Below are 71,666 nucleotides of genomic sequence, written 5' to 3'. Positions count from 1 at the left end.
CGGCTGCACAAGCAGCTGGAGGGACCCGAGCACAGCTAGGCTGACACTGCGCAGCACAGACGTCCCAGGCGGGGATAAGCGTCACTGCAGACAGAGATTCTAACGAGGTTAGCCTGTGAGGAACAACTTTATAGCCATGAGGTTTGCCAGATACAGCAAATAAACATACAGGACACGCAGTGAAATTTGAATTTCTGATAAACTTGTAATTATTTAGCTTGTGCATGCTCCAAGCAATATCTGGTATACAGAATTTTTCTAAAATTATTCATCGGCTATCAGCTTTAACTGAGTCCTGGATTTTATCCAGACAACCTCGATAGTAACAGTGAGTTCTATTTCTTTCTCTGATGACTCTCAGCTTTGGCTGCTCATTAGTAGCATCTAAAGAAATTTGAAAAAAATCTTGATGCCAACCCAGTGAAACAAAATCCTTACAGGTGGGGTCCAGGAGGCTTCCGTGTTTTTAAAACTCCTTTGGAATCACAAACCTTGGCCAAAGTTACTACCACTGTCAGACTTTTATTTTTTAACTAAAGAAGGATAGACCATCACTGCTAATAGTTGTTTCTTTTGTGCTTTCTAGAATTGGGATAAAGTTTGAGCACCTCATCAAAGTCCTTATTACCACGAAGCTATGAGCTCTGAGCTCTTCAATAAGCAAGCACTAATTGAGCGCCATGAACAGGACTAGAGAAGCAGAAATAGGTAAGACACAGCTCCTGCCATCCTGTACTAGACTTTTACCAGAAACCTGCCCAGAAAAAAGCTCTTTCTTTTCAAGGAAGAACTGAGTAAAGGAGTTCAGAGTGGAATCTGAGGCATGGCAGAATGATGTCCCCAAGTATTTGTGGACACGTTTCATCAGAAGCAGGAGGACTTAGTTGCTCGGCATGTGTGATCGTAGGTCCCCAACCAGGGACCAAACCTGCGTCTCCCATATTTCAAGGCAGATTCTTAACCACTGGACCACCCGGGAAGTCCTGTTCTATTCATGTTTCAATGCCACATTCACCAGTAACTTTTTTTGCCTAACACTTTAGCCTAAAATTAGCCTGTCTATTTCACCAAGAATCATGAAAATGAAAGTGTTCCTAGAAATTACACATCCTAGTTCAACCCGTTTATTGTATTAAGGAGGATGTTGGAGCCCAAAGAGGTGACAGGGTTCCCCTGACACCTACCAAAGAATAATCTGGTAACCAAGCCAGCACCAAGCCCATGGTTCCTGATTCCCTCCCAAATGAACGTTTCGGCTTCAGTGTAAATACGTTGAATGAGGTATTTCCTAAGAGCGGAGTGAGAGAGATGGCAAGAAGGTATTGGATTCCTGAAATAGGCAGAGAGTCACAGAGAGAAAATGAGTAGACCCAATTCACAAATTCTGCCTCGGGCTAGACCTTTATACATTTAATATATGATCATAATAATAATAGATCTGCTCAGTCGTTCTTTTCTTCCAAGGGACTGAATTCGCCAGTTCTTTCCGATGGTCAGATAGGAATGACATTTGGGGGCAATGACATTCTATATACATCCTGCCCTTGACGTCCCAGGGTGCATCTTCCTTGAGGGTTATAATTCTTTAGCTGACTTCTAGTCTACTCCTGGTTCTCACACCAATGACTTACACCCAAGAGTGTATATCTATTATAATTGCTACCTAAAGAGAATAAGAATTACAGATAAGTAATTTTCTTTTTCTAATCTAACCCCCTGGAGGCATTTTAGCAGCTAATACGGGTGATGACAGACATTTCTGCTATAATTTATACAATTTCATTTTTCTTAATCATGGGTTTTAGTTCTCTTACGTCACTCGCTTGAAATGGAAGCCAAATTTTTTTTGTCACTGCTTCTACACTTGTGGTCTCTTTAGCAAAGTGCTTAAAATGTCCACACAATTATGAGAAATTTAGATTAGCATCATCTCAAAAACAGCTTCCCTCTAATTACTTGGAAATCCCCTGAAAACAATTTATAAGGCATGAATTTAGGTGCTTCCATGGGACATCATATTTTCAATACTTAAGAGTACATGAGAAAAGTAAATAAGTGGGCCTAAAGGTCCACTTATAAACAGCTATTTGCCTTGGCAAAGAAATTGGTGATTAAGAACGTATATTTAATACAATTTGTATGGTGCAACATAGAAGAAAATTTAGGAAATGCCTGGTGTGGGCTTGAGTAATTCATTTTTGTGGTCCTCATATCTGACACAATGCTAGGTGCATGAAAAGATGTCAGTAAATATTGATAACTTGCATTTAATACAGTTCAGTGTCATCAAGTAAAGTAGTATTCTGATCACACCCTTAACTTCCCCATTCATTCCTTCAAAGCCAATTCATTTCAGCCAGCCTGACAAATCCAAGACAAGCTAGTGATCACCATTCAAGTCTAGACCATGATCATCTGAGATCTAGAATTGTGGGCGGCACCACCATTAATGGGTCATGAGATCAATTTAGTAGCTCACCAAACAGGATTTTGTTGGAGTGGAATGCGATGTTATAGAACAGAATGGAACAGATTGCATCTCACTCTGGGAAGAGAAAGCACTGTTTTGTACAATTCTGTTTCCCTGGATACATGGGAGCCAGCTTGTGTTGTAACAGTATTTCTTCTTGTAGTTCAAAACAAGTTTGAGGGAATCTTCTCGAACCAGAGGTCAAACCTGTGTCCTCTGCACTGGCAGGAGGATTCTTATCCACTGCCCCACCAGGGAAGTCCTAAAACCATGGCCTTCAAGGGAAACATAAAAATTCAAGGCCCCACAAACCGACATAGCCCTAGGATGGGAAAAAGAACCGTATACCAGCTCCAGTCACCAAAGCCAAATAAAGACAACCCTCAGTCCGTTCCTTTCAGATGAGGAAATTTCATTAAGCTTAATTTTCTGTACAGTAAGTATTTTAATTTTCCTAATATAAATTTATAATAATAGTTATGCTCTTTCAACCCTAAAGAATAGATTAGAAAATCACTGTTTTCAACTTCTCCCTAATCACTAGAGCCAGCCAAAAATGGAACTTGGCAAGAGTAAGGAAAGATGGCTCCTTTAACAATGATAATTCTTCTCCCCATACTCTTTCCAAGATAGGCCAAAAGAAGGGTTATTTCTAGAAACGTCTGAATATCAGTCACCATAAGGCATGCTATCCAGTGCTGGCCCATCCATGGGTCCTTAACAACTGTCTAATATCCAAGCTCTATGGCATATACACTTTAATTGGACCATAATAAAACGGAGTTCTAGGTGTTTATGATGAACCCACTGCACCGTTAGTATCAGCAGTAAGCAGTGCCATGAACTGCCAAGGACCCACCATAGTTGTGGGCTTCCCTGGTAGCTCAGATGGTAAAGAATCTGCCTGCCAATGCAGGTGATGCGGGTTCGATCCCTGGGTCGGGAAGATCCCCCGGAGAAGGGAATGGCAACCCACTCCAGTATTCTTGCCTGGAGAATTCCATGGACAGAAGAACCTGAAGGGCTATAGTCCATGGGGTCCCAAACAGTTGGACACGACTAACACTTTCACTTTCACTTTTCTTTACCATTTGGCTCTTCTCCAGTTTAACATGAGGACTGCAGTGCATGTCATTTCAAGGAGCCAGCACCTATGTGAAAAACACAGGAGACGGGACTTCCTGGTGGTTCAGGGGCTAAGACTGTGTACTCCCAATGCCAGGGACCTGGGTTTGATCCCTGGTCAGGAAATTAGATCCTACATGCCACAACTAAGACCCAGTGCAGCCAAATAAATACTAAAAAAAAAAACAAAAACAAAAAACAGGAAGCAAGATAATCCAAATCTCATTCACTCACGTAGTCATCAGTCTTTAAATCTTCATGATAATGACTCTTTGCACTAGTTAGGACACCTAGACAACACTTCATACATAGTAATCACTCTGTACAAGCATCAAACCTGACTATACATTTTGAGATGGTAGTACAAACCGGATATTAGAATAATTATCAAGGAGTAAAAAACAGAAGGAGATGTAAGAGTAACTATGACAAAGACATCAAACCATTTATTGTATTGCTGACCAGCATGCTCTTTATCCCTTCTATCTCAAAAACGTTGAGATAAATAAGATTTTCAAATTGGCAGCCCCCCCCCAATAATATGTTGGTTAAGCTTGAAAGCCTCTCACCAACCATAATCCCTCCCTCCCCTCTCAGGCCCCAGAGAGACAAACCACGCTTCATCAAGGAAATGTCACCACTGATGGATTGCTCTCTTCATCCTTGTGACACTGTCTGTAAAAGTCATTTGTGTGCATTAGGATGACTGTAAAGATGACACGAGAAACACTTAGGATTGAACTAAGACAAAGAGGAGGAGGGAGGCCTGGTTACAGGCAAGGATTAGTAGGAGCAAGGGACCACCACTGTGATCCAGGAGGAAGCCACCTTTTCAGGTGGCAGATAGGAAGGGAGCTATTTCTTAAATGGCTTCCCAGGTGTCTCAGTTTTAAAGAATTCGCCTGCCAATGCAGGAGATGCCGGAGACCAGGGTTCAATCCCTAGGTTGGGCAGATCCCCTACCCAGAAGGGAGGAAATGGCAACCCACTCCAGTATTCTTGCCTGGAAAATTCCTTGGACAGAGGAGACTGGTGGTCTATAGTCCATGGGGTCGCAAAGAGTCGGACACGACTGAGCACACACACATTTTTTAAATTAAAACTCCTTGACTTTTTAGGCAAGGAGAAGAAGAGACAACAGTGCAAACTAACGGGAACAGATAATCCTAAATTTGAAGGCTGTACCCTGGATTAAAGAGGGCTTCCCAGGTGGCACAGTGGTAAAGAATCTGCCTGAAAGTGCAGGAGACACAAGAGCCGTGGGTTCAGTCCCTGGGTTGGGAAGATCCCCTGAAGGAGGAAATGACAACCCACTCCAGTATTCTTGCTGGAGAAGAAGCCTTGAGGGCTATAGTCCATGGGGTCCCCAAGGGTCAGACACTGACCTAGAAACTGATCTAGACACAGATCTAGAAACTGAATATGCACGCACCCTGCATTTGAAGATTGAAAATGAACTCTGAACTTGAACAGGTGAATGCATTTCTCTAATGCTTAGTTTTCCTTTCTGAGATCGAAGTCAACCAAGCTTCAGGTTGTTATGATTATTCATTGAGCTAATGTCTGTAATATGCTCAGCACAGTCACGTGATAGAGCATTCTGTAAATGCAACCCTGTTCTCAGCTGCCCTGGGCTCACTCTCCTATAGACATCTAAAAAAAGTCATATCACAAAGTTGTGTTTAGACACAAATTAGCACATTTCTTCAGCAAGGACAAAATGGCTTCAGTCCATTTCAGTCAGTGAGTGAGTCCTGTCTGACTCTTTGTGACCCCATGGACTGCAGCACGCCAGGCCTTCCTGTCCATCACCAACTCCTGGAGTCCACCCAAACCCATGTCCATTGTGTCAGTGATGCCATCCAACCATCTCATCCTCTGTCGGACCCTTCTCCTCCCACCTACAATCTTTCCCATCATCAGGGTCTTTTCCAATGAGTCAGTTCTTCCCATCAGGTGGCCAAAGTATTGGAGTTTCAACTTCAGCATCAGTCCTTCCAATGAATATTCATGACTGATTTCCTTTAGGATGGACTGGTTGGATCTCCTTGCTGTCCAACAGACTCTCAAGAGCCTCCTCCAACACCACACTTCAAAAGCATCAATTCCTCGGTGCTCAGCTTTCTTTATAGTCCAGCTCTCACATCCATACATGACCACTGGAAAAACCACAGTTTTGACTAGACAAACCTTTGTTGGCAAAGTAATGTCTCTGTTTTTTAATATGACGTCTAGTTTGGTCATAACTTTTCTTCCAAGGAGCAAGAGTCTTAATTTCATGGCTGCAATCACCATCTGCAGTGATTTTGGAGCCCCAAAAAATTAAGTCTGACACTGTTTCCACTGTTTCCCCATCTATTTCCCATGAAGTGATGGGACCAGATGCCATGATCTTAGTTTTCTGAATGTTGAGTTTTAAGCCAACTTTTTAACTCTTCTCTTTCACTTTGATCAAGAGGCTCTTTAGTTCTTTATTTTCTGCCATAAGTGTAGTGCCATCTGCATATCTGAGGTTATTGATATTTCTCCTGGCAATCTTGATTCAAGCTTGTGCTTTATCCAGACCAGCATTTCTCATGATGTACTCTGTACGTAAGTTAAATAAGCAGGGTGACAGTGTACAGCCTTGACGTACTCCTTTCCCTATTTGGAGCCAATCTGTTGTTCCATGTTCAGTTCTAACTGTTGCTTCTTGACCAGCATACAGATTTCTCAGGAGGCAGGTCAGGTGGTCTGGTATTCCCATCTCTTGAAGAATATTCCACAGTTTGTTGTGATCTACATAGTCAGAAGGCTTTGGCATAGTCAATAAAGTGGAAATAGATGTTTTTCTGGAACTCTTGCTTTTTTGATGATCCAACAGATTTTGGCAGTTTGATATTTGGTTCCTCTGCCTTTTCTAAATCCAGCTTAAACATCTGGAAGTTCACAGTTCATGTACTGTTGAAGCCTGGCTTGGAGAATTTTGAGCATTACTTTACTAGCGTGTGAGATGAGTGCAATTGTGCAGTAGTTTGAACATTCTTTGGTATTGCCTTTCTTTGGGATTGGAACGAAAATTGACCTTTTCCAGTCCTGTGGCCACTGCTGAGTTTTCCAAATTTCCTGGCATATTGAGTGCAGCACTTTCACAACATCATCTTTTAGGATTTTAAACAGCTCAGCTGGAATTCCATTACCTCCACTAACTTTGTTCGTAGTGATGCTTCCTAAAGCCCACTTGACTTCACATTCCAGGATGTCTGGCTCTAGGTGAGTGATCACACCATCGTAGTTATTTGGGTCACAAAGATCTTTTTTGTATAATTCTTCTGTGTATTCTTGCCACCTCTTCTTAATATCTTCTGCTTCTATTAGGTCCATACCATTTCTGTCCTTTATTGTGCCCATCTTTGCATGAAATGTTCCCGTGGTATCTTTAATTTTCCTGAAGAGATCTCTAGTCTTCCCCATTCTATTGTTTTCCTCTAGTTCTTTGCATTGATCACTGAGGAAGGCTTTCTTATCTCTCCTCGCTATTCTTTGGAACTCTGCATTCAAACGGATGTATCTCTCCTTTTCACTTCTGCCTTTGGCTTCTCAGCTATTTGTAAGGCCTCCTCAGAAAACCATTTTGCCTTTCTGCATTTCTTTTTCTTGGGGGTGGTCTTGATCACTGCCTCCTGTGCAGTGTCACACACCTCTGTCCATAGTTCTTCAGGCACTCGGTCATCAGATCTAATCCCTTGAATCTATTTCTCACTTCCACTGTATAATCGTAAGGGATTTGATTTAGGTCATACCTGAATGGTCTAGTGGTCTTCCCTACTTTCTTCAATTTAAGTCTGAATTTGGCAATAAGTGTTCATGATCTGAGCCACAGTCAGCTCCCAGTCTTGTTTTTGCTGACTGTATAGAGTTTCTCCATCTTTGGCTGCAAAAAATATTATCAATCTGATTACAAAATGGCTTAAACCATATTTTCTCCAGCCCTGCTAACACTGCCACCAGCATCCTGAGCAAAGAGCTCTGACACTGTCCCTCTTCTGCTCAACAGAGCTTCAGAGACCCCTCACCCCTGGCCTTCCTCATCAACCCCTCCTCACTGCATTAGAATTTCATTCAAGGGACTTCCCTGGTGGTCCAGTAGCTAGGAATCTGTGCTCCCCAATGCAAGGATTCCAGATTCAATCCCTGAGCAGGGAACTAAGATCCCACACACCACAACTAAGGCCCAGCACAGCCAAATAAATGAATAAGTATTTTTTAAAAATCTTATTCAAGACAACATGGCAGAGACAAGATTAAGAAGGCAGAGTAGAAGCATGTGGCCTCATCTTCTGCCAAAACACCAAAATCGCATCCAGGTGTTGGATCCAACCAGGAAGACAGTGGAACCCACCAAAAAAAGAAATCCCACATCCAATGACAAAGGAGAAGCCACAATGAAATGGTAGGAGGGGAACAATTACGATAAAATCAAATCCTATGGCCACCAGGTGTGCAACTCACAGACTGGAGAACAATAATACCAAAGAAGTTCTCACACTGTTGTGAAGGTTCTAGGCCCCACATCAGGCTCCCCAGCCTGGAGATCCGGCCAAGAGACTGGGAATCTCCAGGGAATCTGACTTTGAAGGTCAGCGGGATTTGATTACAGAATTTCCATGGGCCTGGAGGAAACAGAGACTCTTGGAGGGCACAAACAAAATCTTGTGTATATCAGGACCCAGGGGAAGGGAGCAGTGACCCCCACAGAAGACTAAGCCAGACCTACCTGTGAGTGTTTGGGGGTCTCCTGCAGAGATGTGGGTCAGCAGCAGCCTGCCACGGGGACGGGATACTGACAGCAGCAGTCCTGGGAGACGTGTCTCAATATAAGCCCTCTTGGAGGTCTTATGTTGAAAAGCAGAGAAATTACTTTGCCAACAAAGGTCCATCTAGTCAAAGCTATGGTTTTTCCAGTAGTCATGTATGGATGTGAGAGTTGGACCATAAAGAAGGCTGAGTGCCAAAGAATTGATGCTTTTGAACTGTGGTGTTGGAGAAGACTCTTGAGAGTCCCTTGGACTGCAAGGAGATCCAACCAGTCCATCCTAAAGGAAATCAGTCCTGACTATTCATTGGAAGAACTGATGCTGAAGCTGAAACTCCAATACTTGGGCCACCTGATGCAAAGAACTGACTCATTGGAAAAGACTCTGATGTTGGGAAAGACTGAAGTTGGGAGGAAACGGGGATGACAGAGGATGACATGGTTGGATGGCATCACCAACTGGATGGACATAAGTTCGAGTAAACTCTGGGAGTTGGTGATGGGCAGGGAGGCCTGGCGTGCTGCAGTCCATGGGGTCGCAAAGAGTGACACGACTGAGCTACTGAACTGAACTGAATTGGGAGGTCACCAATAGCCCTCCTATATAAGCCTATAGACTCCAGGACTCCATCGCCCCAGGCCAAACAACTAACAGGGAGGGGGCACAGCCCCACCCTTCAGCAGACAATTGGATTAAAGTTTTACTGAGCACCTCCCACCAGAGGAAGACCCAGTTTCTGCCACAGCCAGTCCTTCCTGTCAGGAAGCTTGCACAAACCTCTTATCCTCATCCCCTGGAGGGTAGACAGAAGAAATAAGAAAACATGGCAGCCTGGAGAAAAGTGTGTACTTAAAGGTCTGTGGGACCTGGGCTTAAATTCGAGTCCTGCCACTTAGTAAGAGGTGATCTCCAGCAAGTTCCTTGATTTCTCTCTGTCTCAGTTTCCCCATCTGTAGAAAAGGAACAACAACACTACAGAAAAAGGAAAATCACATTTAATTGGGGACAGCTACTTTAGGGATTGAAAACTAGGACATTCTCAAAGGAACTATCAGTGCCTAGTACAAAGCAGGCACTAGATGGGACTTTCCTGGCGGTCCAGTGGCTAAGACTCCATGCTCCAAGTGCTGGGGGCCAGGGTTTGATCCCTGGTCAGGGATCTGGGTCCCACATGCTGCACTAAAGATCCCGCATGCCACAGCTAAGACTGAGTGCGGCCAAATAGATATTAACTAAAGTTTTTTTTAAAACTAAGCAGGAACTAGATGAATCTGAATGACTTCCAGCTTCACTCCGCACCACCCCTCCTTCCATCCCGCTTCCCACCCAGACCGCGGGCTCCCTTCACGGCTCTCACCCCTCTCCTTGGTTCGGCTTGCACGGTGCTCTCTGCCTGAAGTGCCCTTTTCCATTCCTAAAGATCCAAATCTTGCCCATTCTTCAAAGCTGAAGTTAAACACCATCCTTCCCGAAAAGCCTTGCCTCTGGACACAAGAAACGATCGCCTGCCCTCTGAGCTACCTGGTCTTTGGCCTTCCAGAAACACTTCACATCGAGTTTATAATCATGGCTCTCAGTTCAATCACAAGTGAACTCTCTAAGGGTGAAGCATCCATCTGCATCTTGTTCCTGGGCACAGCTCAAGAGCTTGAAAAATACTTGTTGAATGAATGAGTCAATAACAAAGAATGTGCATTGTAAGAAAAACCTATATGAACTATCTATGTTCAATTAATAAATGAGAAAATTCCCCGAAGCAAAGATTTGCCTTCCATTTTACTCTGTGTGTGTAATTAAAGGGATCTGCATGTGCTTACAAGGAAGTTTAAAAAGTTTCCCAATGCCTGCCTTCAATATTCCCAATATTTTGTGGCCCCTCATTTCCTGTAAAATAGCAAGTGAAGTTAACTATGCTCCTTTTCAGCTCTTGACAGCGTTGGGGCTCTGTGTAAGAGAAATCAAAGCAATCAGTTACTTCATTAATTCAATGGTGGGAAATGTCAAAATATCACCTGTCTTTGCATACACTTGTGAATTGACTGAATTTTTCTCTACTAATTTGTTCAGTAGTCATATAAACAACACTTCAAATGCAACTGAAATACCCAGTTTTCTGAAAATTTATTTCTATGATCTCTTTAAATTTTGTGGGGTTTTTTAATTGTAAAATATCTTCAATATTTAAAATACTAATAAATGTGATTATACTAAAGATGTGAATCAAAAAATAATACATTTCTTGAATTCCCTGGAGTTCAGTGTTTAGCAGTCTGGGCTTTCACTGCCAAGGGCCCAGGTTCAATCCCTGGTCCAGGAACTAAGATCCCACAAGCCACATGGCTCAGCTAAAAAAAAATTAAAAATAAAAAAACCACAAACTTTTCCTTTATCACATCCAAAGGCTAAGACACTGAGCCCATCAGCTAATTTCAACTATCAGTTGTGGAAAGGCAAGACCAACGATCTTGTTTAATTGGAACCAAACTCTTCTGCTCCATTGTGTTGTCCTGAGCATGAATGGTAGACTCCCAACTAAGGTCAAGGCCGAGAATAAGTCTCATTATATGTAAAGCTGGCTTCCCAGGTGGTTCAGAGATACAGAATCTGCCTACCTGCAGGAGACACAAGTTCAATCCTTGGGTCCGTAAGAGGAAATGGCAACCCACTCCGGTATTGTTGGCCTAGAAAATCCCATGGACAGAGGAGCCTGGCAGGCTACAGTCCATGAGGTCAAAAGAGTGGGACACAATTAGCTACGGAACAACAACAACCGTACATAGACCAGCATCTCTCTGTTCCAGAATACGCTTCTGGTCAGCTCTCCCTAGGACATAATCAGACCAACATTTAATATACTTGTAGCAATAGCAAAGCACTTCCAGGTTATGCTGCAAAAAGTGTAAGTCAGAAATCATTCCAGCTTTATTTATTATGCTGTCATTTACTGTCACGTGGTAAGGGCCGAGGGATCTAATTCCCTCTGCTACCAGGGTTGTAGCAGCCCGTCTTTCTTAGGCAGATTTCCTATTTCAAAGATGCCTCACCAGGCTCTCGTTGTTACATGGTGTCATTCGTCTGGGCTTCCCACCGTCTGAGATCTCACGCGAAAAAAAGTGAGTTTAACCCAAAGACATCATGCTTCTACCTTGTGATCTCTTCTGGTGTCTGCCCGAGATGAAATTGAAATACAGTGTTTTTTTATGTGAATCTGTTTACATCTATGTCCTTCACTACAAACATTTTTAAACTCACTTGTGTTGTTCAGATGCCGACGACAGTGCCATGGCAGACCAAACTGAGGCAAAAGGAAAAATCAGTAACACTGATCCTGTCTTCAAAAATTTGTTCATCATAGACTTTTTGTATTAATTTAAAAAATATATTGTCTTAGAATATTATTTATCTTAATTACTGAGTGTTTTGGCAGCTGCTTACGGTTTGCAGCTGAGGAAAATGACTCACCTCATCTTGGTCCCAGTACAAAAACAAAATGTTAATGGCATGTAACAGAATCTCCTTAAGAAAAAATTCAAGACTAAAAAGCATAGCTTATTGATTCTGCCCTTCAGAATTGTGTTCTACCCACTGTGTTCATTTCCTAAGGCTGCCATTACAAAGTACTACAAACTGAATAGTTTAAAAACAAGAGAAATGGGGACGTCCCTGGTGGTTAAGAATCCTCCTGCCAATGCAGGGACACAATTTCCGCCCCTGGTCCGGGAAGATTCCACACACCCAGAAGCAACGAAGGCCGTGGGCCACAACTCTTGAGACCATGCTCCGCGACTATGGGAAAGCCAAGCACCACAACTACAGAAGAGCCCGCACACAGCAACAAAGACACAGTAACCCCCCCAAAAAAAATCAATTTAAAAAGAAAAAAAACAGAACCATGGTGTCTCACTGTTCTAGAGACGGGAAGTCTGAAGTCAAGATGTCCGCATCGCCTGGCTCTCTCTGAAGGAGTCCTGGGCTGAGTCCTTAGTCGTCGTGGCTCTGAGCTTGCAGCCACCTCGCTTCCCTTTCTGTCCCTCATCACCCGGCCTTCTCCCTCTGCGCCTTCCCGACGTCTCCTTGGAAAGACCCCAGACACAACAAGGTCCTACCCTTCTCCAGGATGACCTCATCTGACTGAGTCCTTGGGGGTTAAGGCTTCAACACACTTTTTTTGGAGGACGCTATTCAACCTCTATTCAACCCACCAGAGCAGGTGATAACTCTTATTTAAATACTTTGCCTGCCAGCGTGTCAAGCTGCTTGTGTGGGGATGTGACCCCATGTAGGTGACCGAGGAAGGTCTCCGTGGCCACCCGATGGCCCCGCCCCCTGTCAGTCACTCAGGGCCCGCCCATCGGGCCCCGCCTCCTCCGCTCTGACCCACTGTGTGTTAACACTGGCCCTCGCTCTCTCTGTCCTTACCCCTGGCACAGCTTCCTGACCTCCTGCCTCCTCCACATCCAACTGTCCCACGGATGAAGAGCCTGTGGTCTTCATAGTCCGTCATTCTTTGACCAGTTCCTTCTGTTCTTATTCAGTAAATCTGAGCCTCCTACTTAACCACGTTCTGCCAAAATTTTGCTAAAGTTGGGTTGTGGAGACCTCATGTGAGAGTCTCATGCCTCATATCCACCTTCTGGAGGCTTATACTCCTCCTTCCACGGAGAAAACTTCCAAAACTCCAGATGTGAGCTACCATCAGACTTCACGAGTAGGAAAAGAAAAAGGGCAAAGACTTGGAAAGCTAGCATCTATCAACCCCACACCCTGGCTCTCCATTCTTCCTGGACAGCCATCATCACCTTTGAACAGTAAACCATTTGCTTAATCACTTTGCTTTTCCCTGACTGCTGGTAATGAAATGCTGCACTCTCTAAAATAATTTCCTGACTATTTGCTAAGATTCATCTCTGACATTTCATTAAATATGATCATTTAACTGTACAAGTACAAATGCATTTTTAATTTAGCTTACTGCAGATATTACAGATGTGGGGAAATGAATTCATATTGCTCTAGGACAAATATATCATTCACATATGCAAGCGACAAAAGAACAAATTATTAAAAATTACTGAAACTTCCATGAAGATTTATATTTAACTTTTCCATTTTCAACCTCCACATCACTGGGAAAACATATAGCATGTCACCCTGTCAGCCATGATTCTGTGAAGAATGTGGGCGGCTTTCTGAAAGGCTCTCGATCAACAGCCTTGTCTCTGTCATCGACACATTAAGGCAGGAAAGAGATGGAGATGATTTCAAGAGCAAAGTTAAGAAGCTGGCAGTCTCATCACTAAAGCAGTCGCTAATTTGCCTTCCCTACAAAAACAAAACAGCAACAGGAAGTATATCTTCTATGCCATGTGCTATAAATCCAAACAGAATAAATGCAAAAGTTTTATTGAATAGAAAAGTGCTCACATGCAAACTGACATTCTTCAGGGTCTTCTTGAGATCAATTGTCATTGAATTCAAAGCTGACTGAGGAAAGAACAAGCTTGGTTTGGGGCCTTGAGCTATAAAATCGAGAACTTTAAAGTCATGGGCTAACAATTACAATCTCATAGGGTATCATGTTTCCACAGGATGTACTTTTATTGATGTGGAAAGAAATAGGATTCTTTTCCAAATTCTTTAAGATATGGTATGGCGGCTCAGCAGTAAAGAACCTGCCTGCCAACAGGAGACTCGAGTTAAACCCCTGGGTTGTGAAGATCCCCTGGAGAAGGAAACAGCAACCCACTCCAGTATTCTTGCCTGGGAAATCCCACAGACAGAGGGGCCTGGCGGGCTACAGTCCCTGGGGTCGCAAAGAGTCAGACATGACTTAATGACTAAACCACAACAATTGGTATGGTATGGCAGTCAGGCGGCAGCCTGAACAGAACAAGAAGGTTGACCCTCCTCTTAGTTACAGGGAATCCTCTTGCCTGGCTGCTTTTGAACCAGGACATTGGCATTGCCTTCAGACTCAAACTGAAATATGAGCTCTTCCTTCCATCTCAGCCCAGAACGTAGTCATTGGCTTTCCTGGGTCTCCAGCTTGGTGACTGTAGATCTTATTCCCATAATCCCATGAGCCAGTTCTTTACAATAAATATCTTTCCCTATGGAAATGAATCCCATTGTCTCCGTCTCTCTGGAGAACCAATAATAACCCTGGCATGTCTAAACTTCACACCATTTAGAACTGCTTTTTAAAATTCCCCAGCAGTCCAGTGGTTAGGACTGGGGGCTTTCACTGCTGTGGACCAGGTTCAATTCCTGATCAGGGAACTAAGATTCCACAAGCCGCAAGGCAGGGCCAAAAAAAAAAAATCCAACCCTCCACTCAGGAAAAACTTGAACTTAGGCAAATATCGTACACACCCGAAGCTCAAAAGCAATTTCAGAAATAGAAAACTTGGGGACTTTCCTGGTGGTCCAGTGGCTAAGACTCCATGCTCCCAATTAAGAAGACCCAGGTTCGATCCCTTGTCAGGGAACTGGATCCCACATGTTGCAACTAAGATCTGGTGCAGCTGAATAAATATTAAAAAAAAAAAAAAAACCAGAAAACCTGCCTGCCAGAGCTATTGGATGATGGCTCTAAAATTGATGCCACATAAATATCACACATTAAAATCCTCTCAATGTGTTACAATAAGAAGGCTGACGTTCCCAGGCTGAGTTTACTGTGAAGCTTACGAACTCAACCATCTTATCCCTACTTAGGTGATTTTGAAACAACACACATCCTGTCACTTGCAGGATGCCTGGCACTCCTTTGGTCATTTACATTTGCTTTGGATTTTCTCTCTTCTGATGAATCAAATGTCTTTCTCCCTCACCAAACTGTGAAGGGGGCTATTTCTAGGCACAGCATGTTAAAATACAACTGGGGAGAGGCAGTGACCCCCAAGTTCTCTTACTGTTGAGTGGTGGCTAGGATCACCTTGCTGCGTGATGAAGCAATTAGGCCAGCCAGTAAGAGCTCTGATTCCTGAGCCCTGGGCTTGTAAAACCCCACCACTCACAAGCATCACTATTCTGCTGCTGTCACAAGTCATGGTGCTCAGTGAGGCTGCACGCCTGTGAGGACTCCGCTCATTCTCAGACGAAGGGGATTGAGGGATGTCTAAACCTCCCAAAATGATGAGATGACCATTGACAAAGTTGGTTTGTTTTTTTTTTAACCACAGGAGCAAATGTGCCATTTGTCAAAAGCTGAGCCTTGATCTGCTAATCCAAAGAGATTTTGAATGCAATGTGTTGAAACATTAAGAGACTAATTCTGTCTCTTAGCAAACAGCTGGACCCAGGATGGAAGTGGACGTGTCTCCTCCCATCAGTGTTTGCTTTCCAGTTCGTAGATTTGCATCACACCTTTAATTCCAGAAGCTTGGCAGCAGGCGCTTTTTTGTCTTCTGGGAGAATGGCAGCATTGTTTCAGTAGCCTCTAGTGCACAGGGGGAGACTTGAACCCTCTGTTGGTTCCAACAAATGCTTTCCCTTCTATCGTGAGCGGCAAGGAAGGAGCAGCTGTACTCTGAAGGCAGTGGGAATGACGGGATGGTCTGCTCACCTGCAATGAGACAGAGCTTCCGGCTCCCCCAGCAATCCCCCAAGGAGAAGTGCAGGTAAGTTTATCTCGACTGCACCCCCAGCCCCTCCCCAGCCCCTCCTCCTGGGAAGCTTCACTACTCTTATCCGAATTGCTTGCAGAGTACATCATGAGAAACACTGGGCTGGAGGAAGCACAAGCTGGAATCAAGATTGCCAGGAGAAATATCAATAACCTCAGATATGCAGATGACACCACCCTTATGGCAGAAATTGAAGAACTAAAGAGCCTCTTGATGAAAGTGAAAGAGGAGAGCCAAAAAGTTGGCTTAAAACTCAACAGTCAGAAAACTAAGATCGTGGCATCTGGTCCCATCACTTCCTGACAAAAAGATGGGGAAACAGTGGAAACAGTGACAGACTTTATTTTGGGGGGCTCCAAAATCACTGCAGATGATGACTGCAGTTATGAAATTAAAAGACGCTGCTTGCTCCTTGGAAGAAAAGCTATGACCAACCTAGACAGCATATTAAAAAGCAGAGACATTACTTTACCAACAAAGGTCCGTCTAGTCAAGGCTATGGTTTTTCCAGTAGTCATGTATGGATGTGAGAGTTGGACTATAAAGAAAGCTGAGCGCCGAAGAATTGATGCTTTTGAAGTGTGGTGTTGGAGGAGACTCTTGAGAGTCCCTTGGACTGCAAGGAGATCCAACCAGTCCATCCTAAAGGAGATCAGTCCTGGGTGTTCATTGGAAGGACTGATGCTGAAGCTGAAACTCCAATACTTTGGCCACCTGATACAAAGAGCTGACTCATTTGGAAAGACCCTAATGCTGGGAAAGATTGAGGGCAGGAGAAGGGGATGACAGAGGATGAGATGGTTGGATGGCATCACCGATTCAATGGACATGAATGTGAGTAAAGTCCGGGAGTTGGTGATGGACAGGGAGGCCTGGCATGCTGCAGTCCATGGGTCACAAAGAGTTGGACACAACTGAACTGAACTGAGCTGAACTTAGGATAAACAGAAATCATCAGGAGGAGAGAAATCTCTCACTTACCCAGATCAAGTCAAATACCTTGTCATGTATCCAGGACTACTTGTGATCACCAAGGAAATGACTAGCCCAGTCTTAATACTGCTTCTCATTACTACTAGGAATCAAACAAAATACTCCTAATTTTATAAAAATTACTAGGATAATTTTAATAAAAGTCTTAGTAGAGCTGAAATACCCTATCAAGCAAGATAAGACTTTTCTAAAGTAATTCCCAAAATAATATCCTACCTCTTCCCTAATTCTCTCTCTTACAAATAAGAGAAGGGGGTAACAATATTTTCATGACCCTGCTCTGGATGAAATACACAGCATTTGCAGCTTTTCTTCAGTTCTCATATATTTTTTTAAGAAGTGTTATATGTAAAATCAACATTTCAATTATTTTTGCAATCCAAGCTCTTATTTACTTTTCACTTGTTTTCATACTTTATTTTATTTTAATATTTGTTTGAATCATAGTTCCCTTACATTGGATGACTTAGAGAAGCAAGACTCTACATTTAATTCCATTTTTATGGCATTCCCATGCTGTTTCACATAAGAATTTAATGGCAGTGAAAAGGGGGATGCTGCAAAGATGCTGTTAATTAAGATGAAGATAATAGTGATTGTTGTTTAGTTGCTAAGTCGTGTCCATCTCTTTCGCAACCCCATGGGCTGTAGCCCGCCAGGCGTCTCTGTCCGTGGGATTCTCCAGGAAAGAATACTAGAGAGGTTTGTCTTTTCCTCCAGAGGGGATCTTCCTGACCCAGGATTGAACCCATACCTCCTGCATTGGCAGGCAGATTCTTTACCACTGAGCCACCAGGGAAGCCCCCATGATGGTGATGGCGAGGATGAAGATGCTAACGAGGTTCACCTCGATCAATGAAAAATCCTTCCTCTCCGATGACTTCCACAAGCCATTTTCCTATGGCTTTCAAGTGTCTTTCCTCCTCAGAGACACCACATTTCCCTAAAAGACTTTTACCAGCTCTTCAGGATGATTTAGTGGGATGAAAGAAAATGAGAAATTTTTCTGTAATTCAGAAAAACTCTTGCTTTACCATAAGGAAGTTCAGCAATCAAATGTCAGGTAGGAGAAAGGAGAAATTGCAGAAGAAAAGTAAATCATAATAAGCCTCAGATGACCCCCTCTGAGTAGGAGGACTACAAAATAGAGCAGAGAAGTAAGAAAGTTAGGTTGTGCCAATAAATGTTTGGCACTTGAGTGCATCTAAGGAGATGCTGGAGGCAAAGATGCCATCTGATAGCAGAACTTGGTCTGAGAAGGCAGGGCTGGGCTACCTCTTCCATCAGGCAGCTGGAGCTGATGAGCCCTGACAGGCAGCTCTGAATAATTGCTCTAATCGCTTCAGTGAGCCCCCTACTTTGTCCTAGGAAAGGAGTCATGCCTCAGCCGACTTCAGAGGCCAGGCACCCCTAACCTGACATCTCTAACAAAGATGCCTTTATTTTCAGGGGAGCATTATTTGGTGTTGCTTGTCAGAAGCAGAGATGGGGGGAGTTCAACAGAGACCTGAAAGTTGGCCATAGATCAGGACCTCGTTAAATGATGCTGGAGTTTGTATTTTGCAGGCAGCCTTGATGTGATGACCACTTAGTAGAGACTGATAATCCCAAGAAGGGCAGAAATATGTCACCCGGAATTGGGTTGTAGATTCCACTCTCCCAGAGAGTAGAAGATAATTAGGGCGGTGAGTCATCAAAACTTTTCATGTCAAGTGTAGAACACACTCTCTCTAAAGACATTGTCAGATCCGCTTAAAGCTGTGAGCGACAGGGACCTCTTTCCAGCCTGTACCTTCTCATCGGAGATGCCAGCTTACTTTAGAGGGCAAAGGGCTGAGACGCTTCACTTGAGCCTCAGTCTGCTGTGCATTTGTTTGTTTTGCTACAGAATGAAACATAAATGACAAAATTTCTTAGCCCTTGAGGCAATTACGTGTTTGTGGCTTTCCCTGATACTTGAGCATTTTTGCCTCACTACTCAGGTAATTTCTACAGAAGACAAAGTAATTTATTCTGATACTGAGCAATGAATTATCCCACCTGTCAATCTAATGGGAAGGAATTTTCATGGAAAGAAAGCATTGCATAAAATCCCTCGTAATGTGTTAGAAACTATGGAAGCTCATAGGTGTCAATCCAAGTAACCTTTTAGAGTAACGACATCAACCATCTACTCACCAAAGTGCACACTTCTCTATTACTGATTGTAGCATATCTTATTTGAGATAATTATTTTTGTGTCTGTGCCCCCACATGAATTTGAGCTTCAAGAGGGCTGGAATCACTCTGTTCACTGTATAACCCTAGGGCTTATCCTAGTCCCTGGCATTTAGCAGGTGCTCAATGAATGTTGCACAATCAATCTTTTTTCTTGGCCCTTCCATGAGGCATGTGGGATCATAGCTCCCCAACCAGAGATCGAACCCACAGCCCCTGCAGCAGAAGCACAGAGTCTTAACCACTGGACTGCAGGGAAGTCAACATAACCAATTTTCTTAAACCCTGAGTTAATTCTTTCCATTAGCACAATCCCAAGTAATCATCTTAACTAAAATTGTGCTTCTGTACTAATTTTCATATTGTGTTGATAGCATTCCTTTACTATTCTTCTGTTGTTATTGTTGTTCTCTTTGTCACCTCCTTTTCTCATCCTTCATTCATTCTATTTCATTTACTATGAGGCTAATGTTGGGTTTTCCTGAAGAGTATGTCAGAAAAAAAAAGTGAAAGAGAGTGGATATTTATTGAGTAACCAGGGTTAGTGCTAATGAGAGGGACAAAATAGATGATTAAATAGTTAATCCCACTAGGGGATTGTAAGTAAAAAAATATGAGACCCTCGTAAGCCACTCCAACAGGCATTCCAGTGAATTGACCCTAAATGTGCCCAATCTTGTTTGATCCCGGAGCTAAGCAGGGTCTGGCCAGGCTTGAACTTGGATGGGAGACCAAAGAATTGACTGCAAGATGTTATTCAGTCGCTAAGTCCTGCTGTCTCTTTGCTACTTCATGGACTGCAGCACGCCAAGCTTCCCTGTCCTTCACTGTGCCCTCAGAGTTTCTTCAAATTCATATCCATTGAGTCCATGATGCTATCTAACTATCTCATCCTCTGTCACCCTCTTCTCCTTTTGCCTTCAATCTTTCTTCCTTTTAAAGGTAGCAGTTGGCTGTATTCATCTATGGATGAGAACCCTAGGCAAATTCCATTAACATTTGAAATTATACTAATGTACCTTCTGTGCATACATTGAGGGGCTAAAGCTGATTGAATAAGGCAGCAGTTTGGAAAGTCTGGATCCTCATTTCTAATTCTCATGCCACGACCATGCAGGGTTGCTTTTTTAAAAATCTATAGACCCAGCATTCATAAACTGCTTTAAATAGTTTGGCAATGGTAAATAGATAAGTAAATGGGATATCTAAAATGGAAAGACAATAGAAAGCAAGATCCCTGGGAGAAAACCTGATTCTCTGTGATACGGGAAAGATGATTCCTTGGAGACCATGTTTCCATTTCATAAATTTAACTATAGATTTCCCTCTCACGAATTTAAGGAAACCATTCAATCTCCCATATAAATTTAGGTAATTATCAGTAACATGTAGCAGTAAACGTCATTCCCCTAATTTACTATTTTACTTACTGAGACTAGTGACATTTGCAGCAAAGACAACTAAGCCTTTCTCCTTGTGTAAGGAATCATGATCCCAAATCCTCTTTGCTGATTCTTTAAAGACCAATGTTTTGGCCTCTTTTGTGCCCACCTTCCCTGTCTTTCTGATCCGTGTGCACTTGTGCAGACCTTGCTTTATAAACTCACAGTTACTGCTATCGTAAGAACTAGACCCATGTCACGTGATCAAAACCTATTTCTTTAGCTGCTACTCCCTTCAATAATTATTCCATTAGCATTCTACAGATAAAACAGCATAGCACAAGGGTGCATGCAAAGAAACAAAAGAGCATAAAATAAGGAGGAAGCATTTTATAATCACTGTGTGTGTGTGCATGTGTGTGCTCAGTGGTAGCCAACTCTTTGTGACTCCAGGGACTGTATCCTGCCAGGCTCCTCTGTCCATGGAATTCTCCAGGCAAGAATACTGGAGTGGATTGCCATTTCCTTCTCCAGGGGATCTTCTTCACCCAGGGATCGAACCCACGTCTCTTGAGTCTCCTGCATTGGCAGGCCCATTCTTTTACCATCTGAACCATCAGGGGAGCCCTTTTATAATCACTATCAAGAACTTAGGCACATAAGATAGTGAAGAGTAACATGCGGGGAATTTTAACAAACAGGCATCCAGAGCATACTGACACCAGTTAGATAACAGAATCTAAATGTTACAACTCCATAAATAGGACAAACATATTGATACATTGCTACTTAAAAAAATTTTTGTTTTGTTTGCATGAATTTTGTAGACTTTTACTGAGCTTTCTGTTTGGCATCACAAAATGACATGATGATGTCTTCCATGGTCCTTTCAACCAGTTTCAAAGCTTCTTCCCTGCATACTGCACAGAATTTGCATCAGCTCAAGTTGATAAGCATCTTAAAACAAACTTTCCAGGTGCTCAGTTCATCTCAATCTATTTATTGGAAAGTGATGAATTAATTCATCTTGATGGGAAGTTCTTAACATGTCTCCCACTGAGCTTAATGAAGGTGAAATAGAAAATTGGAGAAGGGAGACAGACAGGCTCAAATATAAGAAGAGATCTGAGAAGCAAGTTCCCCGGATCAGATCTCCATCTGAAGAAAGTCCTCTCTCCTTTTTCTCTTTAGCTGCCTCCTCATCCTCAGTTTTCTTATCTAAAAGCCCAGGAAGCACCCATTTTCACCCAGAAATCACTTGGATGAAAACCAAATTAATTATTGTTTTCAAGTTTTCCTTTGTCATGCGAAGTTGAGACATTTTTAAATCCCATGTTTGGTATAATATTATTTTATGACATCACAGACTTATATTCATCAGACCAGGTTGTGCTGGATAACAAAATATCTCTCACACTTCAGTATCTTAAAGTATCACATGTGCCTTCTGGTCATTTTTATTGTCCAAAGCATGTCACATGAACATGGGAGATTGGGATTCCACCCCCAGAAGGGCCATGAATAATTGTAAACAATAATAAGATCTATAGCAGTGATGAACCAGTTGACAACGTTTTAAATGGATGTGTTTTAATTTTTAAGTCACTAACTCACTGAGATATTTTTATATCATAATTTATTTTTTAATGGATTGTGGATAGGAAAGAAGCCATAGGATATACACAATTCTCCATTAAGTTAAAATAGAATTCTTTTGAGATAAAATTTTATATTTTATAGTTTATTATATATTTATAAATTTTTATTAAAATTTATAAATTCTATATATTTATAGTTTATAATATATTTTATAGTATATTATATATTATATTTTATTATGTAAAATATATTTATATCAATGATTTATATATATATATATACTTTTTAAAGTCTGCATAATGATCGTGGACACCAACCCGTGGCATGAAAAAAGGGATTTTGCTGGAACTTCGCTGATGGTTGCGTGGCTATGACTCTGTGCTCCCAATGCAGGGGGCCTGAGTCAGGGACCTAGATCCCACATGCCGCAATGAAGATCAAAGATCTATGCTGAAGGTAAGGCCTGGTACAGCCAAATAAATAAACACATTTTTTTTTAAGACAAGAGAGAGAGGGACTTCCCTGGTGGTCCAGGGCTTAAGAATCCCCCTGGCAACGCAGCAACATGGGTTCAGTCTGTGTTCTGGGAAGACCCCCCGTGCTGCAGGGCTACTAGGCCTAGAGGCCATAGCACCAAGCCCGAGTGTCCCGGAGGCTGTGCTCCGGAGCAGGAGAAGCCACCACAACGAGAAGCCCTAGCACTGCCACTAGTGAGCAGCCGCCGCTGGCTGCAACCGGAGAAAACCTGTGCGCAGCCAAAAATAAATAAATAAACAACATTTTTTAATTCTAAAAAAAAAGAGCTGATTTTTCTTCCTTTTATTTATCTATACTTTCTAAATTTTTGACATGACATTATTATGTCACTAAATTTATAATAAAAGTATAGTATCTGAACATTATTTTAATACTTGTTGCTTTATTTTAATCTAGTCAAATCCTAAAGCCATCCATACTTCAGAGGAAAAGGCCACTCTTAATTCAATTAGTTTTGCATTATAACTCCATTTTCAATAATTTAGCCTTTAAAGCATCTTAATATAAGATTTCTTAAAAATACATATATATAGTCTCAGGATCCATGGAAGGAGACCAAGTTAAGTCAGTTTAGAATCAATCACAATCTACAGAGCCAAGGCCTGGGCCCTGGGCCCTGGCCCCTGGGGGCTTGGGCAGACCCTGTTTCCTCGGCCTCGGTGGTCTTCAGGGAGGTTCCCAGGACATCTGGAAGTTTTCTATGATCTCAGGGTTCTGAAGAGGAGATCTACAGGTTGTCAGCAAGTCTGTACCATGCTATTCCAAAAGGCATAAGGAAGCTAAGGAAATTGGGGAACATACTTCAGTCAAATAAACCAATATCTCAGACTGGTCTCCTCATTTCTAGACCGGGGAGGGGGTGGAAGAGGCATTATGGACTGAATCGTGCCCCCCACCCCAATCATGTGCTGAAGCCCTAAACCCCCAGCACCTCCGAATGCGTCTGCCTTTGAAGATGGGTTTTTAAAGATGAGTTAGGACCCACCTCCTTAGGGACAGCCGTCCACAAACTGGGGAAGACAGGAGCCTCAGAAGGAGCCAGTCCCGCCGCCACCTGCCGCCACCGAGGTCTTGAACTTCCCGCCTTCAGAACTGTGGGAAAAGGAGCTTCTGTTGCTTAAACCACCCAGTCTTGATACTTTGTGACGGCAGCCACACAGCTAGTGACCCCGAGTCAGCAGGTCTTTCCCTCAAACACTCAATTTTTTTGTTTTAAGCAACTGTGTGCACTTTTATGACTCCAAATAAACTGCTTTGTATGCGTGTGTGTGTGTGCGCATTTAATTAAAGTATAATTGATTCGCAATGTACCAGTTTAATACAACTTTAACCTTGAACTCGGAGAAGGCAATGGCAACCCACGCCAGTACTCTTGCCTGGAAAATTCTATGGACGGAGGAGCCTGGTGGGCTGCAGTCCACGGGGTCACGAAGAGTCGGACATAACTGAGCGACTTCACTTTCACTTTTCCTTTCATGCATTGGAGAAGGAAATGGCAACCCACTCCCGTGTTCTTGCCTGGAGAATCCCAGGGACGGGGGAGCCTGGTGGGCTGCCGCCTATGGGGTCACACAGAGTCGGACACGACTGACGCGACTTAGCAGCAGCAGCAGCAGCAACCTTGAACTTGAGAAGGCTTCTCTGTGGCCTCTGAGAGCCTGTGCATGATAGCAAACAGTGGCATAAATACCTTCTACCTACAGAAATTTTCAAGATTCTTATTAGGTCTTACTCCTAACCTTCCCCCTGTACCACACCTCCAAGATTTGCAAAAACCGTGACCAAGAGACTGATCTGAAATCTCAAGTCCAGCTGGGACTCTATGACAGCCCACCCAGATCAAGAGCAGGCACAGAAAAGGACACGGGGAATAAGAAGTCTAGAAAATACACCATCCAGTTAATCCCCATTAGAGGTCATTCTAAGTTAGTTGTAGGGCTTCCCTGGAGGCTCAGATGGTAAAGAATCTGCCTGCAGTGCAGGAGACCTGGGTTTGATCCCTGGGTTGGGAAGATCCCCTGGAGAAGGAAATGGAAACCCACTCCAGTACTCTTGCCTGGAAAATCCCATGGATGGAGGAGCCTGGTGGGCTACAGTCCATGTGGTCGCAAAGAGTCGGACACGACTGAGTGACTTCACTTTCACTTTTCAAGTTAGTTGTACCTAAGAAAGCGGAAGCAAGAAGAAGCTGACAGATTATTAGCCTGACCCTCACCATTTGCAAAACAGAGATAACAGACTCATTATCTCAGCCCCCTCCTTAACAGTATGGGTTTGATTGTCCTCTGGCCTACAGGTAATTCTCCATCAAAATTAAATCTGTCAGCTCGTTCTCAATTTTATAAACTACGCAGGCAGTGGGAGAGAGGAGGTCGGGCGAAGGCTGGCATTGGGTGGGGGGGAGGTTGTCTTTCCCCAGGCTGCCAGGATGCCAATCCAAAGTTCCTCTAAGCCAAGGACTTGGAAACACGCCTGCATTCACGGTCCCATAGTGACATCAGCTGGTCAGTTCCCAAACAACACCCCAGCCCGGGAGGAATGGGCTTGAAAGCCTTTAAAAGTCAGCTACAGATGAGAATCATCTGGCAAAGGTATTTTTCAGCACCTATACAATAACTCGACTTTCAAAGTGTCTTTTATAATGATTCTTCCAACTATGTAATATCACTAACTGGGAGTAATAACAAATTTAGAAGTAAGCGTTCAGAAATGGGAATTCAAAACCTTCTGGGGACAAAAAGTATAATAATCAGTCCAAATAAAGTGCATGAATTTTGTAGATCAAGAATGGATTTTATGGGAGAAGGCGAGGGTGGGATGTTTTGAGAGAACAGCATCGAAACATGTATATTATCAAGGGTGAAAAAGATCACCAGCCCATGTTGGATGCATGAGACAAGTGCTTGGGGCTGGTGCACTGGGAAGACCCAGAGGGATCGGGTGGGGAGGGAGGTGAGAGGGGGGATCGGGATGGGGAATACATGTAATTCCATGGCTGATTCATGCCAATGTATGACAAAAACCACTACAATATTATAAAGTAATTAGCCTCCAACTAATAAAAAATAAATGGAAAAAAAAAAAGAATGGATTTTAACGTATAAAGTGGAAACCAAGCACAGTTTGAGATGGATTCTCAGACAATATTAAGACAAAAAGTGACTCTTTTTGGAGGGTTACAGCTTTGCCAACTAGCCCAGGCCCAGCATGAATGGGCCTTTCCAGATGGCGCTAGTGGTAAAGAACCCTCCTGCCAATGCAAGAGATGTGGGTTCATTTTCTGGGGTGGGGAAGATCCTCTGGAACAGGAAGTGGCAACCCACTCCAGTATTCTTGCCGGAGAATCCCATGGACAGAGGAGCCTGGCGGGCTACAGTCCATGGGGCTGCAAAGAGTTGGATACAGCTGAGTGACAGAGCACACACAGCATGAAGTACAAGAAAATGAACAATTCAGGGGAAGGGTCGTAGGAGAACAGAGTCTAGCCTATCTTAGTTAGACCTCTTTTATTGGGTTACCAGAAAGAGGGCTTTGGGCAGGATGTCTCCTTAACCCTACTGTTTGCTTTTTTTTTTTTAAGCCATACAGGAGATTCTGTGGATGAAGAAGAACAAGACCGCAGGCACAGAGGATTGAGAGGAGGGTTGGAAGAAGGCTCTGAGCATCAAACCTCTAATTCACAGCGTGGAGCAGGGCAGGGGTGAAGAAACATTCTTGGGATTCACAGAGCACAGTTTGGAAAGTGAGAGTCACTCAGTTGTGTCCAGCTCTTTTCGATCGCATGGACTATACAGTCCATGGAATTCTCCAGGCAAGAATACTGGAGTGGATAACATTTCCCTTCTCTAGGGGATCTTCCCAAGGTATTGAACCCAGGTCTCCCATATTGCAGGTGGAGTTTTTACCAACTGAGTTTGGAAGCAGCTGTCTATATGTAATAGTGTTCTCAAGAGGAGAAATTGGATGACCAAGGATTAAACGAGATAACCTAGGCACTCAGAGAATGATTTCTCTCTCTTTTTTGGTTATTTTTAAATTAATTTTTATTGGAGTAGAGTTGCTTTACAATGCTGTGTAATTTCTCCCTTGATTCAAGGTAAACTCATTTTAAAGGTAAAGGAAATATGGTGGTTTAGTCGCTAAGTCATGTCCGACTCTTGCAACCCCATGGACTGTAGCCCACCAGGCTCCTCTGTCCATGGGATTCTCCAGGCAAGAATACTGGAGTGGGTTGCCATTTCCTTCTCCAGGAGGAAATATACTGGTAAAGAAAGAATAAGAAGACTGATTAAAATGGAAGAAGCCTTAAAAATTTAAACACTAGAATTAGATATTGGCAATTGGAATGTGTTATTATAAAAACACAACCAATGACTCAGTATTTCTAGTTGATTTTCTCACGTGTGAAGAAGCGCTTATATGTAACTACTGCCCACAATAACAATGATTTCTTGCTCATTATCCATTTAAGCTGTCGGTCAGCAGTTGTTTTACGTGCCTTGTTTGTTCAGATTCGGGCTGATAGAAATGCCCCGTGTCTGGGACACAGAAATCTAGTGACAAAAGAGCTAAGACCAAACCATACAGCAGCTCTTAAAGCTTCCACTCACCAATCACTGACCAAAATAAGTCAAACGCCCACCCCTGACATCTGCAGGCAGAGAAGTATTAATATAATCCTCACGTAGGGAGACACTGCCATCCATGTGGGTAGGACTGAGTGATATTAATACCAAGGACAATAATACTAATACAACCTGCCAGTAGTGGTGAAGAATCCACCTGCCAATGCAGGAGATGCAAGAGACTCAGGTTCAGTTCCTGGGTCAGGACGATCCCCTGGAGGAGGGCATGGCAACCCACCCCAGTATTCTTGCCTGGGAAATCCCATGGACAGAGGAGTAGTGGATTATAGTTCATGGAGTTGCAAAGAGTCAGACACGACTAAGCATGCATACATCACTACACACAGTAGCGTGGTTAAGTCTCAAAATAATGATGGGCAATGTAAAACCAAAAAAAAAAAAAGTACATTCTGTACGATTCCATTTATTCAAAATTCTAGGAAATGCAAACTAATCCATGATGACAGAAAGTGGTGGCCTGGGGATAGGAGAGGTAGGGGTGGTGGAGAGAGTAGATAAGGGAACTTTGGGGGCGATGAATATGTTAATTATCTTGATCGTGGTGATGATTTCATGGGTGTATTCATCTGTCAAAACCCATCAAATTGTAACTCCAAGTATATGCAATTTATTGTGTGTCAATTATGCCTCAATAAAACATGGAAAGTACTTTTTTAAAGAGTGCTTAAAAGTAAAGTCGCTCCGTCATGTCTGACTCTTTGCGACCACATGGACTGTAGCCCGCCAGGCTCCTCCATCCATGGGGTTTTCCGGGCAAGAGTACTGGAGTGGGTTGCCATCTCCTTCTCCAGGGGATCTTCCCAACCCAGGGGTCGAACCCAGGTCTCCCGCATTGCTGGCAGACGCTTTACCGTCTGAGCCACCAGGGAACCCCTGGTAAAGAGTGGTTACTACATGATTCATGAAGTTCAACAAACAGGCAAAACTAATCTCTGGTGGGTACTCTTGGGATAGGTCCCGACCAGAAGGATGACAAGGATACAGGTGATGTTGCCTTTGAGCTGAAAGCAAGTCAGAGCTACATAAGCGTGCTCTATTGAGGAAATTTCACTCAGTTGTATGTTTTTGCTGAGTGAGCTTTTCAGTAGGCAAGTTATACTGCAATAAAAAGTTTTAAATGTGCTGCTGTTTTTTTAAACAAATACCAACCATCTTAACACTATTAAAGAGAGCCATCCTCATAAATAATGTATGACAGAAAAATAATGGTAATGTGATTGCCTTATTTATCACCTACTTTGGAAATTCAAGGGCTGTGGGTGAATTTTTGTCCTGCAGGTCTCCATTCATTAGAAGGACTGATGCTGAAGCTGAAGCTCCAATACTATGGCCACCTGATGGGAAAAACTGACTCATTGGAAAAGACCCTGATGCTGGGAAAGACTGAAGGCAGGAGGAGAAGGGGACAGCAGAGGATGAGATGGTTGAATGGCATCACTGACTTGATAGACATCAGTTTGAGCAAGCTCTGGGAGTTGGTGATGGACAGGGAGGCCTGACGTGTTAGAGTCCATGGGGTCACAAAGAGTCGGACACGACTGAGCGACTGAACTGAACTGAGGTCTCCATGACCAAGGATTTGGATCCCTGGATGTGGGATGCTACCCCAACTAAGTCCTAGAAATATGCCAGTTTTCAGGACTGAGATCTTAGTAGGAGCCCCGAGGGCCTTAGAGAGACTTAGCTGAACCTTGATGATGGCCCCAAGGAGACTATTGGTGAGAGCTCAAAGGAAAAGAAAATGTTCTAGGAGACCAGAGGAAAGGGGCAACTTGTGATGTTGTAGCTGGAAATGTAGTAACACGGTGGCTATGGGAACATGGAAATAGAACGTGTACTTCTGAAAGGGACAGTCTAGCTAAAGAGACTTCTAAGCAGACTATGGAAGGTGCTGCCTGCCTCGATTTGCCGCTGTAGAGAAGGCGAGTAGAGAAACAGACTCAGTAAACGAAAGAACTGCTAGATACAAAGGAATCAGGACTTCTTAGGCTCAAAAATAAAACTCTCCTGCCAGCTTTCCAAGTAGCAAACAGCGCTAAGATTAAGAAATACCTTTCAGACAAAGCTCAAACCCAAAGTATGTCAGGAAATCACGGTCTACAGATGAAGCCAAGGATGTGATTGTTAAACCTTTTGTGACGATCTCATAAGGCAACACTCTTTCAAATAGAGAAGTCAAAGAGTCTTAAAGCCTCGGTTCCTCCGACGCCACCTTACAGGCAATCTAAGCTGCAGAAAGGTTTAGTTGAGAGATTTCAAGTGTTTCTTTTAGATAATGGAAGGGATTACAGATGAATTCACACACATACGCCCACACACACTACGAATTTTTAAAGGAATTACATTAGCTTGAATTGAGAGCACAGACAGTAAACATGAAACGATGCCTTTGAATGCTCAGATTTCTACGGTTAGAAACCCGATTGAGAAATTATTCAGCTTCAAACAAGGGTACATTTCATGGAAAAGGAAGCCTATTTCAGAGGGTGAAACTGAGAGCCACTGTGAATCATTCCCAGGCATCAGAATTGTGCCCTAATCATGAACCTGGCAACACATGCCCAGATGAACTCCAGAATTTTACAAACCTGTAACTGCTGTGTGTCTTCACCTTTTTTGAAAACAAAGGTCTCTAACGGCAGATACGAGGAGCCCCTGCCACAGTTGTGGAGGTATTGAAGTGTGGACTCACGGAAGGAGCTGGGAGAAATCAGCATCTCAAGAACATAGAGAGTGTGTGGATTTCCCAGGCAGTACAGGAGAGAATCTGCCTGCCAATGCGGGGGACGTGGGTGTGATCCCCGGTCGGGGAAGATTCCACATGCCTCAGAGCAACTAAGCCCGTATGCCAACAACTACTGAGCCCAAGTGCTGCAACTGCTGAAGCCTGTGTGCCTAGAGTCTGTGCCCGTGCCCTGCAGCAAGACAGCCACCACCGTGAGAAGCCTGCACCCAGAAATGAAGAGTAGCCCCACTCACGGCAACTAGAGAAAGCCTACTCGAAGCAACAAAGATAACGCAGGGCAAATAAATACATGTTTTTTTAAAAAGCCAGAAATCTGGATTTTTATGTAAAATTTCTTTTAAATGTTGGCTACTAATTCAACATTTGGCTACTAATTCATCCTCTGAAACGGTACAGTTCAACATCCTGCTGGATAAACCAGCACATCTATAGACTAAGGCAGATCTGATGGCTGCAAATTTGTGGCCCTTTTGTTTCCCCTATACAGCTTACACCTTACATTTACAGGATGCAAGCTTAGCCTTAGGAAATGCATAATTGTATTTGCTTTAGCAGCGACTCACTGGACAAAATGGAGAATAAAGATGGGTAGCGGACACCCTCGTGAGTTTTGAACTTGGAGCCTCCGTATCGAATCCCTCCATGGAATTAGCCATGCAAATGTAGGATCCTCCTGGAGCCCTTCCCCTTGGAATCATGTCCTAGACTGAATAACTCAGTCTCAGGGAAATACACCAGTCAGAAGAGAGAGACCAATCTCAGTGCATATAGGTTGGAGTTTTCTGGGAGGTTGATGGACAGCCACATCATGGAAGTTTAAAAGTTGGGGGAAGGGGAAGTACCTTGGCAAAATTGTATAAATGTGTGGGTGGAAGAAATGAGATTAGGATCTGGGAATACCCATGCGGGTATCCCAAACATCGTCCTTGGAAGGGCATAGCTTCTGGGATACAGACCTGTTCTTGAAGCAAATGAAACAGTCAAATGTGCAACATAATTTTAGGCTTCTTTCGCTTGTAATTTTCTGTTGTTGCCTTGACCCTTCAGGTGATATGCAAGGAAACAAAGGAAGAAGGCAGAAATGGGTGTGGAGCCTGCCCATCCTTACTCCTCCACAGGCACGTGAGAGCAAGTGATGCTTATTGTAGCCAGCAGAGAAATGAGTAATAGTTGTCCACACCAAAGCTGTGGGCTTTCCCTGGCGGCTCATATGGTAAAGAATCTGCCTGCAAAGTGGGAGACCTGGGTCCCATCCCTGGGTCGGGAAGATCCCCTGGAGAAGGGCATGGCAACCCACTTCAGTCTTCTTACCTAGAGAATCCCAGGGACAATGGAGCCTGGCGGGCTACAGTCCATGGTGTTGCAAAGAGGCGGACACGACTGAGCAACTAACCACAAGCACAGCAAAGCTGTGAGAGGAGATGAAGAGGGCCAGTGGCCAGGACAGCTCAGGAAGAGCACACAGCAAAGCCTCCGCTTTCAACTCATTCGGAGAGAGACTTCCCTGGTGGTCTAGTGCCTAAGGTTTCGCACTCCCAGTGCATGGGGGCCGGTTGATCCCTGGTCACGGAACTAGATCCCACGTGACAAAATTAAAAGTTGCATGCCGCAACTAAAGATCTGGTGTGCTGCAACTAAGACCCAGCACAGCCAAATAAATCAATAAATATTTTTTAAACAATAGCATTGCAAGGACTGATGCTGAAGCTGAAACTCCAATACTTTGGCCACCTGATGGGAAGAACTGACTCATTGGAAAAGACCCTGATGCTGGGAAAGATTAAAGGCAGGAGGAGAAAGGGACAACAGAGGATGAGATGGTTGGATGGCATCACCGACTTGTTGGACATGAGCTCTGGGAGTTGGTGATGGACAGGGAGGCCTGGTGTGCTGCAGTCCATGGGGTCGCAAAGAGTCGGACAAGACTGAGTGACTGAACTAAATACAGAGAGAATGACCCTTCAAGAGAGGGAGGCATATATTACCTATAAAATGGAATCATGGAAACTTCAGACATTATCCATCAGTTTCTACATTCATTTTTCATAGTTCAGTTCAGTCGCTCAGTAGTATCCAACTCTTTGCAACCCCATGGACTGCAGCACTCCAGGCCTCTCTGTCCATCGCCAACTCCCGGAGTTTATGCAAACGCACTTCTCAAAAGATATTTTATGTGTTGAAACTGTGTGATCATTAATAGGGATTTATCATATTACTCTCTTTACCTGTGTGTATGTCTGAAAGGTTCCTTATTAACTCTTTTTAAAGAAAGATTGCACTGAAATTGAACAGATGAAACAAACCAAATGCATGCAGTTGGAACACCGCCAAATTAATACTGTCAATATTCTACATACTCGCTGAGAATCATTTCCAAGCAACTCTTGGTAGATGGTCTGGCACTGCTTAAATGCTTATTATGACAAGCAGCACACTCATTTTGGGCAGTCAGAGTCGGATGGCTCTGCTGGTGAGGAAAATATGTTGAAATGGACCCAAAATAGGACCTCTTATAACTTCCAATGAAAATCAGACAATTCCTCCACCAAGAAAGTATAGTTATTGTTTTTGTTTTATTCAGTGCAGTTTCAAACAATCCCCCCCACCCCTGACTCCGGCACTGTTCAGTATTCAGGATCACACCCGTATATGCTACTGAGTCTGTTAGAGAGCTGCTAAGGGCTGTGTCTCCATCCTCTGGGTTCAAAAAGATGTGAGCAAAATATTTAAGTAAACTTGAGATACCTACAGGCAAAACCTGACAAAGTGTTGCACACTGTGCTACATAATAGATTGAGATATTTTTTAATATCTTAGCCCCCCATATCTTCACCTACCTGTCAGCTCCACATCATTTGTTATTAATTTAACACCAGAGAGCCTGGAAAGAGCTCCAAGCTAGCGAGAGCGCACAAATCAGAAGCAAAGACAGCAAACCTCCTTGGAGATTCTTGTTCACAAACTTTAAGGGAATTTGAAAAATGCCTCTCAGTTGGGAGGATGCTTGATTTGAAATCAAACAAAGTAGAGAAACATGAGTTTCAGTTGCCTAATTTAAAGCAAAAACCGAGACTAATATATGGGCAGCCAGGTCATCTTTGGAATTCCGAGCAGCAAGTGAGGTATAGTTGATTTACCGTGGTGTGGTGGTTTCTGACGTACAGCAGAGTAACTCAGTTATATATGAACATGCATTCTTTTTCATATTCTTTTCCATTGTAGGTTATCACAAGGTTATTTAATATAGTCCCCTGTGCTATACAGTAGGACCTTGTTGTTTATCTATAGTAGCATTAATCCCAAACTCCTAATTTATCCCTCTAATTTATCCCCATTTATGGTAACCATAAACATGTTTCCTACATCTGTGAGTTTGTTTCTGCTTTGTAAATAAATTCATTTGTATCTCTCTCTTTTTTTAGGGGGGGTGGGGGTAGCTGCAGCACGGCTTCTAAGAACTTAGTTCCCCGACCAGGGATTGAACCCAGGCCCTCGGCAGTGAAAATGCCAAGTCCTAACCACTGGACTGCCAGGAAATCTCCCAGCTATGATAATCCTGAGGTTCATCCATTATTGACGCTTCATTACTTCATTCTCTTTGTGGCTGAATAATATTCTTTTGCATGCATGTACCACATCTTCTTTATCCGTTCATCTCTTTTGGACATTTGGGTTGCTTCCATGTCCTGACTACTGTAATCAGTGGGTGCTGCAGTGAACACTGGGGCACATGTATCGTTTTGAATTAGAGTTTTCTCCAGGTATATGCCCAGGAGGGGGATTGCTGGATTATATGGTAATTCCTTTTTAGTTTTCTGAGGGACCTCCGTACTCTTCTCCACGGAGGCTGCACCGATTTACATTCCCACCAATACTGTAAGCAGGCTCCCTGGATGCAAAGATTTCTTGACGCAGTTGACAAGACACCTTCTGGTCCAGCACCTGCTTGCTCGCCCAGCTTCCCTCTCCCCCGCTGACCCAGAACAGCTCCTGCGAGAATACTGTTCTGCTCAATGTACAGCCTCTGTACGTGTGATCCCCAGGCTTCCCTGGGGGCTCAGTGGTAAAGAATCCACCTGCCAAGCAGGAGATGCAGGCTCGATCCCTGTGTCCGGGAGACCCCCTGGAGGAGGACACGGCAACCCGCTCCAGTATTCTTGCCTGGAGAGTCCCATGGACAGAGGAGCCTGGCGGGCTACAGTCCACGGGGTCGCAGAGTCAGACACGACTGAGCAGGTAAGGAGAGCCTGTGCAATCCCCAGCCCCCCAACCTCTCCACCAGCGCTCCCTCTCACCTGTCACTGAAAAACACCTTTTCCTCCCTCCAGTCTCAGCTCAGACACCTTGACCTCCAGGAACCTCCCTTCCCCGACCTCCCCCAGTTCCAGAGGCAGGTTTTCTCTGTGTATTCCTGCCTTTCTCTCTCTGTCCTTCTCCTTGTCTCTCACACGACTCTTTTATTCTTCCCACACGATTCTAATGGCCTGTCTTCCAGCCTCTTCCTTCAAGGCTCCCTACACCGGAGCTATTGTTTGTCCATGTGACCCTAGCGCTTCAGTCAGGGCTGGTGCGTAGTAATGGCTGAATGAACCCTTGGGATAAGTGCAGGACAGACTTGGATGTGGGAGTTACCTGCACGAAATCAGAGCAGGCGCTCACCTGCACCACCTTATTTACCACGCAGTTGATGGCGATGAAACTTGGTTTTAAACAGAGGTTTAAGATCCCAGCATCTTCTGCAACAGAAACTGAAGTTCTAGAACTGAACATTTGCAGACAGGCACTGCTAAGAGCGATCTGATACAGTAACGGCTTCTGGCACATGCAGCTCGTTTTAACAGATACCGAGACGACAGACAGAAAGCTGTCAGGCCTGCTCCAGAAAGGAAAATCAGCCGGTTCGTATTCCACTTGACAAATTAATTTCCTTTGACGTTTAATTTGTATCCTCAGGTACTGTAGATTTAAAACTTGACTAGGACAGCAGCAGATTAGAGAAGGGTTCCATTTCACAAAATCAAATTGTCAAGTTATTTTTATTATGAGCAACACGGTCCCCGCATGGATATTTCCAAATCAAATATGCATATTATTGACTATTGTAAGTAAAATACAACCTCTCTTATCATTCTGAGGCCTAATGTTGACGGCATGTATCCGCTCACCACAAACACAGGGGAAAGGACAGTGGGAAGTTACAAGTGTGTGGGCCTCAGAACCGGAAAGTTGACTCAAAAGTCCAGATCCTCCATCTATTATAGGAGGGTCTCAACCTTGGCTTTATGTTAAAATCACCAGGGAATTTTTTTTCCTTTTCTTTAATTCAAGTATGATCAATTTACAATGTCATATTCTATACACTTTTGAAGCATATAGAAAAGTGATGCAGATAAACATACATATATATTCTTTTCAGATTCTTTTCCCTTACAGATTATTACAAGGCACTAACTGTTGTTCCTTGTTCTACACAGTAGGTCCCTTCTGTTTACTGTATATATTATATATATATTATATGTATGTTAATCCCAACCTCCTCGTTTATCACTCCCCCACCTTTCCCCTTTGATAACCATAAATTTGTTTTCTATGTCCATGAGTCTATTTCTGTTTTGTAAATAAGTTCATTTGTATCATTTTTTTCAGATTCTATATATAAGCAGTATCATATGATATCTGTCTTTGACTTACTTCACTTAGTATAATAATCTCTGGGTTCATCCAGGTTTCTGTAAATGACATTATTTCATTCTTTTTTTTACGGCTAATATTCCATTGTATGTATGAACCACATCTTTATCCATTCATCTGTTGATGGACAGTTAGGTTGCTTCCATGTCTTAGCTGTTGTAAACAGTGCTTCAGTGAACATTTGAGTGCATGTATCTTTTCCATATCCTTAAAATCACCAGAGGATTTTTTTTTTAATACCAGTGCCTATTCCCACCTCAGACAAAATAAATCAGGATCTCCAAGGAGTATGGCATGACATCTGCAATTTTTAAATCCTCCAGCTGATTCATGCATAGATCTATTAGCCAAGTGGATTTTTTTTTTACTTCTTTAAAATGTATAATTGCTTTACAGAATTTTGAGGTTTTCTGTCAAACATCAACAAGAATCAGCCACAGGTACACCCATGTCCCCTCCCTCCCGAACCGCCCTCCCACCTCCCTCCCCATCTCACCCTTCAGCCTGTCACAGAGCCCCTGTTTGAGTTCTCTGAGTCACAGAGAAAATTCCTGTTGGCTATCTATTTTACATATGCTACTGTAAATTTCCATGTTACTCCCTCCATACATCTAGCCATGTGGATTTGGGCACCTTAACTTAATATTCCTGGCATATAAATGGAGTATTGTAGACACCTGTCACTGTCCTAACCGACCATCAACATTTTTCTTATTTAATAACAGGTTTTTTTTGTTTTTAGAATCAAGTTTGAAAAAAAGATTCATACATTGTAATTTATTGATATGTTCTCATAACTGTTTACATTTATTGGTTCCATCTCCCCTCTGGTTTTTCTTTTTTTCTTTGCAAATTACTTACTGAAATGATCAGGCCACTCCCTTGTCCTATAGAGTTTCCTGTGGTTTAGAATTTGCTGTTGCCTATCCATGGTTTCACTTAATAAGTTCTTCTTTCCTGTTATTATTTCCTGTGAACTGAGTGTTTGATAAAAGACTTAATCAGATTCAGACTCAATTGGCAAGACTACCTCCTAGGTGATAAGCGTACCTCTTGCAGAAGCTCATTCAGTCTCTTTGCCTCTATTTGTGTGATGTGAAGTTACTGATAATCATTGCCTGGACCCATTATTTCACTGGGATATGCAAAACAATATCAACATCAATAACCTCAGATATGCAGATGACACCACCCTTATGGAAGAAAGAGAAGAAGAACTAAAGAGCCTCTTGATGAAAGTGAAAGAGGAGAGTGGAAAAGTTGGCTTAAAACTCAACATTCAGAAAAATAAGATCACCCCATCTGGTCCCATGACTTCATGGCAAATAGATGGGGAAACAATGAAAACAGTGACAGACTTCATTTTCTTGCGCTCCAAAATCACTGCAGATGGTGACTGCAGCCATGAAATTAAAAGACGCTTGCTCCTTGGAAGGAAAGTTATGACCAACCTAGACAGCACATTAAAAAGCAGAGACATTACTTTGCCAACAAAGGTCCGTCTAGTCAAAGCCATGGTTCTTCCAGTGGTCATGTATGGATGTGAGAGTTGGACTATAAAGAAAGCTGAGTGCTGAAGAATTGATGCTTTTGAACTGTGGTGTTGGAGAAGACTCTTGAGAGTCCCTTGGACTGCAAGAGATCCAACCAGTCCATCCTAAAGGAAATCAGTCCTGAATGTTCATTGGCAGGACTGATGCTGTAGCTGAAACTCCAACATTTCTGACCACCTGATGGGAAGAACTGACTCATTGGAAAAGACCCTGATGCTGGGAAAGATTGAAGGCGGGAGGAGAAGGGGACGATAGAGAATGAGATGGTTGGATGGCATCACCGACACAACAGACATGAGTTTGAGCAAGCTCTTGGAGTTTGTGATGGACAGGGAGGCCTGACAAGCTGCAGTCCATGGGGTCACAGAGTCGGCCACAACTGAGCGACTGAACTGAACTGATGCAAAACAATGATATTCTATTGTTTTATCTTCATTTATTAGCTGGAACACTCCTATATAGAGAAACTTCTGGGACTTCCCTGGTGGTCTAGCAGTTAAGATTCTGCACTCCCAATATAGGGGGCTCAGTTCAACTTGTGGTCTGGAAACTAGATCTCACATCTGCTGGTATTAAGGTAAGAAAGTATGACAGGAACATTAGACACCCCCCCATGGCCAGCCCCCAAATATGTTCAAACAAGCAAGCATTTTATTTATACACCACAGTCAGCACCAACAAAAGGCCCTTCCAACCAACAGCACAAAACTGCATTAGTGGCACAGTCACATTACAAAATTACAATGTTACAAAAATACATGCTCACTTTAAGGCAGAAGTCTCCAAATACTGAAAAACTGGACATCAACACCAAAAGAAACCAGAGAGGATATCTAACCCCAGCCATTTGTATTATACTCTGGAAAACTGAGTCCCAGTGGAGTTACCTGCATTCCCGGAGTGACACCACTAGCACCTCTGACTCCTAAAGTCCGGTTTAAATTTGTCCCTTTTAATGTGACACCACCTTTCTGTTCCATCTTAGGAGCACTGCATTGGTCAACCAGGTTTATTCCCCAGTTACGCACATTCTCAACAAAAGGAAGACTACAGGGAAGAAAAGGAAATTCGAGGTTAAAAATCTTCAGGATTTGAAGGGAAGAAGTAAACTTATAACTCCTCTAAAACAAACAGCTTTCTTTTAACGTACAAAATTTATTTATATTTCAAATCAAAGTGCATAAATTACAAAGGGATATTTCACCCATGTATTCAATCTACTTCTTATTAGGGTGTCTGTTCTTTCTGATACATGTGTGTGTGTGTGTGTGCGTGTGTGTGTGTGTGTGTGTATGCACGCACACGCACTAAGTCATTTCAGTCGTGTCTGATTCTTTGCGACCCTATGGACTGTAGCCCACCAGGCTCCTCTGCCCGTGCGGTTATCTAGACAAGAATACTGGAGTGGGTTGTTGTACCCTCCTCCAAGGAATCTTCCTGACCCAGGTAGTGAACCAGCATCTCTTATGTCTCCTGCGTTGGTAGGCAGGTTCTTCACCACGAGTGCCACCTGGGAAGCCCCTGATACTTTATTCTAGAATTCAATCAAATCTTTTTAAAACATATTTATTTACTTGATTGTTCCAGGTCTTTCTTGAGACATTCAGGATCTCTAGTTGCAGCATGTGGGATCTAGTTCCCCGACCAGGAATCAAACCCAGGTCCCCTACATTGGGAGAGCAGAGTCTTAACCACTGGACCACCATTGAAGGCCCTCAAATCTTAGTTTAGGTGATTTAGATCTAGTCTTATTTTAACTACATCACCCATTGGAATCAGATAACTGTAGAAATGTTTTAAATGTTTCATTACAAGCAGTATACCTAAACACTAAAAATAGATGAATTTTGTCAGAGGACTAGCCTTTTTGGAAGTAGAGAAATAGTCATCCAAGTCTCTATATAAGGAAAATAAGGATAATTAATGCACAATAATCCACTTACACTGGAATTTCCTTTGTCTTTTGTTTATGTCTATTTGGCCAAATTTTCTTTTCCTTACCTTTATTTCTGCTGCCAGAATTAATTCATTAAGTATTTTAGGGTAGGGAGAGTGTCACACAGTGATAGCATTCCCCACTAAACTTCTGTACTTTTGACTTAGTGATCAACTGTCTTGTAGCTCTTTTCCACTTCTCTCAGACTAATACACACATTGTTTATTCATTCATTAGTGTGGAAATTATTTTCAGCAATATTTTGGAAATATTCGAAATTCAACATATACTACCCCATTTTCTACTTTGAAGATGTAAGACTATAGCAACTTAGGGAGAGTGGGTTATGTGCATTGTTTATTTATACACCAGAAGCTACATAAGTTGTTGTCACTATCACTGAATAAACCCACATAAATTAAACATAAATATACTGTGCGTGCTGTACTCAGTCACTCAGTGGGGTCCAACTCTTGGGCTCCACGGACTGTGTAGCTTTCCAGGACTGCAGCCAGGAAATTAAAAGACGCTTGCTCCTTGGAAGGAAAGTCATGACCAACCTAGACAGCACATTAAAAAGCAGAGACATTACTTTGCCAACAAAGGTCCGTCTAGTCAAAGCCATGGTTCTTCCAGTGGTCATGTATGGATGTGAGAGTTGGACTATAAAGAAAGCTGAGTGCTGAAGAATTGATGCTTTTGAACTGTGGTGTTGGAGAAGACTCTTGAGAGTCCCTTGGACTGCAAGGAGATCCAACCAGTACATCCTAAAGAAAATCAGTCCTGAATATTCATTGGAAGGAGTGACGCTGAAGCTGAAACTCCAATACTTTGGCCTCCTGATGCGAAGAACTTACCCATTTGAATAGACCCTGATGCTGGGAAATATTGAAGGCAGGAGGAGAAGGGGACGACAGAGGATGAGATGGTTGGATGTCATCACCGACTCGATGGACAAGAGTTTGAGTAAGCTCCAGGAGTTGGTGCTGAACAGGGAATTCTGGCGTGCTGCAGTCCATGGGGTCGCAAAGAGTCGCACACGACCGAGCGACTGAACTGAAGTGTCCATGGGATTTCCCAGGCAAGAATATTGGAGCGGGTTGCCACTTCCTCCTCCAGGGGATCGTCCCCACCCAGGGATCCAACCCAGGTCTCCTGCGTCTCCTGCATTGGCAGTTGGATTCTTTACCACTAGGGCCACCTGGGAAACCATATATATATATACACATATATACATATATAATACACGTAAATAAATATACACATAAATTGTGTCACTATTATATCTTGGAGGCTTTGTAAGTAAAGATCATTAAAACAAGTAAAGGCTAACTTTCTTGGGCTACGCAAATTACTGGACACTAACATACCCAGCGCTCTCTGAAAATCTTTAAATTCGGGACTCTGCTGCTACCCCAGCTCCACCTCAGAGGCTAGCCAGCCTCCCTCCACCTGTCACACACCCCGCCTTTGGCCCCGCCCTCATTAACCCCGCCTCCTGCGTGTTGGCACGCCCCCCTGCGTTCAGCCAATAGGCGGTGACGCTTGAGGGAGCGGGACGTCCCTCTCAGCCAATGCAGGAGATCCTTGCTGACTCGGTCCCGCCCTTTGCCGGGAGGTCTGCCGGAAGATGGCGGCGGCCGCGGAGCTGACGCTGCTGGAGAAGTCTCTGGGGCTGAGTAAAGGGAACAAGTATAGCGCTCAGGGCGAGCGCCAGGTGAGACGCGGAGGCGGCGCGGAGCAGGAGATGGGGACGGGAGCGCGGCCGGCTTAGCCCGAGTAGGGCAGGGCAGGCGGGGGAGGCGGCGGAGGGAGGATGCCGCCCGGCTCGTCCTCACGTGTCTGCGCTACCCGTCTTTTGCGGCCCAGGCTCCCGGAGGGAGGGGAGGGAGCGGGAGGAACCTGCTCCGCTCTCCGCGAACTTTTCCTCCTGCGAAACTGTCATCATCGCGCTCTGGGAAAGCGAGGGGGTCCTCAAAGAGCCCTCGGGTTCCCGCTCTCGGTAGGCAGGGGGTTCTTCAGAGAGCCCTCGGGTTCCCGCTCTGGGAAGGCGAGGGGGTCGTCAGAGAGCCCTCAGGTAGAGCAGGCTGGAGGCCCGGCGTGTGCGTTCAGTGACAGCATTTACTGTAAACAGTACCTTTCATTCAGAATGCCGCATCGACCGCAGAGAGCAAACGGGGTGCGGAGTCCACCGTGCCAGGCCGGGGGGTACGGCCGGTGGTCGAGGCGGCCGCGCCCTTCCCGTCCCCTCCGGAGGCTTGATTTTTAGCTGAGTGGACACACATTGCAGCTATTTTGGTTACAGTGCTGAAAAGTGCGGCATTGCGGCGTGGACGGCCGCGAGATCCCTTAGTGGAATCCTGTTCTAAGGTCCGATCAAGTTCCTTGTGCAACGTACAGACATCGAGGGGGAAGTTCTGCGGTCTGAGGTGACCTAGTGAGGCGTAGGAACAGATTTCTAAGAGCTTTGAAGGGCTTCTGTGTTTTATAAAGCTAAGTGGTTGCGGTGGAGCAATGACTGTTAGAGGAAGGGACTGTAGGAAAACAACTTTGAATTATATAAGGTTTTCGACCCTTGGAGATTATTTTCTAGATGAATTTTTTTTTTTCCCCTGACCTCTTCGGTTCTTCATTTGTTTTTTTTTGTTTGTTTGTTTGTTGTTGTTTTTTTCTGATTTCTTTGGTTCTTCTTCAGAAGAACCGAAGACTGCTTCATCTCCAAAGCAGTCGTGTTGTAGTTTTTACAAGTTAGACTGAAGTCTAGAAAGGGTTTCCCAGGTGGCTTAGTGGTAAAGAACCTGCCTGCTAATGCAGGAGACTCCGATTGGATCCCTGGGTCAGGAAGATCCCCTGGAGTAGGAAATGGCAACCTACTTCTTGCCTGGAAAAATCTGTGAACAGAGCAGCCTGGCAGGCTGCAGTCCATGGGATTGCAGAGAATCACACACAACTGAACACACTCACACAGGGTCAGACATAGCTGAACACACACACACAACACAGAGTTGGACACAGCTGAACACACACACAGACACACACATGAAAAGATGTGTGACGTGCCGAAGACCAGCCCACTAACTGGAGCCAGAGAGACCTGCTTTTTCCTTTCTCTCCGGCCTCCCGCTGGTTCCTCTCCTGCTGCTTCCCTCTCATTTGGTTTGTGTTTTTTCCCCCACACGTTTGCCAAACATGAGTCCTGCCTTCAGGGAGTTTACCATCCAGCGTGAGAAAAAGTCATTAGGGGCTCTTTTTAAGTAGAACAGAATAGTTACTAAATGAAGGAAAGCGCTGTTGATGAGTGTGAAAGAGAAAGTTAATTCTGACTATAAAAATGAGTTTGGAAACTTCACGAAAAGTTGGTGTTTAAAGTGTATAAATCTAATAAATTATGGTGGACTGCAAGGAGATCCAACCAGTCCATCCTAAAGGAGATCAGTCCTGGGTGTTCATTGGAAGGACTGATGTTGAAGCTGAAACTCCAATACTTTGGCCACTGATGCGAAGAGCTGACTCATTTGAAAAGACCCTGATGCTGGGAAAGATTGAGGACAGGAGGAGAAGGGGACGACAGAGGATGAGATGATTGGATGAGGCATCACTGACTCAATGGACATGGGTTTGGGTGGACTCTGGGAGTTGGTGATGGACAGGGAGGCCTGGTGTGCTGCAGTTCATGGGGTCACAAAGCGTCAGACACAACTGAGTGACTGAACTGAAGATTGGGTAATTTAAAGCAACAAGTAGAGCAATGTGATGGATGATGCAATACAAGGTAAACCCAGAATTATAGTTGGAGTCCTAGTTGGGAGGGTTGTGGAGTTTAATTTAAACTTTTTTCTTTTTCTTTTTTTTTAAGCAGAGGGCAGCTATTGAAGGTTTGTTGATGTGTTTGGGGAAAGGGATGATGATGTATGAGAAGGTTCATTCATTTTGGGGGGAAGACAACTGACAGCAATTAGCCCACAATAAGGCATTCTCTGCAATAATATCAATAATAATTAAAATTTCAAAACAATCCAGAAATGCAACTCTGGGAGAACTGTTGTTAAACTATGGCACATCAGCACGTTGAGGTATTATTTATGTAGCCGTTGAAAGTGATTACTTTGAAGACCATGGAACCTTAAGATGAATGTGAAGTAGTATGTGTCCCATGATTGCAACTGCGTAAGGTTTGTCTGCTTAGGCTGTGTGAACGAAAGAAAATGAACTTTCCAGCCAATTGTACTTTACTGAAATCCTGACTCCCCCATCACAAACCTGGTGACCTTTGTTCTTCATCTGTGAACTGAGGATGAAATTACTTGCCTCTTAGATCTTAGAAGATGTAACAATTAGATGAGAAAGTAACCAGGAATTTTTTGACTTCCTATGATAGGGTTGTGGATAATTTATTTTTACAAATATTTCTCTTTAGAATTGTCCTTTTCCTCCCATGCTCAGCAGTTGTCAGTTCCTTACTTTCCTCTTTCTTTCCTCTCTGTTCCTTCCTTCCTCCCTCCCACCCTCTCCCTCTTTCTCTCTTTTCCTCTTTCTTCCCTCCTGACCTCCCTCCCTTCCTGGAAGCATGGGCATCTCTTTACCTACCATAAAGTGCTGGAGAAGGAAATGACAACCCACTCCAGTACCCTTGCCTGGAGAATCCCATGGACAGAGGAGCCTGGAGGGCTGCAGTCCATGGGGTCACAAGAGTCAGCACGACTTAGTGACTAAAGCACCACCATAAAGTACACACAGTCACAGTCAGGGAATGGAACATTGGCAGCACCCTCAGCGAGTTTCATGTGTTTTCTTTTTCATGCATTTCTTAAAGGAGATTATTGGTGATCTTAGAAGTGATGGTTTCGCTTGAGGGTGAAGGCAAAGGTGGGAGCTCAGGTAGCCAGGCGGTGGGATGGCAGGTGAGGACGCGGGGCGCTGAGGCCGCCTTTGGCCACTTCCTTCATGGTTTAGGAGGCAGTCTTTGAATCTGTATCCATAAGATGTTAATCTTCCCATCTACTTCACATGGTCTTGTTGACCCAGGTTTGAGTGTGAAAGGACCCTGCATAGAGTAAGTCACTCTGAGTTCAGGAGACTGAAGAGAGCAGGAAAGAGCAGCCGTCTTCTCCTGAAAATGTTCTCTTGTGGTTTCCTGAAGTCCTTTAGATTGTTTACTTGTTCTTTATAATTGGTTGGTCTCCCTATTGGTGATACTTCCCATTTTCTTTTAAATTTCTCAAAATACTTTGCCTAGTTGTACATCAAAAGCTTTTAATTAGCAGTTCCTTATAATCTGATCCTTTGTATTGCTGTTATAATAAGGAAAACTTTAAAAAGTAGAATTGTTTTTCAGATGATTACCTGAATTCCTGACTTTATTATAGGCTTTTATTATCAGTGTATTCGTTCTAAGTTACTCCGAAATGGATGAATATGCAATCCATGGCAGCAAAGTCACCATCACAGTCCGTACCATATAATGAGTTAGGTAATTAGTGAGTGGGGTAACTCATTATATTAGAGCGTAATTAGTGAGTGGGGTAACTCATTATATTAGAGCGCCTGTCACGTAAACCAGGCCACAGCTCATTTGATGGTTCTAGCCGCATCAACATGAATTCAGTGCTTACTGCAATTGTTTCTTGTTTTTGTTATTGCAAAGTTGGGTTTATTTAAGCATGTTCATTCACCTTGCTCACTAGGGTGTGGGTAATCTTGATAGAAATCAATGTGGTATTATTAGGATTTCCATTTTCTATTTTTGTACATATGTAGTTATAAATTTAGAGACGGCAGTGGCACCCCACGCCAGTACTCTCACCTGGAAAATCCCACGGACGGAGGAGCCTGGTGGGCTGCCGTCTATGGGGTCACGAAGAGTCAGACATGACTGAGCGACTTCACTTTCACTTTTCACTTTTATGCATTGGAGAAGGAAATGGCAACCCACTCCAGTGTTCTTGCCTGGAGAATCCCAGGGACGGGTTCGCACAGAGTCAGACACGACTGAAGTGACTTAGCAGTAGCAGCAGTAGCAGTTATAAATTAGGTAGAAATATCATTACTCATTTTTGCAATGTTACTACCAGTTTCATGGCATGAAGCAACTGTTATCAAATGTAAACTAATATAACTCTTACGTTCCTGACTTTGATTTGTATATAATTTAATATCTTCGTGCATGCATGCTTACTTGCTCAGTTGAGTCCAACTCTTTTCGACCCCATGGGACTCTAGCCCCCCAGGCTTCTCTGTTCATGGGATTTTCCAGGCAAGAATACTGGAGTGGGCTGCTATTTCCTTCTTCAGGGAATCTTCTAGACCTAGGGATCAAACCTGTGTCTCCTGCATTGTCAGGTGGAGTCTTTACCACTGAGCCACCAGAGAAGCCTATTTAATATCTTAAGAGTATTAAAAAAAAGAAATAGTTTAGGATTTAGAACTTACCAGTCGTGATGGTATTTTAAGATTTTTTTTTTTTCTGTTTAAGATTCCAGTTCTTCAGACGAACAATGGTCCAAGTCTAACAGGACTGACTACCATAGCCGCTCACCTCGTCAAGCAGGCCAACAAGGAGTATTTGCTGGGGAGCACGCCGGAGGAGAAAGCCGTGGTTCAGCAGTGGCTAGAATACAGGGTGACTCGAGTGGACGGGCACTCCAGCAAGGACGACATCCGCGCTGTGCTGAAGGTATGGCGAGGTTTCTTTTCACGGGCTGACGTGTGTGTGAACTGCTAATGGCTGGGATCTGTTTTCCCTGAGACTCAGTAACTGAAGCTCTTGGTCTCTACTGTTTCCTCTACCCCGTGATACTCTGGACCTGTTACTGCCTTCCCCTGTCTGTACCTGTTACTACCTTTCCTGGGAACAGACTGCCCGGCCCTCGGCTCCTGCCTCAGCTCAGATCCCCTCCTCAGTCACATCCTTGACTACTACCTCTCTCTCTCCCACAGAGGAACTTTCTTCTTTAAATGCTTTTCTTTACTAACATCCTGTGCTTTTCCTTTGTAGCACTCATCACAGTCAATAATTATAGCTTTTTATGATTTTTTCTTTTATATGATTGCTTGATACTTATTTCCTCCAGTCAGTAGTTCTGATTCTCTAAGCAGCAAAGTACTTTCTTAAAGGAAAGAAGGAATCAGAGTTTGAGGGGGTTGTAGTTTGAGAAAAGCCTGTCCAATTGATGTGAGAATTCCCGTTTCCCTCCCTTGAGACTTAATGCTTTAGGATTTGTATTTTCTTTCTAAAGAAATCAAATTAGAATTAAAGAATCTATTGTTATAAAATATATACCAAATATGGCTCTAGAGTCACCAAGAATGAAAGTTTCTAAATAAAATTATTTTTGTTACCTATATAAAAATAAAGCAGTTTTTTTTTTTTTTTCTAAAAAAGCTTAAAATTTGGAGGAACCTTAGACATCACCCAGACAACCACGTCATTGTAGGAATCCTTTGTTTCCTAATTTTATGCCAGTTGTAAATTGGTAATGTAAGTTGTACGAGAAGAACTCATAGTACTGAAAGCTTTTCATTTATCATTCTGGGGGAAATGGTTTAAATTCTATTCCTGACAGATACCATCAATAGAATTGGTAGAAAATAAATTCCAGATCTTTTTGCTTTATAGGTCTATCATGATCAGCTATCCTTTTTTTAAGTGTTTTTGTTTGTTAGTCATTGTTTTAATAATATTATCTATTTATTTGTGTATTTATGGCTGGGCTGGGTATTTGTTGCTGCACAGGCTTTCTCTGGTTGCAGCAAGCGGGAGCATCACTCTCGTTTCAGTGAGCAGGCTTCTCATTGCAATCATTTCTCTTGTTGTGGGGCATGGGCTTGGGGGCTCTGTAGTTGCAGTTTCCAGGCTCTAGAGCACAACCTCAACTGGGGAAGCGCATGGGCTCAGTTTCTCCGAGGCATGTGGGATCTTCCCAGATCAGGGGTCGAATCCACGTCTCCTGCATTGGCAAGAGGGTTCTTCACCACTGTGCCACCAGGGAAGCCTTTCAAGTCCATAAATATTCACTTATATTGTCTCTGATGAACCTTTTAGTATTCTATCATATAGTCTTGCCAGCATTAGTCTGTCCCCATGTAATTACCAGACTGTGGCTAAATATTTTAACGCATTCCATTTGTTTCCTTAGGCTAAACTGCAAGGGAAACTGTTGGACCAAAGCTACATACATTTCTAAGGCTATGTTGCTCATCTCCCTTCCAGGAAAGTGTTTTATTGTAGCTTGGCAGTATGGGATGACCGTGGCCTCTTCCTCAAAACCCCTGCTGACCTAGATGTTACCCCTCTTCCTCCTGTACCACCCCGATTTCATGACAAAGCCCAAAAGTGATCTCCTTGTTTACTTTGCTGTTTTTGTGTGTGCGACATTATTAATGCTGTGGCATTTTTTCCATAACACGAGCATTTTCATCATTTTTTTAAAAAATTTGCTTACATATCTTCTTTGCCTGTTTTTATACTGGGCTGTTTCTGTTTTTATTACTTTTTTAAAAATCTTGCTATAAGGATATTGTAAAAGGATTTGATTTACTCGCTAAAGTTCCATTTCAAAGTTAAAACCACAGTGACTCAGAGCTAAGGTAATATGTAATTAAAAAACAGGCATTGGGCTTCCTCTGTGGCTCAGTGGTGAAGAATCCACCTGCCAATGCAGGAGAAACAGGTTGGATCCCTGGTCCAGGAAGATCCTGGAGTAGGAAATGGAAACCCACTCCAGTATTGTTACCTGGAAGGTCCCATGGACAGAGAGGAGCCTGGTGGGCTACAGTGCACAGGGCCGCAAACAGTCGGACACGACTGAACACGCCCAGGAAGATCCCTCCTGCTGAGCAGCAGCTAAGCCCATGCGCCAGAGCTACTGAAGGCTGCATGCCCTAGAGCCCGTGCTCCACACTTAGTGGGTAGCCCCCACTCTCCGAAGCCAGAGAAGAGCCCGCACAGCACAGCCAAAAATAAATAAAATTATTTTTTTTAAAAAGCTGACGTTACGATACACTGACATTTGGATCCAGATGAAGGATGTGTGAAAGTCGCTCAGTTGTGTGCGACTGTGTCCATGGAATTCTCCAGGCCAGGATAATGGAGTGGGTAGCCTTTCCCTTCTCTAGGGGATCTTCCCAAAGAATTGTCACTATTAATCTGTTTGGCAATCCTTTGAGAGCAGTGTCTAACCAAATAGAGAATATCAGTGAAGTGAAGTGAAGAAGTGGAAGTTGCTCAGTCATGTCTGACTCCTTGTGACCCATGGACTATACAGACCATGGAATTACCTAAGCCAGAATACTGAAGTAAGTTTAATAAGTTTAGTTAAACAGAAAAATCAGGTAACTCTGATGCCAGTTTGGCAGTGGCATCAGAAATACTTGTTTAAAAAATATATAGATAATAAACATCAGACTATAGTTCTTTTCTATGAATATTTTGAGTGTGAAATTCTCTGTTTTAAATTTCAGAATTCAGATTCTGAAAAATCAGAATTTAATTTCTGAAAATTTTTATTTATATCACTAATCAGAAAAAGATTACCTCTTGATAGTTTTTGAAACTCCATTTTAAAGTTTTTATGACTGAAGAGCATCACCTTAAAAGAGTCTTTATAATGAAAACATGCTGTGCTGTGCTTGGTCGCTTAGTCGTGTCTTTGTGACTTTTGAGACCCCATGGACTGGAGCCCGCAAGGCTCGGCTCCTCTGTGCGTGGGATTCTCCAGGCAAGAATACTGGAGTGGGTTGCCATGCCCTCCAGGGGATCTTCTAACACAGGTCTCCCGCATTGCTGATGGATTCTTTACCGATTCTGAGCCACCAGGAAAGCCCTAACTAAAACATAGATATGGACTATGTTAAGAATATCTACACTACACAAAGCAGTGTTAAATTATTATTTCAGATTCTTTTAGAGATGGTTCTTAAAATTAATTGTAGATATATTTATTTTATTCTTATGCTGTATCAGACTTGTTTCATATGAAGACATTTGGAGGAAAAAACATTTCCATCCAACAGATTGCTGGGGAATTTAAGTGATAGCCTGTATATACCATTGTGTTTTACCGTCTCTGCCCAGTTTTATTTTGATTCTTATGCATTTGTTTCCTTGTCTATGTACATGTTTCTTTATGTCATCATCTGTACCACCGCTTACAATCCCATATTCATATACAGTCTTGGAAATTACTGTCTTTAAATGAAGACTTGGGCATATTCAAAGAGTTCAGATTCAATTCAGCTAACATTTACTGGTTACTGAACCACTGTGTGCCAAGCATGTGGCATATGATTTGAGAGTGAAAACAAACTGCTCTCTCTGCAGCTTAAGAAGTTTTTCTAGAATGATTACATAGGAATGTTAATCAGCCTTAATAAAGAAGGAAATTCTGACACAGGCCACATCATGGATAAATCTTAAGAATATTATGCTAAGTGAAATAAGCCAGTCACAAAAAGACAAATAGTACATGATTCTGCTTATATATACAGCATGTGCAAAATTCTGTGAATAAAATTCATAGAAACAGAAAGCAGAATAGTGACTGCCAGGGCCTTGGGGATGAGAGAAACGGGAAGTTGTTTTAAAAAGTACAGAGCATTAGTTTTCTGAGATGAAAAAGTTCTGAACATCGATTGTACCACAGTGTGGATACCCTTAACATTAAGTGAATTATGCACCTACAGATGGCTGTGGTGGTAAATAAAAATTTGATTAATTTTAATGTGTTCAGTTCAGTCGCTCAGTCGTGTCCGACTCTTTGCGACCCCATGAATCGCAGCATGCCAGGCCTCCCTGTCCATCACCAACTCCCAGAGTGTGCTCAAACTCATGTCCATCGAGTCGGTGATGCCATCCAGCCATCTCATCCTCTGTCATCCCCTTCTCCTCCTGCCCCCCAATCCCTCCCAGCATCAGGGTCTTTTCCAATGAGTCAGCTCTTCGCATCAGGTGGCCAAAGTATTGGAGTTTCAGCTTCAGCATCAGTCCTTCCAATGAACACCCAGGACTGATCTCCTTCAGGATGGACTGGTTGGATCTCCTTGCAGTCCAAGGGACTCTCAAGAGTCTTCTCCAACACCACAGTTCAAAAGCATTTAATGTGTTACATGTATTTATCTCAATTAAGAAGTTAAAAGTATACATATATAAAAAAATCTAACAAACCAATACCTTATAATTCTCTTAAGATGTAGGAATTGTTGAGGAGCTTTTCATATTTCAATGGAGAAAATAAATCTAACATGAGCATGATTTACAAAATGTCCCCCCATTTCCCAAAAGAAACAGTTGGAGTCTTTGAAATTACCATAGATGGCACTGTGAATATCATTTTCTAATGTTTTCTTATTTCTTTAAAATAAAATAAGATGAATAATAATTATCCTGATTTTTAAAATGAGTTGATGTTTGATTTGTGATTTCAAATAAATTTCTGTTATTGTCAAAGATTGAATTTATTAAATGTCAGTGTTTTGTTTTCTAATAGCTTTCTAAATGTTTCAAATCAAATGTATAGTTAAGTTTATTATTGTTTTTTAAATTAATATTTTATTATTTGTTTTTCTAGGATCTTAATTCATATCTTGAAGATAAAGTCTACCTTACAGGATATAACTTCACATTAGCAGATATCCTATTATATTATGGGCTTCATCGCTTTATTGTGAGTATTCAAATAGTTATTGGCTTTTTTTGTCTGCAATGTTCAGAATGCCTTTTTTTCATTTGTCTTGAATTTAAATCAAATTTGCATTTTCACCTTATCAAATGAAAGGGATTATTTTTATATAAGGTACCTACCTTATGCAAATATTCCTTCCTTCCGTGGATCCGTCACACGTGGGAGCTTCCTGCTCCTTGACATGCTTGGTTTTGTTCCTGTTCTTATTCCTGCTTTTCTCTGTGGCTCCTTCTCTGCCCTCTTTGGACTTGGTCGTCATCCTCACCTGGACCCTGCCATCACCTGTCCACTCCTGCTTTTAGTACCCCACCTTCTGTGCGACCTCCTCTCTCACTGCAGTCTTACTTCCCTCCAGTCTTACTCCCTGGTCCCATCATTACCTGAAGTAACTCAGTTTCTCCCCCTTTTTCAAGCCTGTGCACTTTCTTTCCCATCCAGCCTAGATCGCTGGATGTGTAACTTGAATCCTCAGCTCTTGGTTTGTCCAGATACACGCCTTCAGTTCTGTCTCCCTGCTCAGCTATGTCAGAGAAATCACACACAAGCTGTCATTAAGAAGATGAGCATTTCTCCCCTCTAATTAAAAAAATAAAAGTCTATATGGAAGTGTGACTCTTGCAAACCAGTGCTTATTTTACATTCTTCTCTCTCTGGCTTACACAGGTCATGCAGTAGGGAAAGGAAATACTCAGAAGGAGGGAGCTTGTGTGGAAATCTTTGCCAGCAGAGTGAACAAAATCCTAATTCCCTAATGTACCAGCTGCCAGGCTATTTCACTGATTCTGGGTGCCCACAAGGGCCTGTGGTTCCCAAGCAGGTTGGAAGTGTTTCATTCAATGCCGCGTGTTAAAACGAGGCTTCTGGGAGTACCTTGGTGGCCTAGTGGTTACAATTCTGGGCTCTCGCTCCTGTGGACTGGGTTCAGTCCCTGGTCAGGGAAACTGAGATGCCACAAGCTATGTGGCTCAGCCAAAAATAAGTAAACAAAATAAAACTTCAAAAAAAAACCACCCGAAAACCTAGTCTTCCATTGACAGTATTCTGTGATCCCTGCCTATTTATCTCTATTTTGAGATGTGTATCCTTGTTATATGATTGCAATATTATGATTAAGGCTCTCATGTTCATTTTTTCTGAAACAAAATTGAGTGGAGTAATATGTAAATCACCTCACCATCCCTTCGGGTTCATCAAATGAACCCACAACCGAAGCTGTTCCTCCACCCTGCCGCGTGCGCAGGCAGGTCGCGTCGGGGCGGGAGACACCTTCTCAAGGAGCAGGCCTCCTGGACGGAGCCTGTGGTGCTGAATGACACCCCTTCTGAGTTGGGTGTAAATGTACCCAGGTGAGAAGAAAGTGATTTCTAGGTATTAGTTTCAGGCAGGGTCGACGGGAGGTTCAGCTAGCTTCATGCTCAAGTTCATCCCATAGCTTCTTGTTTTTCTTGGCTGTGTATTTATTTTCACCCTCATATGTTCCTTCATTTCCTTGTTCACATTATTAAAACTTAATATGTCATCAGCGCAGTCAGCACCGTCCATGAAACAGGGAACCTTCAAGTCATCAAATGATCCCGCTGTGTTTTGTTTCAGCGTGAGCCCGGGTTTAGCTGCGGCCGAGTTGCTCTTGAGGTCTGGTCTCTTAATTCCCTCTGAGCAGCATTACGTTGTCCTTCCTTTGTTGCAGTGCCAGTTACTGTGGCCGTCCGTGATTAGCCCCGTGACTCACTGCTCTCTGGAAGTGATTTCACCAGTACACGGCAGCCTCCAGGCTGTTACTCGAGATTATTAAAATCCTTTGTAACGTTATGTGCGGCTCAACTATAAGATTGTTACCAATTGAAATACATTTGTTTTGGAGTTTGGAACACCAGTGGAGGTATCATTCTTTTAGGAAGAAAGGAGAAGTAAAAAAGAAAGCGCTACCGAACAATCCAGGAACACCAGCTTGAAGAGTGTCCTAGAGGCAGCGTGGAGTCTGCCGGAAAGCTCGCAGACCAGCATTTCCTCTGATCTGGAAACGGTCGCTCAGTGTTTCTCACATGTCTTCATGGAAAATTAGTGACTAAAGATATTATCTGTTTGACCTTACAGTTCAAACTGGTTATAGAGCGCCAGTATAAATATGAAGGAATGATTTGCTAGAAAGGCTGAACATCACTGCAGACACACTGGCACGCAGACCAGTAAGAAACAGGACGTGTTAATTAGAACAATCGCATTGTGTTTCCCATTATTAAAAAAAGAAAAAGGAGAAAGAAAAATTGTCAGCTAGAAAGGGATGGTGGAAATTCAGTTATTAGTAAAATAGTTGATGGGGATCCCATCCCACAAGTTCTGAAAGAATTTAAGCGTGGTGAGAGTCAAGTCTTCTGTTGCTCTGTTTACAGTATGTTTTCCGAAAGAGTAGTGGTGGTAATAAAACCAAAAGGTTAAGTGTAACGTGGTCTTCCTGGAAACAGGTTGTATTCTCGCAAAATGTCCTGAGGGAAAGTGAACAAATTTACATTGTCTACCATAGATCATCTAATTAGAAGAATCAATGAGGAAATGTTAGAAGAAACTTTAGGAGCTCTTGGAATGAAAACTGCGTTATGCTGTGGGTCTGTTGTGTTCCTGACACTGGAGGCTGGGAAGGGTGTGGTCTTCGGGCTGTGAGGTCCTGACCCTGCCGCGCGCTGTGTGTGTTGCTGCCGTGACACAGTCGCAGGCCGCATCCTCCAACCTGACAGCACAGCCTGTTCTGAAGTGTAGGTTTTAAAACACACACTGCCCTTCCCCCCCGCGTCACAACTTGAACCTAGATCAAACAAGCGTTACTGTTCGGAAATGCTTTCTTTGTGTGTTTTAATTCATTCTGAACGATCACATCTCACAAAACAGCTGAGTAGAGGCTTTTTAAAATGAAAGAGTTCTGAAATTAGTCAGATTGTAAGCAGTCAAATTGGACTCACCATATGTATCAACATCTGACATGAAATCAAGTTGGAGTAATACTTGCTACTTCTGTTTGCTTTAGCTATCAGTGAAGAGGTTTGTTGAAGTTGGTTTTGAATTTTATTTATGTACATATATACAAATGTATGTGTTTGTGTGAAAGCGGGCTTCTCTGGTGGCTCAGACAGTAAATAATTTGCCTAGTGCAGAAGACCCGGGTTCAGTTCCTGGGTCAGAAAGATCCCCTGGAGAAGGGAATGGCCATCCACTCCAGTGTTCTTGCCTGGGAAATCCCATGGACAGAGGAGGTTGGCGGGCTGTAGGCCATGGTGTCACAAAAGAATTGGACATGACTATGACCTATCAACAAAACAATAACGAATAGCACTTTGCATGTAGGCTTTAAACCGGAAAGTGAAATTTTATGTAACAGTAGCAATGAGACTCTCACTGCTAGTAAACTGGTCCAACAGAGATAGACATTTGACATCAAAGATGATGTTAACAGATCAGCTATTAGTACAATTGTATCCTAATGTTATGAAGGCAAAAAGGAAGGCCAATGACCTCTCTCCACTTTTCCGTTTAAATTGCCTGGTAGTAAACATGAAAGGAAAATACAAGTTCAATTAAACATTTATTGAGAAAATGCTACCTGTCTACCCTTACAATATTTTCTATTCTGTAATAGTTATCAAATACCAGAGTGATTTGTCCTTCAGTGTTGCTGAACTGATGCCTTAGGAGAGCATTTGCCTGTGGACACAAGTATATGCAACAAGCAGATGGCTAATGGATTTGCAGTCCGAGAGGGTGACTGAGATTTTGTGTGTTTGTGAGCATTCCTATTCAGTTGCATGGAGACTTGCAATGTGTTAAGTAAATGAACTAACAACAGGAGAAGGAACTACACTAGTCTTACCTGGTCCATGGCTGGCCTGCTGGCTTCTTCTTGCCTGACACCTCTTCATGATTCCAATCCAAAATTTGGCTCGGAGAAACGGCTTCAAGTCGCCTGCATTGGGGTCTGAGCCCAGTGAAGTGATCGGGGGTCTGACCCACCGTGTTGATTGCATCTTTCCCTAACCAGGTCTCTGGGCCTCCTTGTAGCGGGACAGTCAGTTCTGTGAGCTGCTGCATCCTCTAAAGATCAAGTTCAGCTTTACTGCAAAGAGAATTCAGAATGCCTTTAGTTCATCTGAGGCACACACCCTGGAAATAGCCTTTCTTTCTTCTGTTAAGCAATAATTACTTCACAGTAAAAGGGTCATTGTGCGTTTCTGCAGAGTGGTAGAAATCAGCAGTTGTCTGCACGTTTATTTACAGCGGTCATCCAGAAATGTGTGTGTGTGTGTGTGTGTATTTGTAGACATGTATGTGTGTGAGTTTACTTTGTATTCCCTTGTTAAGTATGTTAGATGCCAACAAACCTTCCTTATTTTAGGTTTGCAAAAAATACTGGAGAAAGAACCATATCTTAGTCTCTCAGAAGCTATTCTCTTCCTTTTCAATAAAATTTAATTAAAAAAAAAAAAACCCTCTGGTCTTCCAGATCCTGACTTAATGTAGACTTTTCATTTGTTGAAAACTTGAGATTTCGCTCAGAAGCACGTCTGGTCTTGACGGCAACATGAAAGCCTTAAATGGAGAGCTCGTCCAAGTGGCTGAGATGGTTCACTCTTATCTGAATATGTTGGCGTTGATCCCCGTGGGGGGATCCCCCCCAGTTTCTGTCTCCCACTCGAGAGATATTAATAGTTGCACTTATGTAATGTCTGTGTTGTGTGTGTTTTTCATCTCTACTTAGGTTGATCTGACAGTTCAAGAGAAGGAGAAATATCTTAACGTGTCGCGCTGGTTTTGTCACATTCAGCACTGTCCAGGGATTAGGCAGCATCTGTCTAGTGTTGTCTTCATCAAGAACAGACTATATACTAATTCCCAGTAGAAGCCACCCACGCCCGCCCAGAAGAGGGAATAACCTGTGTCCAGTGGAAAGTGTGTTTCGGACCAGAGGACTGACGTGAACTGATATGCACCCACTCTCTATTTGTTGAAGTTGGTAGAATTTAAGTACAAACTCACGTCCCAGCATTTTGTCTGTTTTTTTAGTTGACATTTTGCAGTTTTTTTTAATGTAAAACTTCAACTGCTGTCAAAACTTGAGTTGAAATCAAGTTATCAATTATCTTGGTTTTTATAGATATAGATGAAATTTCTGTTAATAAAAGTTGCAAATCAGTGGTTTAATCTTTTAAAAAAAAGTCCTTCCAGTGATTGACATATTTGACTGCTTATTGACCTCTGTTATCTTGTAAAATTCATTTTCCCCTTCTGCATATTTCTAGTAGTTTGTTTATTAACAGCTGGAGTAAATTGTCACCAAGGAGACAAAAAGGGAAGACAGATGGATTTGTCTTTCATTATTTATGTGAGCCAGTAAAGGTGGTTGAGAAAAATCTTTTTTGTTTCTTTCTTTCCTGTAGCCGGTATTCATTGAAGTGAAACCAACTGCTGCTCTGCCAGAGAGGAAAGTGGAATAAAATATGTTCCTTTGAGTTAATGGTTCTTTTGTTGGTCTTGGGCTTATTGGAATATGCAGCAGCTCAAAAGGGATGGGAAATTCATACCACCCTCCTAATTTTGGACTCTGTAACTACTAGATTTTTCTAAACTATTAATAAAAACCAACATAGACTGCCTCGATACCCTAAAGAACAAAAACTCACACATTTATTAACAAGCCAATATAGTTTATAACTCTTAGCAGCTGAGTCAATAAATAATCAGTGATTGAGAGCTAAAGTACTCACATTTACAAACTCTAGGAAAAGCGGAGTCTTTGAGCACTTTATTGTGATGTAATATTTTGGTGCCACCCGCTGAGTCTCAGTAGAATACAATTCAGAGTGCAAGTGCAAAGAGCAGAGGCTTGGGAAATGTCCATCACGTCCTTCTGGCTCCGTGCTGCTTTGATCACACACTAGCTGCATGCATGACCTGAGGCAAATCAGGTAACCACGTTTTCTTAAGATGTAAAAATAAAGATAAAATGTAAAAACAAAGATAACTCAACTTGGAGGATTCGTGGAGACACTGTGTGTGGAAAAGCCTTAACATGCAGCCCTGGCTATCGGTAAAGGTTTGCCTCTGTAAGAGCCCCACCCCGCCTGAGTCTAGAGATTTACTAGGCAGGAGTGTTGAGTAAACTGTAATTTGTTGTGTAGTTGCTTTTTGCGACCCCGTGGACTGCAGCCCGAGAGGCTCCCGTGTCCATGGGGTTTCCCAGGTAACAATACTGGGGTGGGTTGCCCTTTCCATCGCCAGGGTATCGTCCCAACCCAGGGACTGAACCCAGGTCTCCCGCATTGGCAGGTGAATTCTTTTTCCCTGAACCACCAGGGAAGTCCATAGAGGGAGGTAGTTTTTACAGGATTGGATTTCACAGCTCACTGCTACTTGGAGCCTTTTTCATTTTTACAAAGTAGCCCTTTGTATTAGAAACTGTGAACTTGTGTTTGCATATTCAGAGACTAGAGGGCTCAAGTTCATCTTGGGAGTTTGTGAACCACAGAGGGGGCCTTGCTCCGTCTGACTTTTCAGGCGAACCACTCCCCCAGCTGGGTCTGCTGTAAGCCTTCCACCTTAAGTTCAACTACTGGGAATTACATCTTCCTCTAACACTTCTCTGGTGTCCCCTGGACCGGGGGAGGTAAGCAGGCCAGACAGGATAGAGGAGAGACGGACTAGCCCTCCCTCCCGTCGTGAGCATTTCATTTTACGTCAGTGTAGGTCTGCTGGGAGGAAAGGGGCGGAGGACGCCTCTTTGCTGAATGGACCCTCTTCCCACTTGTGCCTTGTGAGTCTTAACCCTCTGGGCTTCCTGACATCTGCTAGTCAGTTCTTCATTGCACAGTTCAACATTGTTTCAACAGGTTATCACCAGGGAATTCCCTGGAGGTCCACTGGTTAGGACTCAACGCCCTTACTACGGAGGACTAGAGTTCCATCCCTGGTCAGGGAACTAAGATCTTGTGAGCCCCAGAGTGCAATCAAACAAAAAACAAACAAATTCTCACATACTATATGCCAGGATGATCTTGGAGAATGAGGATGGAAGAAAAGAGAAAAACCTGTTCCCTCAGGCAAAGATTAAACAATACTCTCAGTGTCTAAATTGAAACCGTTCAGTTCCCCTTAGAAAGGCTGCTGGGCCTCTCGGGTCATTTCCGTCAGGCACTTCTCTGCCTGAAATGCCCTTTCTTTGATAACCTCTTCAGTATTCAACTTTGTCATGTCCTGAAAATCGGGTCCATGCTGACCACCCCATCTCCCATTCTGGCACTGAACGTCACTGTGCTATTTTTGATCACCCATCTCCCACCAGATGTTTAATTCCTTGAGATCAGGTACTTTTTGCAGCCGTCAAAAACAATGACTGGCACATAACAGTAGATGCTAGATATGTTTGTTGAAGAATGTAGTATTAAGTACATCTTGAGCTAGCCAAGAAAAGTGTAAGTGTGAATTGCAATTAGATACAGGTGGATAGCAGAAAAACCAAAGGATTGGTTTTTTCTCATGTGAAAGAAGACAGTCCACAGTTTCTGGTAGGCATCCAGCTACTTCTTCATACAAAACAAGTAGTTTTCTGTTTTCTCAAGTTCACCTCACGGTCCAAGTTGGCGATTGGCTCCAGACTTTAAATCCATGATTAAGATTCAGAGAAGGAAGCCAAGAGGAAGGGCAAGAAGATTCCTCTCCCAGCTGAGTCAGTTCACTCGAAGGACCTTTCCTGGAAGCCCTGTTCAGCAATATCTATTTACATGACTTTGGCCCTCCCGGCAGGGAGGGAGGCCAGAAGTGTAGGTCTTTAGCACACACATCGCCAACCAGAGTAAAACCTGTGCTCTGTCAGTGAGGAGGAAGGAAAGAAGGGATAGGTAGGCACAAGACTGTCTGTCACAGCGAGTAGACAGGAAAGTCTATTCTTACGTACTTTGAAGCGGTGCTGAGCAGCTGGCAGCCTATCCAAGAATGCTTTCCATGCTGTTTCCAGAATTTGTTTACAGACGATTGGATTGGAAACTCTATGAGGGCAAGTGTGTAATTGTGTCATCCACAGAGCCTGTGGATTCTCTGAAAGTAACTAGAAATAATAAGATACCATAGTCATGTCTGTGTTCTGGGCTCTGTACCAGGCGCTTTACAACATACACATTATCTCATGTTAATTTAGGAACCATGGCAAAGGCTGAGACTAACCCTCAGGCTGCTCACCCAGTGAGGCCACAGCTGGCGTGAATGGGAACCTTAACGACTGCAGAATCGGAGGACATCACCTGTCATCCTCGCATACACTGGGGTTTGAGGTGATTTGTGGAGCTCTGTGGTTGTCAGTCCATGGCAGACAGATGCTATCCCAAGGTGGTAGGAAAAGTGACCTGATTTAAATTATCCCATCACCATCCACATTCAGCAATAAGATTATTGCACTGAGTTGTTTTTTTTAATTCATATTTGGCTGCACTGGGTCTTCATTGCTACGTGTGGGCTTTTTCCAGTTGCAGTGAGCAGGGGCGAGGACGTGCAGGCTTCAGAGTTGTGGTGCTCAGGCTTAGCTGCCCCATGGCATGTGGGATCTTCCCAACCAGCGATCAAGTCAGTGTCCGCTACCTTGCAAGGTGGATTCTTAACCACTGGACCTCCAGGGAAGTCCCACACCAGGGAGTTTTAACAGATGTGCGGGCATTCTCATTTCACTCCCGTTAAGCATATAGGTCCCCCATTGGCTCCACCCAGTTAAGTCTGAAGCCGTAGTCCCCACAGTCTTCAGTGGGCACGTTATGTTTCCTGCAGGGACCGAGGTAGCGGGGTAGAAGTGGAATGAATGGGCAGATCACCCTCTCGTGGTGCTAAGTGTCAGAGCCCTGCTAAAGTCCTTCCAGAAAAGCTTCAAGGTGTCTTGATAAAAGTTTACGCAGAAGTATTGTTAGGAAAGAACAGAACTCTGTAACAATCAGTTACACATACATCACATCAAGAGATAAAAGACACAGTTCTTTGACAAGGAGTCAAATTAGAATGATTATGAAGCACAGCTCTTTCGTGTATTTTTCCTATCATTTGACTTCATTACTTAAAAAAAGAATCAGATGTTACACAAACTTTAATATTAATCTAGCTTTGGCAAAGATGTGGTGGTGTCATGGATTTGAGCATTTAGCTTTCTAACCCCAGAGAGCAATATTTCTTCTTCCTCTCCATAATTGGATAACCTGTTCCGACCCATTACCAGGGCACTAAATTTCAAATTCTCCATGCACCTGAGTAGGCTGCTACATATCTGGCCATCTTAATTTTAGTCTTGATTTATTGAAGCTGAATTACATTCCCAACTCTTCCTGGAGCTCTGGGTGAATTTTACTGCAAAAGCAATGGGGGAAAGTTGCCATCATATATCTCTTGCCAGGCAGAGGTTCTCGGTACACAAGGGGGCTCCTCATCCCACTCCTCCACGTCTTAGATACGGATTTATAACACTGAAGCCCAGCTCCAGGGTTACATACAGGCATATCCGAGATGAGACGGGGAATTTGATTTTGCAATAATGATTACTTGTTGCTGGAGCCCATATTCCTGCAGGCTCTGCCTTATTCTCCTTCCTCCTGATGAATAAAACTAATTCCAACTGCTACCTTATCTAGCAAAACTCATCTTTCACTTACGAGCGAGACCAAAAGCAGGGAGACAGGAAGTCAGGAGAATTTGAGATGCTGGCCACTTTTGCTACTGTGGCTCAAGGGTTTCTTCTTCCATTAGTGCGATTCCTTTAGGAATATTTTCATCTTTTAAACTTGCGTTTCTTTGTGGGGAGAATAAAAGCGCCGCAGCTCTTCCAGCCTGCCGAGTTAATGTGATGGCCCATCCGTGCTGTCTCTTCCACTTCAGAGAGGCTGGGTCCCCAGGGCTAGTGAGCTGTAGGAGGGATCCCACGGACTAGGCTTGCCATTTCTGCTGAGGGTCATCTGTGCTTGAGGCCTTGCTGTGAATAATTTTTGTCCCCCCGAACATCATCTGCTTGAGAAATTTTTGCCTGGCAGGCCTGTCTATCCAAGTTAATCTTTAAATATAACAGCCACACAGCTAACCTGACAAGGCATTGCTCTAAACAGCAAGGCCCCAGGCCTGCTTTGCACAAGACCACAAACTTCCAGCCATCTGATTACAAAGTTTCTTTGGTGCAGTCCACGAACTAGTCTGTTTGTGCAAAATGGGTTATCCTTCTTCCACTGGCTCAGTTTTTCCCGACCTCCAGCAACACATACACACACAGGCATGCGCACACACACACACACAGTCATTCACTAGTGTCTGACTCTTTGTGACCCCATGGACTGTAGCCCGCCAGGCCCCTCTGTCCATGGGATTCTCCAGGCACGAATACTGGACTTGGTTGCTGTTTCCTTCTCCAGGGGATCTTCCCGAGCCAGGGGTCAAACCCAGGTCTTCCGCATGGCAGGCAGATCTTTATCATCTGAGCCACCAGGGAATGTCTGGCCCTCTGGTTGGCCTCACCAGCTCTACAGTTCCTGACTGCTGGGCATTTGACTCGAGCCTTGTGACTTGTGTGAAAGTACTCTAGAGGTAACTGTCATCGTCAGAAATCTGGGGCATGGATGACAGACACTGCATGAATGGAGTGGTTCTCAGGCTTGAGTATGAATGGTAATCACCTTGGGCTTCCCAAAACACAGATGGCTGGGTCCCGGTTTGAGTTTCTGATTCAGCAGGTCTGGTGTGGCAACCCCGCCCGAGAACCACCTGTCGGAAGCTTGGGTGACACAGAGCAGCTGCACTCATCCTCAAATGGGTGCTCTTGTCTTTCACATCCGAGTGCAGCGTTCTGGAGGTGGGCCCCGTGTGCTGTCGGAGCATCCTGACCTCCGAGCGGTTGTCTCTGTCCCAGTAGCAGCTTCACAGCAGCGGCTCTCGCGGTAAAGCACTGCGTGTTCTCAAGTGACGGGGCTATGCCGGAAGCAGCGCTCAGGGCAACAAGCGGGACTGGGTCCAGGAAAGATCAGAACTGTAAAGCTGCTCCTAGAAGACAGCTGACACCAACACGCAGCGCATTATTTCACAACACACGCGCCTCCGGGCTTAGTGTGCCAGAGGCATTTCCAAAACTTTATATGATTAATACACAGTAATATTAAGTATATTACCCCTAAGGACCATCTAATATTTTCCTTGCTTTTCATCAGTTTCTTCCATTTTTAATTTGTTAACCCACTTCAAAAATAGGTTCTACTGGTCAGAGGAAGTCACAAGGTCAGTCCAGACGGACCGACTGCTGGAAGGAGAACAAAGTCCTTCTCTTGATGGCAGAGCAGTGTGCTGTCCCGAGTGTGCAAGGCAAGAGTCTCACCCATGTTCTGTAATCCTGAGTTTCTGTAGTTAAAAAATGGATATTTGGGGGTTTTAATTATTTTTTTTTGGGGGGGTCGCGTCTCACAGCACATGGGATCTTAGTTCTTCAACCAGGCGTGGAACCCATGCCCCCTACATTGGAAGCACACAGTCTTAACCACAGGACCACCAAGGAAGACCTGAAAATGGGTATTTTAATATTTCCTCAAATAGATTAATGTGAAGATTGAGAATGTGGTATGTTATGTGTTGTTGTTTAGTTGCTCAGTTGTGACCAACTCTTTTGCGACCCCATGGATTATAGCCCACCAGGCTCCTCTGTCCATGGGCTCACCCAGGCAAGAATACTGGAGTGGTTTGCCATTTCCTTCTCCAGGCGATCTTCCCCATCCGGGGATCAAACCCTCATCTCCTGCATTGCAGGTGGGTTCTTTACCACTGAGTCACCTGGGAAGCCCATGTTATGTGTGATAACAGTTTATAAATTGTAAAGTGCAAAACATATGCAAGAAATTACAGTGGCGGCAGGCTGGAAGAATGAGAGCAGATTATACAGGGCTTTAAAAGAAGATACAGGAGGTTATTGAAATAATATTTATTGAGCATTTGATATGTGCCAGGCACAGTTATAACTTTCCTTTCAAGGAGTAAGCATCTTTTAATTTCATTGCTGCAATCACCATCTGCAGTGATTTTGGAGCCCAGAAAAATAAAATCAGCCACTGTTTCCCCATCTATCTGCCATGAAGTGATGGGGCCAGATGCCATGATCTTAGTTTCCTGAATGTTGAGCTTTAAGCCAACTTTTTCACTCTCCTCTTTCACTTTCATCAAAAGGCTTTTTAGTTCCTCTTCACTTTCTGCCATAAGGGTGATGTCATCTGCCTATCTGAGGTTATTGATATTTCTCCTGGCAATCTTGATTCCAGCTTGTGCTTCCTCCAGCCCAGCGTTTCTCATGATGTACTCTGCATATAAGTTACACAGTTATAAGTACTTTACAGGTTTTATCTTTTTTCATCTTTACAGCTTTATAATATGGATATTTTATGGCCATTTTGTAGAAAAGGAAATTCAGGCAAGTGGCACAGCCAGAATTTGAACCCAATTCTCTCTGATTCCAAAGTGTTAACTACTGCACCTGGAGTTCTTTATCACTTATCTCCTAATCAGTTGGCAATTGGAGAAGGGGAGGGAGCAGCTACCCCAGAACCACTAAAACAGAACTCGGGGAGGCACAACCCAGAATGTTCATTTTTAACTCCACATTAATGTGGGAGAAGCAATCACTCATGAAGGGGGAGCCCGAAGGTGAATCCAGCCTCTGTACCCCAACACCAAATTAAACTTTGGAGATAGAGTTTTGGGTGAAGTAGAAAAGAAGAGCTTTAAAACTGCGTGTCCCATCATGGAGGGGGTAGTGAGAGTTTTATAGTAATGGTTCAAACAGGGTGTGATCAGCTCGTGGACACTCTTCTGATGGGCTGGTGATAAAGTCAGCGGGAGTCAGCATCACCAACCTTCTGTTTTTCAACCAGTCTGGGGTCAACACATGCTTGTGGGCAGCTTTCAGTTAACTTCTCCCACCTGGTAGAGGTTTCAGTATCTGCAGAAAAGCTCAAGGACATTGTTCTGTGTATCCCTTGAGGGGGAACCAGTGCCCTGCCCCAAGACTGCACTATTTTTTTTTTTTTTTTTTTTGCCTCATAGCTTGCAGGGACCCTAGTTCCCCAATCAGGAACTGATCCCAGACTACAGCAGTGAGGGGCTTCCCTGAGAGTTTAGTTGGTAAAGAATCCGCCTGCAATGCCGGAGACCCCAGTTCGATTCCTGGGTCAGGAAGATCCGCTGGGGAAGGGACAGGTTACCCACTCCAGTATTCTTGGGCTTCCCTTGTGGCTCAGCCGGTAAAGAATCCGCCTGCAATGCAGGAGACCTGGGTTTGATCTCTGGGTTGGCACAGTCCCCTGGAGAAGGGAAAGGCTACCCAATCCAGTATTCTGGCCTGGAGAATTCCATGGACAGTATAGTCCATGGGGTCACAGAGTCAGACATGATGGAGTGACTTTCACTATCTATCTATCTACAGCAGTGAGAACACGGAGTCCTAACTACTCGACCACTAGGGAACTCTAGACATTATTGGTTCTGTTAACTGTTCCTCTCTTGTCTCCACACCCGCCCCCCTTCACTAATTAACAACTGTTTGAACCTGTTCCTTGGGACTCAGGGAAGGTCATGGAGGCTGAGTGAATTCTATTCCCTGTAATCACGAAATGGGGGCTACAGAGAGGTTTTGTGCCCAGGAACCCCACAGTGTCCTGCTAGGTATCAGGTCTGCCCAGGTTTTTCAGTAGTTCAAAGACATTCAGAGACAAGCTTAGATAAGACTTAGTCTTGCAGGTGTAGAAGAAAACTTGAGTCAGAAAAGTGCCTAGACGTGAGGAGGATAATGAAGGGCTTTAAAAATAATTATGTTTTCTGGAGGTAGATGCCAAAGGGAGGGAAATGAAAAGTTTGAAGCCTGACTTAATAACTTGCAATAAGCCAAGTTCACATTCTGTTTATGAATTCATCTATTTTATGCCTCTTTATTTCCTCTGCTAGAAATTCCTAAGTTCCATCCTCACCCCCACCCCACCTAACACCTCATTTCAGATCTGAAGACAAAATACACCTCTGGGAAGTCTCTCCTGACCACCTCCTGTCCCCAGGTGTCCCACATGTGTGCTGGGCCTTCTTCCAGACTGTCATTTACAACGCCCTAGGCTGTAAATGTTGGTGGCTAGAGAAACCCTTGAGAGTAAGCACTGTGCAGGAAGAGAGTTGGGAGAAAGGGAGGGATTGAGAGATGAGTCTTAGAAACCCTGGATGAATATAGGAGGTGAAGAAGATACTGTCAAGTTGCACTGTCCCATCCTTTCAACAGGCAGGAAGACTCGTTGAGACTACGAGATGTTTTATAAAGGCTACCACACAGCAGCACTAGATTCTTGTCAGCACCAGGTTTGTTTCTTCACGACTGCAAATCAAAGCAACCTAGCAAGAAACGTCCCTTCCATAATGACACGTGTTTTCTCTTAGCCTGCGGAACAACTGGTTGAGATTTTGTGAATACAGATGCCAAGAACAGACACTTTTTGCTCTTTACATGGGCATGAATGATTCGGAGAAGTGATCTGGGCAAACTAATCTCTAGACCTATTTCTTCATTTGTCAGAAATGACAAAACTGTTCCCCAGAGTGGCAGCGTGTTCCCCAGAGTGTTCCCCCAGGTGGCAAAGCACGCACGTCAAAATCCTCTGTAAAATACTGGTGGCTGGTAACAGTACGGAAAATATACTTATGCCACTATTATTAATATCCCCCGGAGAAGGGAACGACAACCCACTCCAGTATTCTTGCCTGGAAAACCCCATGGACAGAGAGGAGCCTGGCAGGCTACATACAGTCCATGGGGTCGCAAAGAGTCGGACACGACTGAGTGACTAACACACACACACACATTATTAATATTATTCTATGACTAGATTCCCTCTCCTCCAGCCTCTCCAAGCCTCTCCAGCAGGTTTAGGGAGGAGGAATAAGTTTAGCTCTAACGTTCAGACATCCTCCTCTGCCGGCAGCACCTGCCCTAATCCAGCATGGCGGCACCGGCTTCTTTCAAGGTCAGGTCACTGGCTACACCACAGTGCTCTTACGGGAACCGCCCAGGGGTCGACTCGGCTTCCCCGACGCCCTTTGATGACGCCAAAACCCCGCGCAGGGAGAGCAGTCCGCGGAGGCGTGCGCAAGCGCAGCGCGGTCGCGGGTGGGCGGAGCTGGTCGGAATGAGCGGCGGTGGGACGGAGACCCCTGTGGGTTGCGAGCCCGCCCCGGGCGGCGGCGGCAAGAAGAAGGACTCTCTGGGGTTCGCGGGGTCGCCGGCGCACCTCATTATCAAGGGTATGGCGTAGCAGGGATCTCGCCTGGTGGTCCCAGCGCAGCCCCACCTACCAGGCGGCGCCCTGCGACCCGGGGCCGAGCCGCAGGTCGAGACCCAGCGGCCTCGGGTTTGCGGCAGGCTAGGGGTGGGGGACCCTGGCCCGGGTGCGCCCCTTTCTCCGCGCCAGGTGCCTCCCAGCAACGGCAAACCGACCCAGCCCCACCTGCTTCTTTGTTGAAGCCGCCTGTTTTGGAAGTTTATATAATGGCTTTATCCTTCTGAAACTTTTTTTTGTGTTTGGCGTTTTATTTGTGGGATTTGTCCGTGTTAATAAATATTACCCCACTGTATTCATTTTCACTCACTGCTTTGTAGTATCCATGAGTATATTAGGTTGTTCACCCCGCCCCCGCCCTTTTTTTTCCTTTCCCTATACTCGTCCGGTAATAAACATCCTACAGTCTCTCTCTTTTGTAAAAGAGGTTTTTCTAGGGCACGTACTTAGGCATGAAATTGCTGGGTGTGCATGTAACTTTATTAGATGTGGCCAGATTGCTCTCTCAAAACTAGCGATTTACTAACCAGATAATCCATAGTCTGAACTGAATTTTAGTCTCGGCATGAAATTGCTGGGTGTGTATGCCTTTACTTTATTAGATATTGCTTAATTGTTCTCAGAACTACTTTACCAATTTACTAACCGGATAATCCATAGTCTGAACCAGATTTTAACCTGCGTATGTTTATGGGGAACAGGAAGAGTGAAACAAGCTGGAGATTGTGCCACTTAGCATGGGTTGACCTTGAATTTCATTTTCTCTTTACAGATCTTGGAGAAATTCATTCAAGGCTCTTAGATCACAGACCAGTTATCCAAGGTGAAACCCGTTATTTTGTGAAAGAATTTGAAGTGAGTATTTGCAACTCAATTTGCAAAAATACCACCCTGATTGTTAGTGTGTTAATACACAGAAGGGAAATTCTCTAGTTTTAAAATCTCTGATTTCTGTTCTTGTGTCCATAAAATATACAGAGTAAAACTTATTAAGAGACATTGACATGGATAGAGGGAGCACAGTTGTAGGTGGGAGGAGCCTTGGGCTCCAGGTCTGGTGTCTGCTTTGGCTTATTTATTGTCTGTTGAGCTCAGTTTTTTTTCTGTAAGATGAGGTATAGTTAAAAAAAAAAAAAAATTTATGATGGATGGGTCAGTTTTCCAGACCCCTTTTCTGTATATTTTTTTTCTCATTTGAGGCAGCAGCATCTACCCAAAGCTCTCGAGTTAAAGCATGAGGATCACCCCTGGCTATACCCTCCCCTGTAGGTCACATTCAGTGATCAAGTTTCTAGACATTACTGCTTAAATCTATCCTTTCTGATTGGTGTGCCTGCTCTATCAACCTAATCAGATCTAGTCTTCACCCTACTGCCAGCGTAGTAGTTGTTGAGTTGCTCAGTCGTGTCCGTCTCTTTGTGACCCCATGGACTGTAGCATGTAAGTAGTCTCTGTCCTCCACTCTCTCCCGGAGTTTGCTCAAATTCATTGAGTCAGTAATGCTGTCTAACCAGCTCATCCTCTGCCACCCACTTCTTTTGCCTTCAATCTTTCCCAGCATCCGGGTCTTTTCCAGTGAGTTGGCTCTTCGAATCAGGTGGCCAAAGTATTGGAGCTTCGGCTTCAGTTTCAGTCCTTCCAATGAATTTTCAGGGTTGGTTTCCTGTAGGATTGATAGTCCAAGGGACTCTGCCAGAGAGTTAAAACCCTCGGATGTCACTTTCTGCCTATAGACAAAGGCCAGTGTCCTCTTGTGACCTGGTCCCTGTCTTCCTAGCTGGACCATCTACCACCTCGCCTTGTGTATTCTGTCCCCACAGTCCTGATCCACCAGCCTGCCATCCTGTTGCATTTGACTGTGGTTTTGCACATGTATAATTGGTTCACTGTGCATTGCATAGTAACAGCCCAAGTTCCTCATAGGTTGATGATGGTTAATGATGTTACACAAACAATTTTGTGATTCTCTGTGAGTCAGGATTTTATTTTCAAGTGAGATTCTAAGCAGGAAGTCTTAGGTCTGCCAAAAGGAGAGGTTTCCATAAACCCTTTACAAGTCCAGAAAGCCTCCGGCACAGAGCACTCAGGAGGCACGGACAGGGCTGCCGCGCTCGACACCATTTCTGGGCTCAGCAGGCTCAGTCTGCAGGACGCCTGCTTCACAGGGCTGTTGTGAAGGTGAAAGGTGTGTGTCTCTTCGAATATTTTCCGGTACCTGAAGGTAGCTGTTGGTTTTCTTCATCATCATTACTTTTGTTGCAGGATAAGAATAATTATCCCTCACACACAGAAAACTCACTAGACCCTGTCCCCTTATCCTGCTGTGTAAAGGTCATTGGCTGTTTTAGGAGAAAGCCTGGGCACAGCGTGGTGGGCACTCTACTCAAGGTCTGACCGGGTGAAAATCCGGGGCTGGGCCAGGCTCCAGTGTTACTTGGTGCCCAGGGTCCTCCTGATTCCTGTGACTGTGGCAGCACTCACTTCCTCACTGACACAGACAAAGGTCCCATTTTCTTGCTTGCTGTCAGCTGGGAGTCACTCAGCTCCTGGAAGCCACCCATCTTCCTTGCCATGTGGTCCCTTCTTCAAAGACTTAACAAGTGGAGAGTCCATCAGGTTGAATCCCTCTCATGCTTCAAGTCTCTCTTGTTGAGAAGAGTCCACGCCTTGTTAAGGACTCACTGATGAAGTCAGGCCTCCTTAGGATCATCTCCCTTAAAGTCAGCTGATGTGAGACTTCAGGTAAACTGTAGAATAGCTTCACAGCAGGACTTCCACTAGGATTTGACTGAATCACTGACAGATGTGTGTGGGCTTCCTGGATGGCGCAGCTGTAAAGAATCTGCCTGCCAACGCAGGAGACGGCTTTGACCCTGGGTCGGGGAGATCCCCTGGAGGAGGAAATGGCAACCCACTCCAGTATTCTTGCCTGGAGAATCCCGTGGACAGGGGAGCCTGGTGGGCACAGTCCAAGGGGTCAGAGTCTGATGGGACTGAGCGGTGTTGCTGTTTGGTCGCTCAGTCGTGTCCGACTCTTTGAGGCCCCGTGGACAGCAGCACCTCCCCTTCTCCTGCCACCTTCAGTCTTTCCCAGCATCAGAATCTTCTAATGAGTCACCTCTTCGCATCAGATGGTCAAAGTATTGGAGCTTCAGCTTCAGTCCTTCCAGTGAATACTCAGGGTTGATTGCCTTTTTAGGACTGACTGGTTTGATCTTGCAGTCCAAGGGACTCTCAAGAGTCTTTTCCAGCACCACAGTTCAGAAGCATCAATTCAGTTTCCAACTCTCACATCCATACATGACTACCAGAAAAACCATAGCTTTGACTAGACAGACCCTTGTTGGCAAAGTAACGTCTCTGCTTCTTAATATGCTGTCTAGGTTGGTCATATTTTCTTCCAAGGAGCAAGCGTCTTTTAATTTCATGGCTGCAGTCACTATCTGCAGTGATTTTGGAGCCCAAGAAAATAAAGTCTGACACTGTTTCCCCATCTATTTGCGATGAAATGATGGGACCAGATGCCAGGATGTTACTTTCTGAATGTTGAGCTTTAAGCCAACTTTTTCACTATCTTCTTTCACTTTCATCAAGAGGCTCTTTAGTTCCTCTTTGCTTTCTGCCATAATGGTGGTTTCATCTGCATATCTGAGGTTATTGATATTTCTCCCGGCAATCTTGATTCCAGCTTGTGCTTCATCCAGCCTGGCATTTCTCATGATGTACTCTGCATATAAGTTAAATAAGCAGGGTGACAATATACAGCCTTAATGTACTCTTTTCCCAATTTTGAACCAAGCCATTGTTCCATGTCTGGTTCTAACTGTTGCTTCTTGACCTGCATACAGGTTGCTCAGGAGGTAGGTAAGGTGGTCTGGTACTCTCATCTCTTTCAGAATTTTCCACAGTTTGTTGTGAATCAAGTCAGAGGCTTTAGCATAGTCAGTGAGGCAGAAGTAGATGCTTTTCTGGAACTCTCTTGCTTTTTCTATCATCCAGTGGTGGTTGGCAGTTTGATCTCTGGTTCTCTTCCTTTTCTAAATCCAGCTTGAACATCTGGAGGTTCTCAGTTCTCATCCTGTTGAAGCCGCTTGGAGCACACCATAGCACATAGTGTGTACTGGGGGTGGGGATCTCAGGGACCACCTTAGAATTCTGCCTCCCATAAGCTCTTATTACTGCCTATGTTTTTCTTACTCTTTGCTTGTTTATTGCCTGTTGCCCTTCATGAGAATGTAGACACTTAACCGTTCTTATGCTTTGTTGTATCCAAGTGCCTGAAAAAATGTCTGGTGTGTTGAAGTTACTAACTATGATTCAGGGGAACAGTTGGCAGAGCTTGGACTAAAACTTGGCTTTTCCAACATCCACTAGTTTTTTCATAAGTCAACTTACTCCCCCCCGCCCCAGGCTGACTAATTTGAAATACTAAAAAGTTTTTTTTTAAGTTTGTAAATGTGTCTCCTGTGTGTGTGTGTTCAGTTGTGTCCAAGTCTTTGTGACCCCTTGGACTGCAGCCCACCAGGCCCCTCTGAGCATGGGATTCCCCAGGCAAGAATACTGGAGTGGGTTGCCATTCCCTTCTCCAGGGAATCTTCCCGACCCAGGGATCAAACCGGCATCTCTTACATCTCTTGCCCTGGGAGGCGGGTTCTTTACCACTAGCGCCACCTGGGGAGGAGATTGTTTACTAAAGAAGAAAATTTTCACGCTGGATATGGTAGAGGTAAGCTTGTTATAGAAGGTCCAACAGAACATCTTGAGCACTTATTTTGTGAGACCTCGTGTTGGGAACCAGCGCTGTATCCGTGGGTGAGACAGACCCAGGCCCCTCTTCATGCAGCCGGGCTGACTCCTGTCCTCACGGAAGAATCGTCTCTGCAGGGCTCAGAGCGTTTCGGCGGCGTGCTGGCGCTCTCGGCAGCTGCCTGTCGCGTCCCGCGTCTTCATGAAAGGTCCCCGGTGCTGGCCTCTCCCGCGCTCACCTCCTGGGTCTTTCTGGGAGTTCAGTGGAAGTTCCTCTGTATCGGGCTCAGCTGCCTTTTCTGTCTGTTACTCTCTAACCTTTCCCCTCAGATTGTGAGGGAGACGCTGAAAGCGTTTTGGAGATTTAGAGTTGAGGAGATGTGTGCGCTGTTCACAGTTCTTTTCTTGGCCCAAATGACACCCTCCTCTGCTTCAGGAAAGCGGTCTCCCGAGTCCCACAGCTGGGCCCTGAGGAGTGGTGAGGAGTGCTGGCGGGGCTTCCTGGAAGCTTCCTGTTGTGTTTAGTTTTTTCAATTATTGAAGTGCAGTTATTAACAGTGTTTCAGGTACACAGCA

At 43.8% G+C, this 71,666-nt stretch overlaps 2 protein-coding genes and 1 long non-coding RNA gene across 5 annotated transcripts in view; 2 read left to right on the top strand and 1 right to left on the bottom strand.

Annotated features, from left to right (window-relative positions):
• Positions 1-25,383: 25,383 nt before the first annotated feature.
• On the bottom strand, positions 25,384-45,248 carry LOC122429351. Its single transcript, XR_006265961.1, has 3 exons — positions 45,093-45,248; positions 38,242-38,250; positions 25,384-25,394 (listed from the first exon to the last, which is right to left on the bottom strand). It is a non-coding gene; the product is annotated as an uncharacterized LOC122429351 (long non-coding RNA).
• EEF1E1 (eukaryotic translation elongation factor 1 epsilon 1) lies at positions 40,885-57,015 on the top strand. Of its 2 annotated transcripts, none has more exons than XM_043449582.1 (4): positions 40,885-41,036; positions 45,792-45,992; positions 50,884-50,979; positions 55,742-57,015. In XM_043449582.1, exons 1-4 carry the CDS (start codon positions 40,950-40,952, stop codon positions 55,880-55,882), a joined length of 525 nt encoding a protein of 174 aa, XP_043305517.1. In that variant the 5' UTR covers positions 40,885-40,949; the 3' UTR covers positions 55,883-57,015. The 2 variants fall into 2 exon arrangements, with proteins under 2 accessions (XP_043305517.1, XP_043305518.1); XM_043449583.1 differs by lacking the exon at positions 55,742-57,015 and adding an exon at positions 51,436-51,609 and having other exon boundaries at positions 40,901-41,036.
• A 9,127-nt stretch (positions 57,016-66,142) lies between these two features.
• The window catches only part of BLOC1S5 (biogenesis of lysosomal organelles complex 1 subunit 5), a 24,129-nt gene continuing 18,605 nt past the window's right edge, over positions 66,143-71,666 (top strand). Inside the window, exons 1-2 of one of the 2 annotated variants that reach the window (XM_043449580.1) lie at positions 66,143-66,309; positions 67,117-67,199. In XM_043449580.1, coding sequence (XP_043305515.1) covers positions 66,195-66,309; positions 67,117-67,199 — 198 coding nt within the window. In that variant the 5' untranslated portion in view covers positions 66,143-66,194. The remainder of the gene's footprint in view (positions 66,310-67,116; positions 67,200-71,666) is intronic. The other variant, XM_043449581.1, reaches the window with a different exon arrangement.

The sequence above is a fragment of the Cervus canadensis genome, chromosome 28 (assembly GCF_019320065.1).
Source record: "Cervus canadensis isolate Bull #8, Minnesota chromosome 28, ASM1932006v1, whole genome shotgun sequence".
Taxonomy (NCBI): Eukaryota; Metazoa; Chordata; class Mammalia; order Artiodactyla; family Cervidae; genus Cervus; species Cervus canadensis.
The sequence above is the reverse complement of the archived record's forward strand: the minus strand, read 5'-3'. Positions and strand labels throughout refer to the sequence as shown.

Bases quoted from the DNA above. Each gene is read 5' to 3' on its own strand.
- EEF1E1 (XM_043449582.1), top strand. From the start codon at position 40,950: ATGGCGGCGGCCGCGGAGCTGACGCTGCTGGAGAAGTCTCTGGGGCTG. The intron at 41,037-45,791 runs GTGAGACGCGGA...TTTCTGTTTAAG, and splicing joins GCGCTCAGGGCGAGCGCCAG to ATTCCAGTTCTTCAGACGAA. The intron at 45,993-50,883 runs GTATGGCGAGGT...TTGTTTTTCTAG, and splicing joins ACATCCGCGCTGTGCTGAAG to GATCTTAATTCATATCTTGA.